This window comes from Scyliorhinus canicula, chromosome 4, assembly GCF_902713615.1.
Source record: "Scyliorhinus canicula chromosome 4, sScyCan1.1, whole genome shotgun sequence".
Lineage (NCBI taxonomy): Eukaryota > Metazoa > Chordata > Chondrichthyes > Carcharhiniformes > Scyliorhinidae > Scyliorhinus > Scyliorhinus canicula.
The window spans coordinates 138,054,962-138,127,050 of NC_052149.1; the positions used below are offsets into that span (position 1 = coordinate 138,054,962).

General features: G+C 46.8%; 1 protein-coding gene across 1 annotated transcript; it reads right to left on the bottom strand.

Annotated features, from left to right (window-relative positions):
* Positions 1-17,185: 17,185 nt before the first annotated feature.
* Positions 17,186-56,519, bottom strand: LOC119965034 (E3 ubiquitin/ISG15 ligase TRIM25-like). The gene is made up of 6 exons (XM_038795245.1): positions 55,889-56,519; positions 26,542-26,637; positions 25,293-25,523; positions 24,950-24,972; positions 22,234-22,367; positions 17,186-17,715 (listed from the first exon to the last, which is right to left on the bottom strand). Exons 1-6 carry the CDS (start codon positions 56,513-56,515, stop codon positions 17,192-17,194), a joined length of 1,635 nt encoding a protein of 544 aa, XP_038651173.1. The 5' UTR covers positions 56,516-56,519; the 3' UTR covers positions 17,186-17,191.
* Positions 56,520-72,089: the final 15,570 nt, after the last annotated feature.

Sequence of the window (72,089 nt, forward strand, 5' to 3'; positions counted from 1 at the left end):
AGGCCAGCCAAAGCTCCTCCGCACCTTCAGGGGCGAGGCCCGCCCTGGAGTGGTTGGCAACCCGCCGGCCGGCAGGATAGGAGCTTGGCACCACGCCAACCGGCGCCGAAGGGCCTCCGCAGGTCGACGCATGTGCAGGAGCGCCAGCGCGTGCTGGCGTCATCTCCACGCTTGCGCAGAGGGAATCGGTTCCGCACAGCGAATGGCGGAGGACCACAGCCTCCGGTGCGGAACAATAGAGTGCCCCCATGGCACAGGCCCGCCTGCGGATCGGTAGGCCCTGACCGTGGACCAGGCCACCTTGGGGGGCACCTCCCCGGGCCAGATCCCCCCGCGACCCCCCAGGAACCCGGGACGGCCTGCCCGCGCCGCCAGGTCCCGCCGGTAAGGGACCTACTCTAATTTACGCCGGCGGGACCGGCTACAGACGGGCGGGACTTTGGCCCATCGCGGGCCGGAGAATTCGAGTGGTCCTGGCGCCAATTAAGTCACACCGGACATCGCCATTCTCCGAGGCGGGTGGCGCATCTCACGCCGGGCCGGTTTTTGTGGGGGCGGGAGAATTGGGAGGACGTCGGGGGCGGGATTCACACCGACCACCCAGCGGGGGTCGGAGAATCCTGCCCCATTTGTTTCCAAATGGGTATAAATCCTGTCCCTGAGAATTTGCTCCAGTAATTTACCTACTATCAACATGAGGCTCACCGGCCTATAGTTTCCAGGATTATCCCTGCTATCTTTCTTAAACAGCGGTACCACATTAGCTATTCTCCAGTCCTCTGGGATCTCACCTGTAGCCAATGAAGAAAGATGTCAGTCAAGGCCCCAGCAATTTCTTCCCTTGCTTCCCTCAGTATTCTGGGGTAAATCCCACCTGGCCCAGGAGACTTATCTACCTTACTATCTTTTAAAGGACCCAATACCTCCCTCCTTATCAATGTCAACATGACCCAGACTGTCCACGTACCCTACCCAAGGATCACCTTCCACAAAGTCCTTTTCTTTGGTGAACACTCGCCTAGTACCTCGCCCATTTTTCTGGTTCAACTCATAGATTCTCCCCTCTGTCCTTAAGTGGTCCAATCCTTTCCCTGGCCACCCTTTTGCTTTATACATATGAATAAAAAGCTTTGTGATTCACCTTTCCTACTTGGCAAGGACTTTTCATGACCCCTCCTAGACCTCCTAATTTCCCGCTTAAGTATCTTCCTACTTTCTTTATACTCCTCAAGGGTTTCGATTGTCCCCACCCTTCTAGACCGTACAAAAGCCTCCTGTTTTTTTTTGATGAGGTTCACAATATCCCTTGTTATCCAAGGCTCCCTAAACTTCCCATACTTATCCTTTGTTCTCTCAGGAACGTGGCATTCCTGAATACTAATTAATCAACTGTCGCTTGAAAGACTCCCACATGTCTGATGTTGATTTACCCTCCAACAGCAGCACCCAATCCAATTCCTGTCAAATGTTATAGTAATTTGCCTTTCCGCAGTTTAGCACCATAACGCAAGGGTTACCTTCATACCTATACAAAAGTACCCTAAAGCGTAAGGAAGTGTGGTCACTACTCCCAAAATGTTCCCCTACTGAAACCTCAGCCACCTGTGCTCATTCCCGAATACCAGGTCCAGTACTGCCCCTTGCCTAGTTGGACTATCTACATATTGCATCAAGAAGCCTTCCTGGATACACCTTACAAACTCTGCCCCCTCCAAGCCTCTAGCTCTAAGAGCCACAACATCATAATTCCAAGTACTAATAAGTGTTCTAAGTTCATCTGCCTTACTAGCCATAGTTCTGGTGTTGAAGCAAATACACGTCAAACCACTGCATTTGAGCTGACAGGGTGATGTTCTCTTATTTTTGTTCTCTATTTCCCCTTCAGTTATTAGACCTAAGTTGGTTCTCACTCCCCCACCATAATAGTTTAAATCCTCCCGAGTGACTAGCAAACTTCCCAGGCAGGATATTGGGCGGCCCGGTAGCACAGTGGTTAGCACTGTTGCTTCACAGCTCCAGAGTCCCAGGTTCGATTCCCAGCTTGTATCACTGGCACGTATCACAGTGAGTAATCCTGTAAGATGTAAGAGTCCTTCTTGTTTCTACCCTTTGTTGCCATTCTTTTTATTGATTTGGCCCGTGGACCCATAATTGAAAGATGTCCCTTTCAGCAGAAGACTCAAAGTTGAAACAGTATGCTTGTCAGGACATTGTATTCCCAGGAGACAGTGTTCTGCCTGCCAACAGTCAGTGATTGGTTGCTGCATGATGCTTTCTGAAAGAACTTGGCAGGGTTCTAACTTTATGTCTTAAACTTTTCCAGGGTATAATTCATAGTTTAGGCATTAAGGAACTAAAGTCGACTGCCTATCACCCACAACCCCAGGGAGATTTAGAGAGGTATCATCAGACTCTCAAAACCATGATTGGGGCCTATTGCTATGAATGTCCAAGAGATTGGGACAAGGCATTGGATTTTTTACTATTTGCCACCAGGGATTCTCCGAACAAATCCACTGGGTTTAACCCATTTGAATTGGTCTATGGCGATGAGGTACGCGGTCCATTAAAGTTGATGAAAGAGAAGTTGCTGAAACAAAAAGACGAATCCTCAATGTTCGATTATGTGTCCACGTTTCTGGAAAGAATCATAGGAGCTTGTCAGGCAGACCAAGAGCATTTAAAAGTTTTGGGAGCAAGAATGAAAACGTGGGCAGACAAACATGCCAGTTCCAGAACATTCCAAGCTGGAGATGAGGTACTGGTATTATTGCCATTGCAGGGTGAACCTCTGAAAGCAAAAATCAGTGACCCCTATAAGGTAGTTAGGAGGGTGAGTAACGTGACTTACCAAATAGATATTTACCTAATAGATATTTCATCCAAAGGTGATCAGGTTAGTTGGATTGGCCATGCTCAATTGCCCCCTAGTGTTCAAAGATATGTAGGTTAGGTTAAGGGTTATTGGGATAGGTGGGAGGAGTGGGCTTGGGTGGATTGTTCTTTCAGAGGGTCAGTGCAGACTCAATGGGCTGAATTGCCTTCTGCACTGCAGGGATTCTATTGTTATCATTCTGTGATTCAAAAATAGATAGAAGGACTGATTATGCCTCATAAATAGGTTGAAAAAATATAATTGTAAGGAAGAAGGTAGGAAGGAACCAGTGTGTGAGGTGGCAAAAGTAGTGGAAGATGACAGAGATAGCAAGGCGAGGTAGGGGAAGAGGTCAACAGTTCACAGAGCGACCCTCCTGTGGTATGACTAGCAAATACGATAATACTGGAACAGTTAGATACTGAGTTTGCATACTTTGAAGAAGAGCAACGAAAAGATCTCATTAGGCTACTGCAAAACCATAAGATTTGTCCAGCACACCAGGGTGCACTACATTAACTGAATATGATGTTGATGTAAGTGACTCCAACCCAATAAAACAGCATTCATATCGATTGAACCCACAGAAATTAGCTCAGATAGAAGCGGAAATCCAGTACATGTTGAAGAATCATTTAATTGAGCTGAGTAAGAGTAGCTGGTGTTCGCTGGTCGTGTTGGTACCTAAGCTGGATGGGACAACCCAGTTCTGTATAGACTACCGGTAGGTCAATGCCATCACCAAAATGGATTTGTACCTGATTTCCAGGTTGGAGGACTGTATCGGTAGGACAGGCAGTGCCTTCTGTGTTTTGAAAATTGACTTGTTAAAGGGGTATTGGTAGGTTCCTTTGATGCCTAAGGCTAAAGAGATATCTACCTTTATGACTCCTAGGGAATTTTATCAGAGCATATTGATGCCGTTCGAATTAAAAAACACACTAGCTACATTTCAACAATTCATACATCAAATAGTGGGTAAATAATTGGTTTGTGATGCAGAGCGAGCCCAGCAGCGTATGTGCAATTCCCATACCGGCTGAGTTTATTCATGAAGGCTCTGCCTTCTGAACCTAGGTTGACTGCTTCAAATTTCTAGGTGTACACATAAGAACCAGGAGCAGGAATAGGTCATCTGGCACCTCGAGCCTGCTCCGCCATTCAATTAGATAATAGCTGATCTTTTTGTGGACTCAAGTCCACTTACCCGCCCACTCACCATAACCTTTTATTCCTTTCTTGTTCAAAAATCTATCATCCTTTGCCTTAAAAACACTTAATGAGGTAGCCTCAACTCTTCACTGGGCAGGGCATTCCACAGATTCACGACCCTTTGGGTGAAGAAGTTCCGACTCAACTCAGTCATAAGTCTGCTCCTGCTTATTTTGAGGCTATGCCCCTTAGTTCGAGTTTCACCCGCCAGTGGAAACAACCTCCCTGGCTCTATCTTATCTATTCCCTTCATAATTTTATATGTTTCTATAAGATCTCCTCTCATTCTTCTAAATTCCAATGAGTATAGTCCCAGTCTACTTAGTCTGTCCTCATGAACTAATCCTCTAAACTCTAGAATCAACCCAGTAAATCTCCTCTGCACACCCTCTAGTGCCAGTAATCCTTTCTCAAGTAAGGAGATCAAAACTGAACACAGTATTCCAGGTGTGACATCATCAACAATCTGTCCTGGTCCACCCACGTCGACACTACGACCCAGAAAGCACAACAGCACCTATACTTCCTCCGGAAACTAAGGAAATTCGGCATGTCTACATTGATTCTTAGCAATTTTTACAGATGTACCATAGAAAGCATCCTATCTGGCTACATCATAGCTTGGTATGGCAACTGCTCAGCCCAAGACCATAAGAAACTACAATCGTGAACACAGCCCAGTCAATCACGTAAACCTACCTCCCATCCATTGACTCTATCAGCACCTCCCGCTGCCTTGGCAAAGCGGGCAGCATAATCAAAGATCCCTCCCACCCGGGTTATTCTGTCTTCCAGTCACTTCCATTGGGCAGAAGATACGAAAATCTGAGAACGCGCACAAACAGATTCAAAAACAGCCTCTTCCCCTCTGTTATCAGACTCCTGAGTGTCCCCCTTGTGGACTGAACTGATCTCTCTATACATCTTCCCTACTGTTTGGCACTATACTCCATATGTTTCACCCGATGTCTATATATTTACATTGTGTATTTATCGTATATCCTATGTATGGAAAGATCTGCCTGGACCATATGCAAAACAATACTTTCCACTGTACCTCGGTACATAGAACAGTACACAGGCCCTTTGGCCCACGATGTTGTGCCGACCATTTATCCTAATCTAAGATCGACCTAACCCACACCCCTTCAATTTACTGCTGTCCATGTGCCTGTCCAAGAGCCGCTTAAATGTCCCTAATGACTGACTCCACCACCTCCGCTGGCAGTGCATTTCACACACCCACCACTCTGCGTACAGAACCTACTTCTGACATCATATGACAATAAATCTAAATCTAGTCATCAATTTCACCAAAAGCGAGTTTCCCAATGTAAAAGTGAACATCCCAGGGCACGTTGTGCGACAGGGATGAGTTGTACCCAGAACATCCAAGGTAAGAGCATTACTAGATTTTCTCCATTCCCAAAACAAAATGGAGATTGAGATTTTTTGGCGTATGCAGGTTACTTTAGTACCATAGCGGTACATTTGACGACGGTATTGCAGAAATGAGGAAAAATGGTACGCTCCGGAGAATGCCAATCATCTTTTGAGAAATTGAGGGCCTTATTTCTAAGTGAACCAGTGTTGGCTGCCGCTGATTCTTCCAAACCCTTTAAAGTGGCCATGGATGCCAGTGACATTGGGGTGGGGCAGTGTTACTGCAGGATGACGAGTGAAGAATAGAGAAGCCGATGGGATACTTTTCAAAGAAGCTAAGTGTGTGCGAAAAACAAGTTCTCCACCATTGAGAAGGAAACCTTCGAATTGCTACTAGCCCTTCAGAATTTCGAAGTTTATATCCAGCATGATAATAAGCATAGCTTGGTCCATACTGACCATAATCTGCTTCAGTTTGTGGAAAAATGTAAAAATTGGAACGCAAGATTTTTTTGCTGATGTTTGTTGTTGCACCCTTTCAATGTAAAAATTTTGCATATTCCTTGAAATAACAATATTATTGTGGTTGCATTTACCAAGCTGTTGATAAGTGGCAGAGGTAAAAATTGGGGGATTTATGTAGCGGGAAAGGATGAATGGATGTGTATTTTGTGTCACGTACCTTTTGATGAGACGTCCTTGAAATGATGTTTCATCCCTCTAATGGGGAGGTATGTAAGGAGAGAGATATGTTTATTCCCTTTGTTCCCATTTCTTTCATTTTATTATTTTTGTCCATGAATCCATAACCTGAATGTGCCTTTAATCAGAAGACTCGGATTGCCTGGATTCTGTGTTCCTAGGCTTTGTGTTTGGGAGAGGAGAAGCCTGACTCTATCAAATGCATGGATTCTCTCCTGTGCCTTATCCATTCTGCCAAGGATATCTCATGGGTGGCACAGTGGTTAGCACTGCTGCCTCACAGCTTCAGGGACCTGGGTTCAATTCCAGCCTTGGGTGACTGTGTGGAGTTTGTATGGTCTCCCCTCATCTGCGTGGGTTTCCTCCGGGTGCTCTGGTTTCCTCCCACAGTCCAAAGCTGTACTGTTATGCGGATTGGCCATGATGAATTTCCCCTTGGTGTCCAAAAGATTAGATGAGGTTACTGGAATAGGGTCGGGGGGGGGGGGGGGGTATCTAAATAGCTGCTCTTTCAGAGGGTCGGTGCAGACTCGGTGGGCCGAAGGGCCTCCTTCTGCACTGCAGGGATTCTATTCTTCAAGGTGAGCACTAAATACTTGCTATACGGAGCTGAAATCAACATCCAGAACAACACTCTGAGGTGGTCATCAACCAAAGCCCACTGCAACGCCACGGTGTAGGCCCGCCTATCAGCAACACGGTCACTGCAAGCTGGGCCCCACCCCAGCCAACTCAGACCGCCTCAATCACACGAGGATAGTTTACGATTTCACTTGGCTGCTCATCAGAAAACTCCAATCAGGATCATCCAGGGACGCATTTCCATACTTATATCCCAAGAAAAGACAAGTATGAAATTTGCACAAGGGTAAAATAAAGGATCAAAAGACGAGCAGAGCCAAAACCTGCGAAAATACAGCTGCTCCCCCATGCACATCATGTAACCCCGCGAGGGGCAAGGTTGAGAAGGTGGGGCCCTCATGAATAACCTCAGCCAGTACGGGAATTGAACCTGCACTGCTGGCATTGTTACGCATCACGAACCAGCCTTCCAGCAACCAATCCCATGATACAGCGTGATAATTTTGGGAATGGTGGACGCCTGCACGAGCACTGTGAAATTCAGGCCCAAGATACCTTGATATATGTTTCTAACTCAGTGCCAAGTGTTAACCTGGTGAGTGGATAGGCTGCCCATTACTGAAACTGCCTGATTTTCACTTGTGTTGAAATGAATGGGAATATAATCGGGTTGTCTGTCCAGACTGAAAAGCAGGAAACCAAAACCCCTAATCCAAATGCATAATACAGCAGATGCCAGAAATCTAAAACTTAAACAAAAAATTATGGAAATATTCAACAGTTCAGGCGGCATCTGTGAAAACAGAAAAGCCCTTTCTCCTCTGATATTTAACATTTTTTAAAAGTGAGTTTAATTTCACATTTTCATAATGTCCTTCCTGCTGATTTCCTTTGTTCCCCTTGTATTTTATCTTTATTTTTGGTCTGTGGATCGATAATTGAGATGTACCTTTAAGTCGAGCGGAGAAAATAAGGACTCAAAAGTTTCAAACAGCTTGTTTACTGGAACACATTGTCCTCAAGTTCTGTATTTGGGAAGGGAGAACTCAGACTTTTCAGCATCCAGCTGACTGGAGGGAATTGGTTCAACTAGTTAACTGGAAAGCATTGGATTGACCAGGGACAGTGTTCTGCCTGACAAGTCAGCAATTGGTTCCTGCCAAGTTTTTTTTCGGAACCTGCCAGACTTCTCTAGTTCCTCAAAGGTGAGGAAGTGTTTTTCTCTCTCTGCTGCCGGTTTCCTGCTGTCTCCGTGGGTGCAGTGGAGATCATTACAAGCTGAAGGAAAAGAAAGTACCCAACTGATAACCTAACCTTGCAAAAGAAACTAACTGGAAGTTATCCATCTGAATGAAAGATTCTTGTCTTTTTATTTTACTATTTATCTTCCCTTTCCACCACTCTTTCACTTCTTTGTTGTTTGTCGGTGTGTGTGTATAGAGGGTGGAGTGAGAAAGAAAGGCAGTGTTGGGAATCAGAGAATAGATAGCCAGTCGTATTTTTTTTTTGCTTAGTTAATTATAATCATTGTTAATAATAAATTTACCTGTGTTAAATTTACAAACCTGGTGAATGTTGTCAATTTAACTCAACCAAAGCCACGGGTATTAATATAAAACCTAATTTCACATGTGTTGTGACTCTGGGTCAAGTGGCGCTGGAATTGACACTAACCCAAGGTGTGGTGACAACAAATAAACAGAAGTGTGTTTTGTTTCCTCATCTACCCCTTTTGTGATTCTTAGTGGAAATATGCAAATGCTTTTAACAGGATAATCTGCTTGGCTTGGGATCATATTGTGTTCTGCTGTGCAAACTATTAGTTCATGGATGTTGGTTCATGGATAATAGTGTCCTGAACATGACCTCTGAGAACCTGCTAATATTGTAGATCTTTAGATTTTATATATGTTTATGTGTTTCACTATTGAGAAGTATTTAATACAATTATCAGAAGAGAGTTACCCCCATCTGGTTTACACCTGTCTACATACCCCACTGTATGGCTTGTGATTTATTTTGGAGCCTCAAAAATCGATATTTTGGTCAGTGCAAATATTTCCAGAGTATTCTTTCTCCTCTTTAACTGAACTTTGAGTTCTCTTCGTCAATCCGACCATCACCAGAAGGGGAATTAGCATAATGTTCTGCAATTGTAAACAAGAAAGCAGAGGTTGTTCCTACCAGGAATGTTGTCCTGTATTGTTCACTCTCCTACCAAAGCGCCTTACCCAGGGTGACTATATACCTCAATGTTATTCCTTTGTTTCTTTGAAAGTACCAGATGTTTGTGTAAGGTACTCGCGCAATGTAATACAGATTTAAAGCTGAAGGAAGGAATGCAATTTGATGATCAAAACATACAACTGCTAGCAATTTCAGTAACATTCTAGACCCTCGGGCAGCAATATTTTATCCTTAAGTTTAATGCTGTGTTTGCTGTCCATGCCACACGTGTAGTTCTACTGTTTTCTCTGTCATGTTTACTATTTTACACTCTCACAGCCGTGAGTACATTGTATCAGACTAGCAGCAGAACAGGATTTCATGGACCTGACGCTGCGAGACTGCAATTCATTCAGTGTCAAAGAAAAGAAACCGCTGCTCCATTTTGATGTAGAAATAAAGTGGATAATTGAAAGCAGTAAACTAACACAGGAAAGCTTGGAGATACTCGGGCAGCATCTTGAGTAGAATGCCTCAAAAACTTTCTGTTTCCAAGTTGCAGCATCAGTTTGATTTTTCTTGTCTCTTTTGTGAATTGTGACTGATACACACCTTCCTCTCCGAGCAGGTGACGTTGGTCCTTATTGAATCTAATCTGGGGATTTGAATTGTACATTTAGAGGATTCTTCATATAAATTGAAACTACACACTGATAATGTGATTTGAAAAATGTCACATCAACACAACCAGGTCCCACTTCTGGAACAACATGAAGTATCTGCTGCTTCCCATATCCCTTCCATTCCACATACTTTTTTTTGGAGTCATTCAAAGGATGTGGGTTTTGCTATTTGCACCAGCATTTATTGCCCATACCTAATTGTCATTGAGAAAATGCTTTCCTAAACTGCTGCTGTCCATGTGATATAGGTACACCCACCACAGTGCTGTGGGGGAGTTACAGGATTTTGACCCACTGACAGTGAAGGAATGGTGATATATTTCCAAGTCAACATGGTGAATTGCTTGGAGAACTTCCCGGTAGTGGTGTTTCCATGTTCCCACTGCCATTGTACTTCTAGATAATAATGGTGGTGAATATGGAAGGTGCTGTCTAAGCAGACTTGTTGAGAGGGCCCAGATGGGGCGGCAGGGGCCCCGGACATCAGAATCCTCACCACCTACGAGGAACGGGCCCAGGAAGTTACAGAGGTGGCTGAGGACAGTGCAGTCACCAACATAGAGGTCAGTGCGTGGCACAGAGATGACAATCCACCGGGCCCCACTCAGATGGACTATCAAACGCGAGTTGTTAATGCCAAACAGACTGACTCATCCCACCCACTGACCACATTGTCATTCTCCCGCAGGACTTCCAGCCATTGATGCCAGCCCATCTGGGGTGGTGGGTGGTCCGTGGTGGTCCCCCCCACCCCACCCCCACACACCATGAGTACACCTCAGAGGAAAGCACTATCGATGCATCACAGCTTTCATTCCCACCCTCCACGTGCAGAGACACAACGGTAGTGCAGCGGTAGTGGTCAGACATCTGGCCAAAATCTGGTGAGCATCGCACAGTTGCTAATGTACATCAGGTGGAGGCAGAAACACCCACGCAAGACAGCAGTCGGAGGTCTGCTTGATCCCAGGACTCAGCTGGGTTCTAGTCAGACGCTGAGCCTCTGGAACAGGTTCACCCAGAGCTGATGCAGATGATAGGGTACAGCTGTGATATTCAGGAATGTCAGCGACCCTTCAGCATGGCCATAGCCAATTAGGGGAGTCCCAGAGGCTAAGGGCACAGGAGATAACAGCACTGAGGCCGACACTGCCAGGGTGGCAACCGCAGTGGAGAGCCTGATGCATGACATCGGCAGCATGAGTAGATGTTTCCAAGGTGTGGCGCAATCAAAGGCATGGCCCAATCAGTGACAGCCATGGCTGAGGGTCGTGGCAGAATGTCTGACTCGCTGGAGAATGTGACCCAGTACCAGGCGGACCTTGATGAGGCGCTACGGGACATGTCCAGTCTCAGGTGGGCATTACCATGGCGGTGGGGGCATGTCCCAGTCTCGGATGGGTATATCCGAGCTGCTGTGAAGCTTGTCCCAGTCACAGGTGGGCATTGCCAGGGCACTGCAGATCGTGTCCAGTTATTGAGGAATATCGTGAAGGACATCGACACTGTGTTGCAGACATTGGGGAGCTACCAGGACTGGCAGAGCCAGATTTCATAGAGGCTTGAACCAGCTGACTCAAGATGAACCCCAGGGCCCTGTAGGGCACCAACCGGGAGGAGGGGGTGTTGGCTGCCAACCCAGACCCATCCTATGGAATGGCAACGATGGTTACCAACTTCCCCGAATTCCACCCCTCTGACGACGCTGTGGCTCGCAATCAGCACCCAGTGTAGTACAGCACAGCTGTGCATGTGCTGCTGGTATGTGCATAGGGGCCCTTCAGCCCCAGAGGACATCCGCCAAGGTCATCAAAGGCCACAAGACTTGGTAAGCAGCTAGCTGCCTCCACCTCTGATGTGCATCCTGGGGAAATATCTATGCGCAGCGGCAGAGCATGGAAGGCTATGCATGTTGAGGATCACTGAAAGGGAACTGGGGGGGGGGGGGGGGGAAGTGTGCATTGGCGGGAAGGGGTGTGGGAGGGTGAGGGGCTTCTGGAGACAGTGGGGCAGCACCATTGGTAGAGTGGGGCACTTGCGTGAAAGACATTATAAAACCTTCCATACAATAAGTATGATGCCTCGTCACATTCTTCCACAATGCGGGCCAACCACCAATCCCATCTCCCAGACATTGGGGTCCTGGACGTTTTGCGCCCCCATCCCACCCAAGGGCACACCGTATGCAGGTGATGGATGTGTGTGGGCACGCATCAGACAGGAGGGGTCAGACTATGGTATAGATTGAGGAGCACCAGCACTCAACTCTGCGGGTTATCATCACCCCTCTGCCCTCAACAGTGACCCGCTGACAATGCAGACACAGTCCCAGCACATGGGTGTGATGTGACACAGACCCTGGGAGGGTGGGAAATCGGGGGCGTGGTGGGGGTAGGGGAGGGGAGGATGGTGAAGGGGAGGTGCAGTGGAATGGGGAAAGATAGGTGAAGGGGGGAGGATGTGTGATGACAGACTGCGCCACGTCCTATGTGAAGCAGACGACGAGGACCTCCGGGCCTGCCAGACCCTCACTGATGCCACCTGTTTCCAGCCTCCAGCTGGTCTTCCAGTTCTTCCCCGGGATCATCCTCTGCGCCTCGTCATCCTCCTCCTCTTTGGAGGTGGCCACATGTTCCTCCTCCTCCACCTTCAGCACGTCGCCCTGCTGCTGAGCCCGGTTGTGGAGGATACAGAAGACCACCACCAAGCGAGCGACCGTTCTGAGGGTGTACTGAAGGGCTCCATCGGAGTGGTCGAGGGTTTGGAACCACATTTTCAGCAGTCTGATGCATCGCTCAATGACAGACTAGGTTGCCGCATGGGCCTTGTATCGGATCTTCGCATCAGTCACCGGCCCCTGTATTGGCATCATTAGTCAGGTCCTCAGCGGGTATGCTTTTTCCCCTCAAAAGCCAACTGGCCATCCTGGGGTGGTCCTCAAAAAGGTCGGGGATGACTGCCCCAGGATGTAACTATTGCATACACTCCCTGGGAAGTGCAGACATGTGCATGATCTTCATGTGTCACAATAGAACTGGATGTTCTGGGAGTGGAACCCCTTTCTGTTGGCGTAGGGCACTCAAAGGTAGCCCGGTGTGCACAAGGCAACATGCTTGCAATCTTTGAACCTGGGGCATCCCGTCAATGGCAGAGGATCCAGCTGCCGGGCATCCTGCTGGGCTTGGTCCATGTCAAAATTTGTACAGTAAGTAGTCTTACAACACCAGGTTAAAGCCCAACAGGCTTGTTTCAAACACTAGCTTTCGGAGCACTGCTCCTTCCTCAGGTGAATGAAGAGATAGGGGTAACTACCCAGCCTTCAGAACAGCGATCACGACACCGCACAACCCTGCCATGGCGATCTCTGCAAGACGTGCCAGACCATCGACATAGGTACCACCATTACACGTGAGAACACCACCCACCAGGTACGCGGTACATACTTGTGCGACTCGGCCAGCGTTGTCTACCTCATACGCTGCAGGAAAGGATGGCCCGAAGCATGGTACATTGGCGAGACCATGCAGACGCTGCGACAGCGGATGAATGGACATTTCGCGACAATATCCAGGCAGGAATGTCCCCTTCCAGTCAGGGAACACTTCAGCTGTCAAGGGCATTCAGCCTCTGATCTCCGGGTGAGCGTTCGCCAAGGTGGCCTTCAGGACGCGCTATAACGCAAAATCGCTGAGCAGAAACTTATAGCCAAGTTCTGCACACATGACGACGGCCTCAACCGGGACCTTGGATTCATGTAGCATTACATTCATCCCCCACCACCTGGCCTGGGTTTGCAAAATCCTACCAACTGTCCTGGCTTGAGACAATTCACACCTCTTTAACCTGGGGTTACCCCTATCTCTGGATCTGGAAAGACTTAATTACCTGCAAATGCTTGCATTCAAAGCATTGTCTTGCATCTTTGAATTTGTCTATATTTTTATATGTTTCTGGAACATACCTCTTCATTCACCTGAGGAAGGAGCAGTGCTCCGAAAGCTAGTGTTTGAAACAAACCTATTGGATTTTAACCTGGTTTTGTAAGACTTCTTACTGTGCTCACCCCAGTCCAATGCCAGCATCACCACATCAAAATTTGTATAGTTGGCTTCCTGGGCAAACAGGGCATCCGTGACCTGTCGGATGCACCTGTGGGTTGTAGCTTGCGAGATGCTGCACAAGTCCCCACCCGAGCCCTGGAATGAACCTGAGGCTTAGAGGTTCAGAGCTGCGGTGAGAGTGGGTGTCCTCCTCCTCCATGTGACACCAAATCCTCCTTGTTTTAACTCTGCAATTCTGTATGTATCTATTGGGAGTATTTTTACAATACAAATACTTTGAGAGTGAATCTACACAGTATAATTTTAATCAAAGTTTGAAATCCTGGACACTCATTTAAGAAGTCTAAATGGCTAGGACCCACGACGATAGAGCTAACGATTTAGTTATGAGTGACTTATCTGAACTTTTCCCATAAAAAGGCACTGAGATCCTGTTTAACTGTCTGAGACCCGGAAAAGCATTCTCCCTTCGTGAGGTCTATTCTGAGTCGGATTGGGGTCACTGATGATGTAATTTCCGTGCCAGATTGGGGTCTCTGATGAGGTAATTTTCAGGTGGGATTGGGGGCTCTGATGATGTAATTTCCAAATGGAACACATTCGATTCCAATGGGAAATGGTGCGGGATTCACCGGGTTCGCGATTGACACTCAGGAGGCTGACAAACTGCAGACACATACACACTTCACTCCCCACACACACCATCCCAGCCAACAAGATGGCAGTGAAGAGAGTGGTACAACGCTTCACGAGTGCTGAGCTGGAGACCCTCCTGGACACCGTGGCGGAGAGGCTGACCTCCCTGTACCATGGCCCGGGAGGAGGCTATCAGCTGCTGTCATTCCCCATGACTGGGGCAGGTGACAGAGGCGGTCAGCGCCACAAGTAACACCATATGGACTGGCATGTTACATCATCAGAGGCCCAAGTCTGTCCCAGAAATTACATCAATAGAAACTAGAATCCATCCCAGAAATTACATCAGTGGCCCCAATCCGACATTGAAATTACATCATCGGAGACCCGAATCCATCCCAGAAATGACATCATCAGAGACCCGAATCCATCCCAGAAATGACATCATCAGAGACCCGAATCCATCCCAGAAATGACATCATCAGAGACCCGAATCCATCCCAGAAATTACATCAGTGGCCCCAATCCTACATGGAAATTACATCATCAGAGACCCAAATCCATCCCAGAAATTACATTATCAGCGAACCCAATCCGACCCGGATATTGCATCATCAGAGAGCGCAATCCCACCCAGAAATTACATCATCAGTGACCTCAATTCCACCCAGAAATTGTATCAGAGAGCACAATCGCACCCATAAATTGCAGCATCAGAGACCCCAACGCCAACCGAAAATAACATCAGAGACCAGAATCCGTCCCAGAAATTACATCATCAGGGACCCGAATCCGTCCCAGAAATTACATCATCAGGGACCCGAATCCGACCCAGAAATTACATCATCAGGGACCCGAATCCGTCCCAGAAATTACATCATCAGGGACCCGAATCCGACCCAGAAATTACATCATCAGGGACACAAATCCGTCCCAGAAATTACATCATCAGGGACACGAATCCGTCCCAGAAATTACATCATCAGAGACCGGAATCCGACCCAGAAATTACATCATCAGGGGCCCGAATCCGACCCAGAAATTACATCATCAGGGACCCGAATCCGTCCCAGAAATTACATCATCAGGGACCCGAATCCGTCCCAGAAATTACACCATCAGTCACCCCTATCCGATCTGGAAATTACATCATCAGTCACCCCTATCCGATCTGGAAATTACATCATCAGCAACCTCAATTTCACCCAGAAATTACATCATCAGAGACCCCAATCTCATCTGGAAATTACATCATCAGAGACCCCAATCTCATCTGGAAATTACATCATCAGTAACCCCAATCACAGCTGGAAATTACATCATCAGAGACACCAATCACAGCTGGAAATTACATCATCAGAGACACCAATCACAGCTGGAAATTACATCATCAGTAACCCCAATCACAGCTGGAAATTACATCATTAGAGACCCCAATCGGCTCGGAAATTCCATCATCAGAGCCCGCAATCCCACCTGAAAAATGACCTCATCAGAGACCCCAATCTGGCATGGCAATTACATCATCAGTGACCCCAATCCGACACAGAAATTACATCAGAGACCGTAATCTCTCCCGGAAATTACATCATCAGGGAAACCAATTTGACCCAGATATTATATAATCAGAGATCTCAAGCCAAACAGGAAATTACATCATCAGAGACCCCCAATCTGAAACAGAAATTACATCATCAGAGAACCCAATCAAACCATAAATTACATCATCCGAGACCCCAATCCGACACAGAAATTACATCATCAGAGAACCTAATTCGAATCGGAAATTACATCATCAGACACCACAATCAGACACAGAAATTACATCATCAGAAACCCCAATCGGATCGGAAATTACATCATCAGTGACCCCAATCCGACACAGAAATTACATCAGGGACCGCAATCTCCCCCGGAAATTACTTCATCAGAGACCCCAATCCAAACAGGAAATTACATCATTGGAGACCCAAATTCAACCTGGAAATTCCATCATCAGACACCCCAATCCGACCTGATATACATCATTGGAGATCCAAATCCAACTCGGAAATTACATCAGAGAACCCAATCCAACACAGAAATGACATCATCAGAGACCCCAATCCGATGCAGAAATTACATCTTGAGACCAGAAAACTGACCTAGAAGTGACAACATCTGGCACACCCAGCCCACCAAATCACCAACTGAACTCGTGCAGACACCTGAACAGAAAATGAAATCCCTGGGCTGAATTCTCTTGATCCCTGACGCCAAAATTGTGTTCGGCAACGGGGCGGCGAATCACCGATGAAGCCGAAATTGGGGCCGGCTGCGCTTTCGTGATGCTCCACCCCCTGAAACACCGTATCCACAGCCTCCGTACGTTGGCTGAGGCCTGCCCTGCGATGCTCCGTCCTCGACCGGCTGTGTTCCCAACGGCGTAGGTCTCTCATGGTTTCACTCGTCGGCAACTCAGCGTGGCGGCTGCAGACTCAGTCCAGTGCCACCACAGTCGGGAGAGGGCCGATCCACAGGCAGGGTTGGACATATTTGGGGCTAGGGGCATTGTGGTGGGGAGGTCCGGGGCGCGCGAGCCGGCCGAAGGGGGGACTATTTCGCAGGCCAGGTCCACAAGCGGCATCCGCCGTGAAGCACGGCGCGGCTTCTGCAGACCACTGCCGAGCGCATGCACGGCCATGGACCCGGCAATTTTCCAGGTTGTATCGGCAGCTAGAGCCGGGTGTTCTACGCTGCCTCCCTGCTAGCCCCCAGCAAAACAAGGAATCGGTGGCCGTTATGTGCCAGTTCCGTTCCCATGCTGCCATGGGGACAAAGTCTCCAAATTGGTGAATCCAGTCCCCTATCCCAATACGGGAAGTGATGTGACGGAGTCTCAGATATCAGGATTAATTTAATAGTTTTATTGATGATTTCCGGCTACAATAAAATGCTGGGAAGATGGGTTCAGTGAATGTGGTTTGAAATGTGTGTAAATGTCTCAGTGAGTCAGTGACCCGGTAAAATGCCAAAGTCCCAGCTTCACAGTCCAACTGAACTCGGATCCTGGAGCTAGACTGGATTCTGGGGAGGGTAATGGACTTGGAATTGTGTCTGGCTGTGAGATAATCATCACCATCACAATATAAACACCAGGATTTACTGCTGTTTCCAAGACATGAATGTCCCCCCTCCCTCTCCACATTCCCACATACAATCCCGATTCCCCAGAAATCCCCATCCGCCTCCACATCCCAGGAATGGGATCCTGAGGAGAACTTCTGTGAACAGAGAACTTGTGGATAGTTGTTAAACCTCTCTTGATGAGCTGGGTAGGGCTGTTTCTGTTTAGTCCATGTTACTGATCTCAGATCATCAGACAGAACCAAGTTGCAGTTTGCTGTTTTTGGATCCAGGTTCAATGAGCTTCTCCCTAGAGAAGAGAGAAGAGATTGGTCAGGCAGGGTTATTCCACTCAGATCAATGACTGACAGCTGCAGGGTAGGAAAGTACCATCCTGAATACAGGAGTGTGTCCTGGACTCTCTCCCTCCTGTTGCTATCCCATCCTGAATACAGGAGTGTGTCCTGAACTCTCCTCCTCCTGTTACTATCCCATCCTGAATACAGGAGTGTGTCCTGGACTCTCTCCCTCCTGTTGCTATCCCATCCTGAATACAGGAGTGTGTCCTGGACTCTCTCCCTCCTGTTGCTATCCCATCCTGAATACAGGAGTGTGTCCTGAACTCTCCCCCTCCTGTTGCTATCCCATCCTGAATACAGGAGTGTGTCCTGAACTCTCCCCCTCCTGTTACTGTCCCATCCTGAATACAGGAGTGTGTCCTGAACTCTCCCCCTCCTGTTACTGTCCCATCCTGAATACAGGAGTGTGTCCTGGACTCTCCCCCTCCTGTTACTGTTCCATACTGAATACAGGAGTGTGTCCTGGACTCTCTCTCTCCTGTTGCTATCCCATCCTGAATACAGGAGTGTGTCCTGGACTCTCTCTCTCCTGTTGCTATCCCATCCTGAATACAGGAGTGTGTCCTGGACTCTCTCCCTCCTGTTGCTATCCCATCCTGAATACAGGAGTGTGTCCTGGACTCTCTCCCTCCTGTTGCTATCCCATCCTGAATACAGGAGTGTGTCCTGGACTCTCTCCCTCCTGTTACTGTCCCATCCTGAATGCAGGCTGAATAAATTCTCTATCAGTTTACACTGAGCAGTGAGAATTCAGTTGTGAATTGCGGTAAATCTGTTGTCCCTTCTGTTCATTAAATTATTGCTCTCTGTTTTTTAATCTCAGCGCTGGGTCTGACGGGTAATAAAGTGCCAAATGGAATTGTCGGGTGCTGTTTGTCACTGAGGGAGAGCGGAACAGAGTAGGTCCAAGGACAGAGTGGGACAGAGTGGGAGTGGAATGTGTGGTGATATGCCTGTGCACAGTTTTATAGATAGTTAATGATGCGACCTCCAACCAGCTGGTGGTGCAACATATTCTTAGTGTGATCTGAGATACCCGCCAGCTGGTAATAGGACGTATGAGAGGATAGTCGCAGTGAGAGAAATTCCAGTATAAATCACATAATAGTGATTGTCTGTACAGTACTCGGATTTATCTTTCCACATGTGTTTCAATAAATCATCTTTTAGTTAAGCAACTGGATGTTCTGTGTATCTGATTGTGATGGCCATCACACAGAACACAACAGGATTCAAAATTAAAGTGGATGGAAACTGGAAAGCTCAGGCTCACACTTGCGGACTGAACAGAGAGATTCAGTGAAGCAATCGCTCAATCCTGGATCTGACTCCCCAGTGTCGACGAGACTGCATCGTGAGCAATTAATAGTTTTACTAAAAACTATCAGCTGTTCTATCGCCTGCCTTTGCACAAGAAGATCCCATGGGAAGGGGAAGGGGTATTGAATGTGACAAAAGTGTGGGCCAGAGGGGCAGCATGGTGGCGCAGTGGGTTAGCGCTGCTCCCTCACGGCGCCGAGGTCCCAAGTTCGATCCCGGCTCTGGGTCACTGTGTGTGGAGTTTGCGCATTCTCCCTATGTTTGCGTGGGTTTCACCCCCACAACCCAAATATGTGCAGGCTAGGTGGATTGGCCACGCTAAATTGCCCCTTAATTGGAAAAAATGAATTGGGTACTCTGAATTTTAAAAAAGAAAAAAAAAGTGTGGGCCAGAGTATCCCGGAAGAAATGGGCCTTTCAGAATTCACTTTGCAGCAGGGAGATTGCACAGGAAGCTGTGAGGGTTTCCATTCCCAGCCCAGAGTCAGTGAAAGAGAGAGAGAGCAAAGAGGTCGAACAGGAGGGGGAAAGAATATCAAATTAAAAAATAAATGCCACAACTTGACTTCCGGCAGGGGAAGAGAGCGGTCGCGGGCAACAAAGCTCTGGAGGGGGGAATGCAGTCGCGTCCTGTTCCCCCCCAAAAACAAACTTGTGCCGAAGTGCGCAAACCGGCTGGACTGCCCCCCACCCGCAAAAGTAGGCGAACGCGGGGCAAGAAGAGAGGTGGTCCAGACCAAAGTGGGGACCGAGCGGAGCCAGCTCAACCTGGCGCAACTAAAAGTGGGACATAGAGCCCACCTAACAAGAACTCGAATGAGTAGGTTCTTCCCGGAGGTGGTAGATATGAATGGTGCCAAGGAGGACCGGCCAAGCACGCCCACATGTTCTGGTCTTGCCCAGACTTGCAGGGTACTGGACAGCCTTCTTTGAGGCCATGTCCAAAGTGGTGGGGATGAGGGTGGAGCCATGCCCGAAAGTGACAGTCTTCGGGGTCTCAGACCAGCCAGATCTATTCCTGGGGAGGAGGGCGGACGCCCTTGCCTTTGCCTCCCTCATCACCCGCCATAGAATCCTGTTCGGCTGGCGGTCAGCAGCACCAGCCAAAGCAGCCGACTGGCTGTCTAACCTCTCAGAATCTCTCCAAATGGAAAAAATCAAATTCGCCATCCGAGGGTCAGACGGCGGCTTCCACAGAACGTGGGAGCCATTCACCCAATCGTACCAGGACCTGTTTGTGGCCAACGAACAAGCAGAAGAATTGCCAGGGAGCCAAGAATCAGGGGAAAGTAGCCAAGACGTGAGAGGGAGGGATAGAACGGGGGGGTAGGTAACAGCTAAAACTAAGAAGAAAGAAAGGCGAAGCACAGGAGAAGGGGAGGGGAGAGGTGGGGGAAATGATAGCCGGATGGAGAGCACAGGAAACAACAACAAACTTGGCAAATACAGTAAGAGAGAACAAGGGAAATATGGGCGAAAAGACGGGACGAACAGCTGACGGGAAGGTGAACGCGCGATGACAATGGCTGCGAAAACCGTCCGGGAGAAGCAAGTAACAACACCAACACCAGATCCGTTCTCGTATTGCCCTCTGTATTGGACATAACTACTGTAATTGTTTCTCCGGCACACAAATGTATATGTACCTCCCCCCACAAACAGGTGCTACTTATTTGTTAAAAATAATATTGCTAACTGTACAGAGTGGCTGTTGTTGCGTAAGTGCACACTATCCTACCAGATTTTTTGGGGTTTTTTTTCACTTCTCTCTATATACATATATATTATATATATATATATATATTTTATACTATGTACATAACTGTAAGTATACTTTGCTCAAAAGCCCAATAAAAAACATTTATAAGAAAAAAATACCAATGGGGGATTGCAACAGGAGTCGGTGGAGGGAAACTGGCTGGGAATCCACCTTATGGTGTCCGTCAGGCAAGATCCTATTGGCTGTGAGTTTGAGACCAGCTCGGGTTTACTAATTTTTATGAACCAACTTCCACAAACCCCATGTCTGTCTAATGTCCCCTTGATGAGGAGATGCCGGCGCTGTACTAGGGTGAGCATAGTAAGAAGTCTTACAACACCATGTTAACGCCCACAGGTTTGTTTCGAATTACTAGCTTTTGGATTGCAGCTCCTTCATCAGGTGAGTGACGAGGTGGGTTCCACAAACACATACATAGACAAAGTCAATGATGCGAGATAATACTTTGAATGCCAGTCTTTGCAGGTAATTACGTTTTTACAGGTCCAGACTGGAGAGAGGGATAATCACAGGTTAAAGAGGTGTGGATTGTCTCAAATCAGGACAGTTGGTAGGATTTCACAAATCCAGGCCAGACGGTGGGGGTGAATGTTATGTGACATTAATCCAAGGTCCCGGTTGAGGCTGTACTCATGCGTGTGGAACTTGACTATCAGTTTTTGCTCGGCGATTCTGCGTTGCCGTGTGTCCTGAAGGCTGCCTTGGAGAATGCTTATCCAAAGATCAGGGTCTGAATGCCCTTGACTGCTGGTGTTCCCCGACTTGAAGGGGACATTCCTGCCTGGTGATTGTCGTTCAATGTCCGTTCATCCATTGTCGCAGCGTCTGCATGGTCTCGTCAATGTACCACGCCTCGGGACATCCTTTCCTGCAGCGTATGAGGTAGACAACGTTGGCCGAGTCGCATGAGTATGCACCGCGTACCTAGTGGGTAGTGCTCTCACGTGTAATGGACAGTGACCACGACACCACACAACCCTGCCATGGCAACCTCGGCAAGAGGTGCCAGATCTTCGACATGGATATGACCATTACACACGAGAACACTACCCACCAGATACACGGTGCATACTCGTGATGACCTGCCACACACAAGTGGGTATCTTACCAGGGAGCACAGAAGAATTCTGCCTCTGATTGACAATGTGTAACCCGCCCCTACCTGACCCATGCTGGCTGAAGCTCTGGCCCATCACAGCAAGGAATGTTTAAACCTGGTGTCACTGGGAACGGAGGATGAATCTCAGACTCCTGATCCACACACACAGGAAGCTGAGATTAAAATTCAGGAATATTCCCAGCTATCTGAACACAACTAACCCGATCTGATCTCAGTCCCTGATATTGGAGAAAAGCTGTACGATCTTACCAATGATTCCCAGTATGTCGGAGTGAAACCTTTCCCATCCATTCAGCCTCTTCTGGATAAGTTGAAATATATTGGACAGGTTCAGGGTGAGCGCTAGAACATCTGGATCTGTTCCTCTCTGAGTCTCAGTCACTCTGTAATGAAAAAGGAGAGAATGTTTTTCTCAGTGGTGACATTTCAGATCAGAAACCCAAAGAGAAACGAGTGATGAGTGTAACAAGCTGCACCCCTTCTAATGTTCATACTGACCCCCCACAGTAACCCATCCTGAAAATGGCAGAATCCTGGGATTTACAGTCACCCTGTATTCACACTGCAATGGGATCACGGCACTTCAGCTTAGTTTTAATTTTCAAATCAGTCTGTGTACAGTCCAGTTTCTCTGTACTGCAGACTCATCTTTCCATTAAGAATAATGATTATTATCCCAGGATCTCCAGTCTGTACTCCCACCAGTCCCCACAACTTCCCAGTGGAGCCTCTGGGGGTTCTGTTTCACTGTCCACTCCCATGCCTCACACTGCACTCTGACTCCCACACCGCACTCTGACCACCACCCACACATTGTACTCTGACCCCACCCCTACATAGCATTCTGACACTACCCCCACATTGCACTCTGACAACACACCCCTACACTGTGCTCTGACCCCACACCCCACCGCACTCTTACCCTCACACTACACTCTGACCCCCACCCATACTGCAGTCTGACTCCACCCCCACACTGCACAGACCCCACTTTGAGAGGAGAAAGTGAAAGAGAGAGAGTAGGTTGGAAAGGAGAAAATTCTGATTGCCCCAAAGAAAGGAGTCCATCAAGTTCACTGAAAATTATGAGTTTTTTGGGAAGAGTACAGGCCTTCCAGGGTACATCCACTCTGAGTGTTGTCCAGTTGTGAGGCGACTGGCTTTACACTAGACATCCTCGGAGACCCCGCCCTCTTTCAACGGGGGCGGGTGTACTCCCTGAGACCTTTTGGGAAAATCAAATCCACGAATCCACAGGCCTTAGTCAGGACCCCAATATAATTTCCCTCCCCCACAAAATCCCAAAACCCCTCCATGTACCCTTGGCTAGAGGGAGGAGAAGAGACCGAGGACGAAGACGACTGTCAAACCCCCTTTGGTGCAGGAGAATCTCTGAAGACCGGGGCGGTAATGCCCACAATGAAGCGTATTGCACTGGAGAACGTCCTTTACAATTTGAACGTCTCGAGGACAGTAGCGGCCGGAACCTACACCTCCGACTTCCCTCAGAAGCCCCAGATTGTTCGGACTCCATATCTGACTCTGAGGAGGTCACCACCAGGGAACGGGAGGATGATGGCCCCACCAGCCCGTGAGACACTGGGCCTGGATCCATGGGAACAAGGCGTGCCACTGGGTGTGGACATGAAGGCGGCCAACATGCCCACAGATGATCCAGGAGTAGTTCTGCCGGAGCCACTCCGGTCACAGTATGTGGTGTGGTTCAGTCCGCAAAGAGGAATCAGGCCAGATGCGTGTCCAAGGATCCAGTCTGCTGTTTACGGAGGCCCTGCTTGAAATGAAATGAAAATCGCTTATTGTCACAAGTAGGCTTCAAATGAAGTTACTGTGAAAAGCCCCTAGTCACCACATTCCAGCGCCTGTTCGGGGAGACTGGTACGGGAATTGAACCGTGCTGCTGGCCTGTGTTGGTCTGCTTTCAAAGCCAGCGATTTAGCCCTGTGCTAAACCAGCCCCTAGGCTTGAAGGTCTGGATGGCCCTCTCTACCAACCCGTTGGGAGGCCGGATGATAGGGGACTCATCACATGCCAGATACCATTGGTCAGAAGAAACACCAGAAAGTTTGCACTCATGAAGGACGCCCTGTTATCTGTTACCAGCATCCCCAGAATGCAGTCTGTGGAGGAGGAGAGGTGCATCTTCACCATTGACGTGGGAGAGGTGAGGGTGAAAGGAGAAAGCGTGTGAAAGAAGAGAGAGAGAGAGAGTGAGTGTGAAAGGGGAGAGAGAGAGTGAGTGTGAAAGAAAAGCAGGAAAAGATTGAGCTAAGTATTGGAGGGGCTGTGGGAGAGATGCAGAAGCTGTGCCACTCAGGGCTTATTTGGGAGATGTAATGTTACTTAATTTAAATTTCTACAGTATTTCTGTTATATTCAGTGATTTATTTGATTTTAAAAGTTCTCCCAGCTAGGAATAATAATAATCTTTCTTAGTGTCACAAGTAAGCTTACATTAACACTGAAATGAAGTTACTGGAAAAAGCCCCTTGTTGCCACACTCCAGCGCCTTTCGGGTACACGGAGGGAGAATTCAGAATGTCCAAATTACCAAACAGTACGTCTTTCGGGACTTGAGAGCAAACCGGAGTACCCGGAGGAAACCAACACAGACACATTGAGAATGTGCAGTCCCCGCTCAGATAGCGGCCCAAGCAGGAATTGAACCTGGGACCCTGGCTCTGTGAAGCAACAGTGTTAACCACTGTGCTACCGAGCTGCCCCATAGAATATACAATGCTGCACACGTACAGGACAGAATTTCAACTTGTACATTGTTTTTTTCTGGGTAAGGAATGTCTGAATGAACCAAACTCTGGCGTTAATGTTGATTCCTGTGGAAACCGTGATTCACTTCAAGTTATTTCACTTAACGTCACAATTTTCAGCACATTAACCACAACTTTAAGTCAGGACTTACTGTCCTGTATAAATAAGGGGAACTTACCTGGAAAGGAGCTGCTTCGAGTTCTGTGAATAAAGAGGAGATCAAATCAGTCAACAAACAAACCAACACCAAATGGAACCAAACAGTGAATTTGGGATTAAGAGGAAAGAGTTCAGTGTGTAACAGTAGGCAAGGCCAGTCACAGGAATGGGGAATAATCCCACCTTTCACTGCACTCCATCCTGGGATTGCACCAACACTCCGAGTGCGGGGCTAAGGGGGCAGCACCAACACTCCGAGGGCAGGACTGAAGGGCGGCTCCAATTCTAGGCCCCACCAACAATCTAGCCTCACAGAAACATCCCTTTCCCCAGCTATGACACTGTTTATATTGAAGATGTACCTGAATAAAGGAGAGAGGGTCCATCTGTCCCACACTCGGGGTATTTTCACCTATTAATGTAATCAGTTCCATCCTCTTGTTTAATGCTTTAGAACAGCTTCTAATCTGTGAGAGAGCTCGGAGCTCCTCCTCATCAATCAGTTTCAGTGTGGATTCTTCATCTTCTTCCAGCTTTCTCCTCCATTCAGAGAAGCTCTTCGATAACTTTCCTTTCAGCTCATTGATTCGAGTCTGAAACCCAAACCAACTCTCATTACAAAAAGCCTTACCACACAGCTGTTACTCTGAACACACAGAACTTTTCAGGGACGGGACAGTTTGTTTAGATCACTACTCCATCACCTGTTAAAGATAGACAAGCAGTGGGGGAGGGGAGGGCTACTGGGAGAGAAAACAGAGTTTAACCTGCGTAACCTTGAGTTTAAAAGAAAGAGAAGTGTATTTAGACTGGGGATGACACTGCCATCTGCTCCATCCACACCTAGTGTGATGGCTCCTGTTTTGGTGCCCACACCTGGTGAAGGAAATGGAGATTCTGGAGAGGACGGTGACCAGAATGACACAGAGTCTGATGGATTTTAGTTCAGAGGATCAGCTCAAAGAGTTTGGGGAATTTAGAGAACGGTAGGCTGAGAGGAACAAGATGGAGATTTTTTAAATGATGGAGGGATTATTGGACACATCCGTTGGGTGAGGTACTTGACATGGATCAGGATGGTAGGACTAGAAGGTCTGCGTATAAAATCCATAGACTCCCTGAACATGTGGTGGGTATGCAGTCACTACCACCCTTTAAAAGGGAGCTAGAGAAGAATTTCCCCCAGTTTATCCTGAATTGGCTGCAGGTATTTTATCTCTCTTCTGTTTATGTCTCCCAGGTGAGTACATGGTTCAGGGTGTGCATGGGATTGAACCCTGTCTGCATGGGGCAGCCTCACTGGGGCTAATGGGCTTTTCTTCCTCTTCCTTTCTATGTTCATATGATTCAGGCTTCAGGACAGATCTTCAACTGCCAGCATCTGGCTGTGCCTCTCTGAGTAAATCCAGTGTCCAAGTGATAGAATAATATTCCCTGGGAGGTACAGGTAGAGTAAAGCAGCTCTCCTCACATCAAACATATGGGGACGCAGTGTAATCAGTGACTCAACCCCCAACAGAACCAGCCTGGTTTGGAAGGCCCGTTTCTGATGTGCTCATCGACTCACTGAAAAAAGAAACCCTTTTGAAATCCAGTCCCACTTTTCCCTACCTTTATTTCAGTTTCTGATCTCTCCAAGTCTCGCTGTTTGCTGGAACAATTCTGCTGGATCCCCCAATGCTTCTTGATTTCTCTCTTTAATTCTTCCTGCAAAGACATATAGAACAGTGTTTAAAATAACAAGCTACTTTATACAGGAACAGGAGTAGGCCATTCAGCCCCTCCAGCCTGTCTCACCATTTTATGAGATAATAATATTTATTATTGTCACAAGAAGGCTTACAGTAACACTGCAATGAAGTTCCTGTGAAACTCACCTATAGCTGACCTGTGACCTTACTCCATATACATTCCTTTGGCCCATAGAGATATCCTTGAATATCTTTGCTTAACAAAATCTATCTCAGATTTAAAATTAACTGATCTAACTTCAACTGCTGTTTGTGGGGAGAGAGTTCCACCCTTTGAGTGAAGAAGTTCTTTCCAACATCTCTCCTGAACCTTCTTGCCCTAATTTTTAGACTATATCCCTTAGGTTTAGAACCTCCACTCAGTGGAAATAATTTATCTTTATCTAGCCTGTCCTTCCTTCCATTTAGGTCCAGACAGTGGACGACCGGTGGGCACCAGAGGGATTGGTGTGCATCATTGACCCCTTTAACTGCACTCTTATTTGATGTTTTTTAAGTTTCTGTTGATCTTTGTTACGTTTGGGCTGTGCCTCTAACAGGAGCGACCCTTTTTTGTTTTTGAACATAGAACATTACAGCGCAGTACAGGCCCTTCGGCCCTCGATGTTGCGCCAACCTGTGAAACCCCTCTAAAGCCCATCTACACTATTCCCTTATCGTCCATATGTCTATCCAACGACCATTTGAATGCCCTTAGTGTTGGCAAGTCCACTACTGTTGCAGGCAGGGCATTCCACACCCTTACTACTCTCCGAGTAAAGAACCTACTTCTGACATCTGTCCTATATCCATCTCCCCTCAATTTAAAGCTATGTCCCCTCGTGCTAGACATCACCATCTGAGGAAAAAGGCTCTCACTATCCACCCTATCTAATCCTCTGATGATCTTCTTTGCCTCAATTAAGTCACCTCTTAACCTTCTTCTCTCTAACAAAAACAGCCTCAAGTCCCTCAGCCTTTCCTCATAAGACCTTCCCTCCATACCAGGCAACATCCTGGTAAATCTCCCTGCACCCTTTCCAATGCTTGCACGTCCTTCCTATAATGCGGCGACCAGAATTGCACGCAATACTCCAAAGGGGCTGGTTTAGCACACTGGGCTAAATCGTTGGCTTGTAAAGCAGACCAAGCAGGCCAGCAGCACGGTTCGATTCCCGTACCAGCCTCCCCGAACAGGCGCCGGACTGTGGCGACTAGGGGCTTTTCACAGTAACTTCATTGAAGCCTACTCGTGACAATAAAGCAATTTTCATTTTCATTTTCAAATGCGGCCGCACCAGAGTTTTGTACAACTGCAACATGACCTCATGGCTCCGAAACTCAATTCCTCTACCAATAAAAGCTAACACACTGTATGCCTTCTTAACAACCCTCTCAACCTGGGTGGCAACTTTCAGGGATCTATGTACATGGACACCGAGATCTCTCTGCTCATCCATACTACCAAGAATCTTATCATTAGCCCAGTAGTCTGTCTTCCTGTTATTCCTTCCAAAATGAATCACCTCACACTTTTCTGCATTAAACTCCATTTGCCACCTGTCAGCCCAGCTCGGCAGCTTATGTATCTCCCTCTGTAACTTGTGCACTGCACTGTCCGCAACTCCACCGACTTTAGTGTCATCTGCAAATTTACTCACCGATCCTTCTACGTCCTTCTCCAGGTCATTTATAAAAATGACAAACAGCAGTGGCCCCAAAACAGATCCTTGTGGTACACCACTAGTAACTGGACTCCAGTCTGAACATTTCCCATCAACCACCACCCTTTCTTCTTCCAGCTAGCCAATTTCTGATCCAAACTGCTCAATCACCCTGAATCCCATGCCTCCGTATTTTCTGCAATAGCCTACCGTGGGGAACCTTACCAAACGCTTTACTGAAATCCATATACACCACATCAACTGCTTTACCCTCATCCACCTGTTTGGTCACCTTCTCAAAGAACTCAATAAGGTTTGTGAGGCACGACCTACCCTTCACAAAATCATGTTGACTATCTCTAATCAAATTATTCCTTTCCAGATGATTATACATCTTATCTCTTATAAACCTTTCCAATACTTTGCCCACAACAGAAGTAAGGCTCACTGGTCTATAGTTACCGGTGTTGTCTCCACTCCCCTTCTTGAATAAGGGGACAACATTTGCTATCCTCCAGTCTTCTGGCACTATTCCTGTCGACAAAGATGACTTAAAGATCAAAGCCAAAAGCTCAGCAATCTCCTCCCTAGCTTCCCAGAGAATCCTGGGATAAATCCCATCCGGCCCAGGGAACTTATCTATTTTAACACTTTCCAGAAGCGCTTACACCTCCTTCTTATTAACCTCAAGCCTTTCTAGTCTAGTAGTGTGTATCTCAGTATTCTCCTCGACAACATTGTCTTTTTCCTGTGAATACTGATGAAACATATTCATTTAGCACCTCTCCTATCTCCTCAGACTCCATGCACAACTTCCCACTACTGTCCTTGACTGGCGCTACTCTTACCCTAGTCATTCTTTTATTCCTGACATATCTATAGAAAGCTTTAGGGTTATCGTTGATCCTACCTGCCAAAGATTTCTCATGTCCCCTCCTGGCTCTTCTTAGCTCTCTCTTTAGATCCTTCCTAGCTAACTTGTAACTCTCGAGCGCCCTAACTAAACCTTCACGTCTCATCTTTACATAAGCCTCCTTCTTCCTCTTGACAAGTGTTTCAACTGCTTTAGTAAACCACGGTTCCCTCGCTCGACCACTTCCTCCCTGCCTGACAGGTACATACTTATCAAGGACACGCAGTAGTTGTTCCTTGAACATGCTCCACATTTCCATTGTGCTCATCCCCTGCAGTTTTCCTCTCTATCCGATGTATCCTAAGTCTTGCCTCATCGTATCATAATTGCCTTTCCCCAGATATAACACTTGCCCTGCCGTATATATCTATCCCGTTCCATCACTAAAGTAATCGTAATCGAATTGTGGTCACTATCACCAAAGTGCTCACCTACCTCCAAATCTAACACCTGTCCTGGTTCATTACCCAGTACCAAATCCAATACGGCCTCGCCTCTCGTTGGCCTATCTACATACTGTGTCAGGAAACCCTCCTGCACACATTGGACAAAAACGGACCCATCTAAAGTACACGAACTATAGTGTTTCCAGTCAATATTTGGAAAGTTAAAGTCCCCCATAACAACTACCCTGTTACTTTCGCTCCTATCCAGAATCATCTTTGCAATCCTTTCCTCTACATCTCTGGAACTTTAACCCGCAGTTTGTTTTCTTTTCCTTAATTTGGTTGACCTTAGAAGACAACCTTGCCTTTCCCTGTTAATATCTTGATTACTTCAATCAGATCACCCCTTAACCGTCTAAATTCTGGAGAAAACAGGTCTAATTTGAGTATTCTTCTTGTAACTTAACCTCTGTAGTCCAGGTATCTTTTTGTAAACCTATGTTGCACTCTCTCCAAATGCCAAAATATCCTTCCTAAGGTGTGGTGCCCAGAACTGCTCACAGAACTCCAAGTGGAGTCTAACCAGGGTTTTGTATAGCTGCAGCATAACCCCTGTGTCTTTATACTCCAATCTTCTAGATATAAAGGCTTGCATTCCATTAGCCTTTTAAATTATTTTCTGCACTTCTTTGTGGCATTTTAAGGACCTATGAACCTGAACCTCCAAGTTTCTTTGGACATCCACCGAATCCCACCACTTTCCGTTGAGAAAGTATTCTGCTCTATCCTTTTTTAGTCCAAAATGGTTAACCACACACTTGCTAACATTGAATTTAATCTTTCACAATTTTGCCCATTCACCTAGTCTGTCAATATCTCCTTCCAATTTCATGCTATCCTCTAGGCAGTATACAATGCCACCTAACTTTGTATCATCAGCAAATTTGGATATATGACTTTATATGCCATCAGCCAAATCATTAATGAATCATATGAAGAATTGGGGCCCCAACATAGGTCCCTGTGGTACATCTCTAGTCACCTCCTGCCAATTAGACGAATTACCCATTATCCCCACTCTCTGTTGCCTGCCACTAAACCAATTTCTTAACCATGTCAATAATTTGCCCTCAACTCCGTGGGCTTCCATCTTGGTTAACAGTCTCTTATGTGGGACATTATCAAATGCCTTCTGGAAGTCCATAAAAATAACTCCTTTCACCCTTCTATAAAAGGGGAGTGATATGTGCAATTTTCCAATCCAGAAGGACTACTCCTGAATCGAGGAAACTCTGAAAGATGATAGTTAGGGCATCTAGAACATGCTCCCCTACTTCCTTTTTAACACCCTCGGATGGAAACTGTTTGGTCCTGGCGATTTGTCACTCTTTAGTTCCATTAATTCCCTAGTTACTGATGCTGTACTTACGTTAATTCCATTAAGTCCCTGTCCTCTATCGGTTATTAATTTTTTCGGGACTTCCGGCAAGATATCCTCCTTTCAATTGTAAATACTGAGGCAAAGAAATTGTTCAACATGTTTGCCATTTTCCCATTATCACTGACAATATCTCCATTTTCAGCTTTTAGTGGGCCTGCATTGTTCTTGGCCACATACTTTCCCTTTATATAACAATAACATGTCTCCTCATTGATGCTGATGTCTTTTGCAAGTTTCTTTTCATAATCCCTTTTAGTAGCTTTTATAAACTGCTTGGTGACCCTTTGCTGGTATTTGTATCTATCCCATTCGTCTGGATTTAATAATAATGATAATCTTTATTAATGTCACAAATAGACTTACATTAACATGCAATGAAGTTCCTGTAAAAATCCCCAAGTTGCCACACTACGGCACCTGTTCAGGTACACGGAGGGAGAATTCAGAAAGTCCAAGTCACCTAACAGCACATCTTTCGGGACTTGTCGGAGGAAATTGGAGCACCCGGAGGAAACCCATGCAGACACGGAGAGAACGTGCAGACTCCGCACAGACAGTGACCCAAGCCAGGAATCGAACCTGGGACCCTGGCTCTGTGAAGCTACATTGCTAATCACTGTGCATCTGTGCTGTTTTGCATTTATATAAGCTCTTTCTTTTAGTTTTATACTGTCCCTAACCTCTTTAGCTGTCCAGGGCTGTTTTTTTTGGGTTTGGTACGTTTCGGCATAGCCCATTTGGCGTAGCTGATTCGGCGTCAGGGAAATAATTGGACTATTCGGCGCAGCCGTTTTGGCGGCAGGACATTTCGACGTCCATAATTGAAGCAGCTGCCCAGTGATCTACACTGCTGTCTGACTGCGGTGTTACAGAAAGCTGATCAATGTGGAGAATCAGGACAGGATCGATGGAGAGGAAGAGGAGGAGGTGGGGGTGGTGGAGCCGAATGGAAGAGCCCCCAGCTCATTCACCCTCATTCACCTATCCTCAACACAATATGACAGCAATTTTACGCCCTGAAATTGCCATTTGTAAAATGAAAATCTCTTACGTTGCAGGAATGTTCATTGTTGAAGTTCCGAATTGTTTTGTACAAAATGAAATTACATCGGCATTAAAGCAGCTGCCCAGTGATCTGCACTATTGTCTGACTTTACACAGCCCCCGCACTTGGCCGGGATAGAGACAGACAGTGAGCCGCCCCCACAGTCGGCCGGGATCCGTGCGGACAGTGAGCCGCCCCCACACTCGGCCAGAATCCATGCAGACAGTGAGCGGCCCCCACACTTTATTCTATTTAATTTATATTTAATTTCTATTTAAGCACTATACTTGTCTAAAAGATTTATTATGTATACCTTCAGTAACACCGGCTGTGTAAAGTCAGACAGCAGTGTAGATCACTGGGCAGCTGCTTCAATACTTTCAGTAACACCGGCTCAGTAAAGTCAGACAGCAGTGTAGATCACTGGCGAACTGGTTTAATGTTGGTGCCTTTCTTTAAGAGGCCCGGTTTGGTGCACAAACACGATATCTGACGCCGAAACGTCCCTCCGCCGAAAAATTCCTCCGTCGAATCGGCTACGCCGAACTGGCCACGCCGAATCAGCCACGCCGAAACGTCCCATCCCCGTTTTTTTTGTGAAGAGGAGCCTTTTTCTCTCAGGGGCATATACTCACTCTGTACCTCATTAAATGTTTCTTTAAATACTCTTCACTGATCTTCTGTCATTTGACCCATTAACAGATCTTTCCAGTTTACTGTGGACAGTCTCTGTCTCATCCCGTTAAAGTCAGTCTGAATCAAGTCTCAGATTCTAGTATCTGAATTGTGCTTTTCACTTTCAAACGCTGCACTAAGTTCAATCATGTGATTGAACATCGGAATTAGGAGCAGAAGTAGGCAATTCATCCCTACGAGCCTGCTCCTCCATTCAATCAGATCTCATCCTGGTCTCAAATCCACCTCCCCACCTGTTATCCACATCCCTTTAACCTGTTTTTTTTTTAAAATCAAAAATATATCTCTCTCTTTCTTTAAACCATTTAATGAATCAGATTTCACCACACTATGGGGCAGCGAGTTCCACAAATTCACCATCCACTTCTCAGTTATAAATCTACTGCTTAACCTATATCCGTGACCTCTGATTCAGGAACATTTGGTTTATGTATACTTTATTGATCCCATTTATTATTTAATACACCTCAATCAGATCCACTCGTATCCTTCTAAACTCCAACGAGTATAAGCCTAAACTGTTTAATCTCTCCTCATATGTCACCCCCTTCATCCCCGGAATCAATCTGGTGAACCTCCTCTGAACTGCCCCCAATGCCATCACGTCCTTCCTCAAATAAGGAGACCAAAACTGGTCACAATACTCTAGATATGGTCTCACCAACACCCTATCCAATTGCAACAACACTTCACTACTTTTATACCCCAGTCCTTTTGCAATAAACGCTAACATTCCATTGGCAGTTTTAATTACATGCTGTACCTGCATATTTTCTATGATTCATGAACAAAGGCACAGATCCCTCCTCCCAGATGAATCTTGAATCTGCTTTCCATTTCGACAATAATTTGCCTTTCTATTTTTTAAAGCCAAAATGGATAACCTCACCCTTATCTACATTAAGCTCCATCTGCCAGATTTTGGCCCAATCTCCTTGCCCATCTACATCCATCTGTAGAATCTTTTGCCTGTTTTCCCGCCTATTTCAGTATCATCTGCAAATTTTGCTATGTTGCATGCTGTCCCTGCCTGTAGATCAGTTATATAGATTGTAAACAGTTGAGGTCCGAGGACTGAACCCTGCGGCACCCCGCTAGTTACATTTCGCCAACCAGAGGACCCATTTATCCAGGCCCTCTGCTTTCTGTCTGTCAGCCAATCCTCAATCCAATCTAGTACTCTATCCCCAATCTCCTGCGATCGCACCTTCTGGATCAGTCTTTTATGTGGCTCCTTATTCACCGGTATTCACCAAGGAGAGGAACATGACGGATGTTGAGGCTAGGGATGGATGTTTAAATACTCTTGGTCATGTCGGCATAAGGAAGGGGGAAGTTTTGGGTATTCTAAAAGGCATTAAGGTGGACAAGTCCCCAAGGCCGGATGGGATCTATCCCAGGTTACTGAGGGAAGCGAGGGACGAAATAGCTGGGGCCTTAATAGATATCTTTGCAGCATCCTTGAGCACGGGTGAGGTCCCGGAGGACTGGAGAATTGCTAATGTTGTCCCTTTGTTTAAGAAGGGTAGCAGGGATAATCCAGGGAATTATAGACCTGTGAGCTTGATGTCAGTGGTAGGCAAACTGTTGGAGAAGATACTGGGGGATAGGATCTATTCACATTTGGAAGAAAATAGACTTATCAGTGATAGGCAGCATGGTTTTGTGCAGGGAAGGTCATGTCTTACAAACCTAATAGAATTCTTTGAGGAAGTGACAAAGTTAATTGATGAGGGAAGGGCTGTAGATGTCATATACATGGACTTCAGTAAGGCGTTTGATAAAGTTTCCCATGGCAGGTTGATGGAAAAAGTGAAGTCGTATGGGGTTCAGGGTGTACTAGCTAGATGGATAAAGAACTGGCTGGGCAACAGGAGACAGTAGTGGTGGAAGGGAGTGTCCCAAAATGGAAAAACGTGACTAGTGGAGTTCCACAGGGATCCGTGCTCGGACCACTGTTGTTGGTGATATACATAAATGATCTGGACGAAGGTATAGGTGGTCTGATTAGCAAGTTTGCAGATGATACTAAGACTGGTGGAGTTGCAGATAGCGAGGAGGACTGTCAGAGAATACAGCAAAATATAGATAGATTGGAGGGTTGGGCAGAGAAATGGCAGATGGAGTTGAATCCAGGCAAATGCGAGGTGATGCATTTTGGAAGATCGAAGAGCGGACTATATGGTCAATGGAAGAGTCCTGGGGAAAATTGATGTGCAGAGAGATCAGTGCAGGGAGTTCAGGTCCACTGCACCCTGAAGGTGGCAACGCAGGTCGAGAGAGTGGTCAAGAAGGCATACAGCATGCTTGCCTTCATCAGACGGGGTATTGAGTACAAGAGTCGGCAGGTCATGATACAGTTGTATAGGACTTTGGTTAGGCCACATTTGGAATACTGCGTACAGTTCTGGTCGCCACATTACCAGAAGGATGTGGATGTTTTAGAGAGGGTGCAGAGGAGGTTCACCAAGATGCTGCCTGGTATGGAGGGTGCTAGCTATGAAGAAAGGTTGAGTAAATTAGGATTTTTTTCATTGGAAAGACGGAGGTTGAGGGGGGACCTGATTGAAGTCTACAAAATTATGAGAGGTATGGACAGGGTGGATAGCAACAAGCTTTTTCCAAGAGTGGGGGTGTCAATTACAAGGGGTCACGATTTCAAGCTGAGAGGGGGAAAGTTTAAGAGAGATGTGCGTGGCAAGTTTTTTTACGCAGAGGGTGGTGGGTGCCTGGAATGCTTTGCCAGCGGAGGTGGTAGAGGCGGGCACGATAGCATCATTTAAGATGCATCTGGACAGATATATGAACAGGCGGGGAACAGAGGGAAATAGATCCTTGGAAAATAGGCGACAGATTTAGATAAAGGATCTGGATCGGCGCAGGCTGGGAAGGCCGAAGGGCCTGTTCCTGTGCTGTAATTTTCTTTGTTCTTTGTTTATCAAACGCCTTCTGGAAGTCTAGATATACATTATCCACAGGTTCCCCATTATCCATCTTGTTGGTTACATCCTCAAAGTTTGTCAAGCATAACCTACCCCTCATAAAACCATGCTGACAATGGTGGATTGAGCTGTCTTTGCGAATGTTCAGTCATCGCCTCCTTAATAATTGATTCCAGCAGCGTCCACACCACAGGTCAAGCTAACCGGTCTATAGTTTCCTACTTTTTGCCCCTCTCCCTTTTTAATTGTGGGCATCACATTAGCATGTTTCCAATCCACCGGGACCATTCCAGAATCCAGGGAGTTCTGAAATATCATAAACCATCAGGTCCCGGAGACTTATCTACCCTTAATCCCATCAGTTTATTCAATACCTTCTCCCTGGTGATGATTAGTGCACCAAGTTCCTCAGCATTAACTGTAGTTTTTGGAAAGTTATTATCCTCTACCATGAAGACAGAGGCAACTTATTGGTTCAATGCCACCGCCATCTTTGTGTTCTCCATTATTACCTCACCACTATCCTCTAAAGGGCCAACATTTACTTTAGCAATTCTCCTCCTCTTTATATAATTATAGAAGCTTTTGGTATCAGTGTTTATGTTTTCTGCTAGTTTCTTTTCATAGTTTACCTTAGCACTTTTGATCTTATTTTTAGTAGCCTTTTGCTGAACCTTAAAGTTCTCCTAATCCTCCAGTTTACCACTAGCTTTTGCAGTATGGTATGCCCTAGTTTTTGCCATTATGCCTTGCTTGTTTCGCTATGGAATGTTTTTCACCCTTTTCAATTCAGTTTCCTCTTTACTTTAATTGAGAGGTATTTAATATCTCCCTGAACAACTGCCATTGATCCTCAACTGTCCTACCCTCAATTACCCATCCCCAGTCTACCTGGGCCAACATCTTTCCTCAGGCCTGTATAGTTACCACTGCCCAATGCTAAAGCTCTTGTATGGCACTCTATTCCCTCGCTCAATTTGAATTTGAAATTCTAGCATGCTGTGATTACTCCTTCCAAGAGGATCCTTAACGACAAGGCTATTTATTAAACCTTTGTTACATAATACTAAGTCTAAAATAGCCTGCTCCCTGCTTGGCTCCATAACATATTGCTCTAAGAAACAATCCCTCACACACTCTTTGAAATCACCCTCGAGCTACCCTTGCCAATTTGATTAATCCAGTCAATGTGCATGATTACCGTTGTGTCCTTCTCACAAGTCCTCATTATTTCTTGATTGGTCAGGGGTCTGTAAATTACTCCTACCAAGGAGTTTTTTCCATTGTTTTTTTATTTCCACCCAGATCGGTTCAATATTTTGGACCTTAGTGCCAAAGTCATTTCTTAATACAGCCTTGATGCCATCTTTAGCCAATAAAGCAACTCCACCTCTTGTTCACTCCTCTCAAACCTTTTGGAATACTGCGTATCCTTGGACGTTCAACTCCCATTTCTGGTCCTCCTGCAACAATGTTTCAGTACTCCTCACCAAATCATACCCATTTGTCTCTGTGCCGTCAGCTAATTGAACTCATTCCGTATACTGCGTGCATTTAGGTACAAGGTTTTAAAATATGTTCGACTGATTTGTCTTTCCGCTGCAGGATTTTCTTGTGCACTACGCATTTAAGACATTCAGACCTCAGGTTTAACTTCACTATGGAGAACAGTTACAGCAAATGGACATTCATGAGCTTGCAGAGATTCACACACATCCTGCTGCGATTGTAACTTCTCCAAAATTAAAAGAAACCAAACCCACCCTGCAGCAAAAAGCCTAAAGCAAAAGTAAAAAGCTGGCAGACAGCCCAGCTCCACCCATTCTCTTACATCACTGCAGTAATAAACATCCATTTCTTAAAGGTACTCTCACTACAGATATTTATATACACACCCATTTATAAACACAATTTCTTGAAGGTACTCTCCCATGACACTATTAACCTCTACCTTCTGCTCACATGCCGACCTACTGCCGACCTTCCTATCAACCAGTATACTTCTTGTAGCTTTACCCTTCCCGGGACTTCCGGGGATGACATGTGGGAGGAAGTCTCACTTTGGCTGGTTCTTGCTTGAGGCTTGATTTTTTAGAATTTGATGCCCGGTCCCAGGGGAAATTTCTCAACAAATAAGTGCAGGAGGAGATAAGGAAGGAGCGGGATGTCCAAAAATCAAAAGAAAGCCGCTATGAATAAGGGGGCGAGTGAAGGTTCACCATCGAGCGAAAGGTAAGCCCGGCAACTGGAAAGATGGCAGAGGCTGGGTTGCTAGGTGGGGCCGCACCGTTCATAGCAGAAAAGATGGTCGAGGTGGTGATTATGGAGTTTGAAAAGCAATTTGCGAAGCACATGGATGTGATGAGGAGGGAGATGATGATGGCAATGAAGGTGCTGGTGGAGGAGGTGATTGCCCCGGTGAAGGCAGCGGTGTCAAAGAGATCGGCCGAGATGCGGAAGCAGGGTGAGAAACTGAAAGAAGTGGAGGAGGCCTTGTCGTAACACAGCAATCAGCTCGCCATGATGGGAGAGGAGCTGGAAAGGATGCTGGAGGCCAACAAAGGTCCGTGAGCGAAGGTAGCGGACCTGGAAAACAGATCTTGGCAGCAAAATCTGAAGATCGTCGGCCTGCCCGAAGTGGTGGAGGGCAAGAGGCTGACTGAGTGCTTTGACAAGATGTTGATGGAGCTGTTGGGAGAGGGGTAGGATCCCTTCCGGTCTGAACTGGATCGGGCTCATCAGTCGTTGAGGCCTAAACCGAAAGTGAATAAGCCACCAGCAGCAGTGATTATTTTTTTCCATAGGTTCCACAGGTACCACATGAAAGAGAAGGTCCTGAGTTGGGCAAAGCAGAAGCGGGAGGTTCAGTGGCTAGGAACTGGTATACGTATAAATCAGAACTTAACCGTGGAGATGGTGAGTAGTCGGGCAGCTTTCGGTCGAGTGAAGATGGCACTGTATAACAGCGGTGTGTGGTTCGGCATAGTGTGCCCAGCTAAGTTGAGGGTGACCTACAACTCCAAAGACTTTTACTTTGAGACTGTGGGATCAGCAGAGGCTTTTGTGAAGGCAGAGCGCCTTCTGTGGATTAGTCCTTGGACTGGGGGTAGGGGGAGAAAGAAAGATTTTATATACTTCTACTTTAAGGGCGGCATGGTAGCATAGTGGTTAGCACAGTTGCTTCACAGCTCCAGGGTCCCAGCTTAGATTCCCGGCTTGGGTCACTGTCTGTGCAGAGTCTGCATGTTCTTCCATTGTTTGCGTGGGTTTCCTCCGGGTGCTCCGGTTTCCTCCCACAGTCCAAAGATTTGAGGGTTAGGTGAATAGACCATGCTAAATTGCCCTTAGTGTCCAAAAAGATTAGGTTGGGTTACGGGGATGGGGTGTGGGCTTGGGTGAAGTGCTCTTTCCAAGGGCTGGTGCAGACTTGATGGGCCGAATGGCCTCCTTCTGAACTGTAAATTCTATGATTCTACGATTTCATGTTCTTATATTTATTAAATGGGGTGAAGATGCCTTTTTGGGTATGGTCGGAGTTGGGATTTTTTGTAAATGTGGTTTGTGCTTTTGAACTAGGTTTGTTTGTTCGAAGGGGATTTCTTTGTTTTCCTAGGATGGGATGGGGGGGGGGGGGGGGGGGGGGGGGGGAGGGGATTGCAGGGGAGTGAGGCCTGATCAGGGGCCTCCAGTCTAGCAAGCTCAAGCTGGCTAGTGAATAGGAGCATGGTGGGGGGAAGGGTGATGATCATTGGAGCCTGGTCAAACAGGTTTCATTTTTAAATTATTTTTTTAATTTCTATTTTGATTAAATTTAGAGTTCATAAATTCATAAGTTATAGGAGCAGAATGAGGCCATTTGGCCCATCGAGTCAGCTCCGCCATTCTATCATGACTGAAATGTTCCTCGTCCGTTACCTACAATGCTACAGACCAAGAGCTGGATTGCAAAATCAGCCAAAGCATCTCCTCCCGAGAACACATGACCTAGGAGCAGGAGTAGGCAATTTAGCCTCCCGAGCCTAAACACCTTCAATGTGATCATGGCTGATCCCATCAGGGCCTCAACTCCACTATCCTGCCCATATCCATTCTCCATAACCCTTCAACCCATTACCAAGTTAAAATCTGTCTAACTCCTCCTTAAATGTACTCACTGTCCCAGCATCCACCGCACTCTGGGGTAGTGAATTCCAGAGATTCACAACCCTTTGGAAGAAGTAGTTTCTCCTCAAATCTGTTTTAAATTTGCTACCTCTTATTCTAAAATTATGACCTCACATTTTAGAATGCCCCACGAGAGTATACATCTACTCCATGTCTACTTTATCCATACCTTTTAGCATCTTGTATGCCTTGATTTGATCTCCCTCATTCTTCTAAACTCTAGAGAGTATAGGCCTAAACCGTTCAATCTCCTCATATGACAAACCCCTCATCTCTGGAATCAATCATCTGAACTGCCTCCAATGTCACTACATCTTTCCTCAAATAAGCGGACCAAAACTATGCACAATACTCCAGGTGCAGGCTTACCAATGCTTTGTACAGTTGCAACACTTCCTGACCTTTATACTCAATTCCTTTTGCTATAAATGCCAACATTCCATTTGCTTTCCTTCTATCTGCTGCACCTCACGCACAAGGACACCCAGATCCCTCTGCATCGGAGCACCTCGAAGTCTCTCCCCATTTAGATAATAACCTTTCCATTTTTTTGACCAAAATGCATGACCTCACACTTATTCACGTTAAACTCCATCTGCACATTTTGGCCGACTCTCCAAATCTGTCTATATCTATTTGTAAGGTTCTTATTTCCACATTGCAACTTACTGCCCCACCTATTTTTGTGTCATCTGTGAGTTTGGCCATATGACCTTCTATCCCTGTTTCAAAGTCATTGATATAGATTGTAAATATCTGCGGCCCAAAGACCAAACCCTGTGCAACCCCACTAGTTACATCTTGCAATCCACAAAAAGATCCCGACTCTCTGTCTCTGTCCGTCAGCCAGTCTTCTATCCACGCAAATAATCCCATGTGATTTCACCTTGTGAATTAACTTTCTGTGTGGCACCTTATCAAACTCCTTCTGCAAGTCCAGATATACTACATCTACAGGATCCCCATTATCCACTTTGCTTGTTACATCTTCGAAGAACTCAAGTAAATTAGTCAAACACGATTTGCACTTCAGAAAACCATGCTGACTCTAATGGTTAGCGCTTTGACTGTGTTCTGATATTACATCCTTGACAATTGATTCTAACAATTTTCCAACAAGAAGATGTTAAACTAACTGGTCTGTAATTTCCCACATTCTGCCTTCCTCCCTTTTTGAATTAGGGCATTAAGTTAGTATTTTCCCAATCCACTGTTTAAAAAGGGAGGGAGGCAGAAGACGGGAAATTATACGCCGGTATATCGACATCGGTCATTGGTAAGCTTTTAGAGTTCATTATTAAAGATGAAATCGCGGAGTACTTGGAAGTGCATGATAAAATAGGACCGAGTCAGCACGGCTTCGTCAAGGGGATGTCATGTCTGACAAATCTGTTAGAGTTCTTTGAGGAAGCAACAAAGAAGTTAGACAAAGGAGAACCAGTGGACATGATTTATTTAGATTTCCAGAAGGCCTTTGACAAGGTGCCGCATAGGAGACTGTTATATAAGTTAAGAGCCCATGGTGTTAAGGGCAAAATCCTGGCATGGATAGAGGACTGGCTAACTGGCAGAAGCCAGAGAGGGGATAAAGGGGTCTTTTTCAGGATGGCAGTTGGTGACTAGTGGTGTGCCTCAGGGGTCTGTCCTGGGGCCACACCTTTTCACAATATACATTCATGATCTGGAAGAAGGAACTGAAGGCACTGTTACTAAGTTTGCAGATGATACAAAGATCTGTAGAGGGACAGGTAATATTGAGGAAGCATGTGGGCTGCAGAATGACTTGGACAGGCTAGGAGAGTGGGCAAAGTGACAGATGGAATACAATGTGGAAACGTGTGAGGTTATGCACTTTGGAAGGAGAAATGGAGGTATAGACTATTTTCTAAATGGGGAAATGCTTAGGAAATCAGAAGTACAAAGGGACTGGGGAATCCTTGTTCACAATTCTCTTGAGGTTAATGTGCAGGTTCAGTCGGCAGTTAGGAAGGCAAATGCAATGTTAGCATCCACGTCAAGAGGGCTAGAGTACAAGACCAGGGATGTACTTCTGAGGCTGTATAAGGCTCTGGTCAGATCCCATTTGGAATATTGTGAGCAGTTCTGGGCCCTGTATCTAAGGAAGGATGTTCTGGCCCTGGAAAGGGTCCAGAGGAGAGTCACAACCATGATCCCTGGAATGAAGAGCTTGTCGTATGAGGAACGGTTAAGGACTCTGGATCTGTACTCATGGGAGTTTAGAAGGAGGAGGGTGGATCTTATTGAAACTTACAGGATACTGCGAGGCCTGGATAGAGTGAATGGCCTTAAATGTATTTGGAATTTGGTTGGATACATTAGCAGGGAGGGGGGGGGGGCTTTGAAATATTGGTTTTAATGCAAAGCATAATTTTAGCCAACTCCAATGTGATGCCACCACCAAATACACCTTCCCTTCATTCCCTCTGACAGCATTCCGGAGAGACGGTTCCCTCCGTGAAAATATAGTCCACTCCTCCACCATACCCAACACCTCTCCCATCACCCATGGCACCTTCCCATGCCATCACAGAAGGTGTAACACCCTTTACCTCTTCCATGCTTAACATACCAGACCCAAAACACTCATACCAGGTTAAGCCGCCTTTCACTTGCACCTCTTTCAATTTGGCCTATTGCATTCGCTGCTCTCAATATGGTCTCCTCTTTAGCGGAGAGGCCAAACGCAGACTGGGTCATCACTTTGCTGAGCATCTTTGGTCTGTGCGCATTCAGGATCCAGACCTTCCCGTTGCTTGCCATTTTAACACAAGACCCTGCTCCCATGCCCACTTGTCTGTCCTTGGCCTGCTGCAATGTTCCAGTGAAGCTGAACACAAACTGGAGGAACAGCATCTTATCTTCCGTTTAGGCACAGCCGTCCGCTCAACATCGAATTCAACAACTTCAGATGATTAGCTCTACCCAACCTCGAACCCTTGTTTTCATCCCATTTCATTTTAACTGTCTTTTCCCATTTCATTCTTTCTTGTCTTTCTTTAAATATATATTTACCCCCCTATCTTACTTTTGAGGGCCACGAATGAGCATGAGTTTGTAGAATCAAAAGAAATAACTTTATTTATAATTACGTATCTACAACAGCAGCAGTAGTACTCCCCTGTTGCTCATTCCCCTCTCTGGCTGGTTCCACACCGGCCAGCTCTATTTATGCAGATGACTCTGCTAATGATTTCTCCGCCCCCCCCTCATTGGGGAAGCTCATACTCACTAAGGATTGTGGGATTGCCATTAGTCCCAGCCAGTAGTAATCAGGCAGGTTATAACATCCCTCCCCCACAAAGTTCAAGGAATCCACTGAAGACCCTGGCGAAGGAGGGCATCGGAATAGTTTTGCCGCAGGTCAGACACCATTTGCACGACGCACTGGATCAGGCGGCGTGTAGCGAGATGGAGACCGGCGCATCCGCGATGAACGGTGTAACGGTTGTACACCCACAGTCCGTGGGACCGAGGACTGCCCCTCAGAGGAATCCTGTGTCGCCACCCGGAGTCAGAGTCCAAAGCCTCCTTCATCTCGACGCGGTTCTGCAATGACCTGCGCAGGCTTTGAGTGCGGCACCAGAGGAAGATCGTGAGGATGATCGTCCACTGTGCCATGTCTCTGCGGCTGTAGAAGTGAGCTCCGGGGGCGGGGAATCTTTGGAAGCGGCGGTCTTCTGGACCGAACGTGGTCTATATGCTTGCACTGGAGACGACACTGAGCTTGCACCTGGTAAGAGATAGGGCCCGTTCGGCGAAAGATAACGCCAGGGACCCACCGGGCACCGCCAGCAAAATTTTGAACGAACACCGGGTCACCGGACGCAAACTGCCAAATCGGCCGATGCCGAGAAAGGCCATGCCCCTGCCATTCTGGAGTGCAGCGACTTTTGCGTCAGTGTCCGGGAAAACCATGCTAAGATGGCCCATTATGAAAATGAAAATGAAATGAAATGAAAAGAAAATTGCTTATTGTCACGAGTAGGCTTCAATGAAGTTACTGTGAAAAGCCACATTCCGGCGCCTGTCCGGGGAGGCTGGTACGGGAATCGAACCGTGCTGCTGGCCTGCTTTAAAAACCAGCAATTTAGCCTGGTGAGCTAAACCAGCCCCTGAGATAGGACTAGGAGTTCCGCGGGAGCTACCCCAGTCACCTCATGTGTAGTGGTCCTATGCGAAAACAAAAAACAAGCCCAGTGTCCATAGACACGGAAGACTGTTTCTTTAGGCCCCATTTGAACGTCTGCACTGCGCACTCCGTCAATCCATTGGAAGCCAGGTGGTATGGAGCGGCGCGGATATGGCATATACCATTCACCTTCATGAACCTCACTAACTTCTCACTTGTGAAAGGAGTGCTGTTGTCCATGACGAGCACCTCGGGGAGGCCATGCTTACTGAAAGATAAACGCACCTTCTCGATCAGGACGTTGTGCCCATCATCTTGGGCATCAATTAATAAACGGAACATGTAACCTTGGAAAGGACCGGCGAAATACATATGCAAGCGCACCAAAGGTCGCCCTGGCCATTCCCAGTGATGTAGGGGCACGGCCGGTGGAAGCTTCTGATGCTCCTGGCAAATGGAGCAGTTTGGGGCCGCCTTCTGGAGAAGGCTCCCTTCGGGGAGGAATGTCCGGCAGCCACTGGCATCAATCTATACGCCGCCCCGACCAATGTACGGCAGATATGCAGGGAGACGCTTTTGGATGGAAGAGGTTGCGCCCCAAAGCATGCACCTCCATTCCCTGTAGCTCCTGCACTCCCCGTTCTGTTCTCTCTCGGGACAATACTATCTGAATGGCCTGTCAATGTCAGCTTGGTTAACAGCTTTTTCTGGGCAGCCGCGTTGTTAATACCACAAACCAAATAGTCGCGTAACATTTCTGACAAAGTCTCAGCATAGTCACAGTACTCCGCAATCGTGCGTAGCCTGGATAGAAACTCAGCAAAAGATTCTCCTGAGGTCCTCTCAGCGGTATTAAACTGGTATCGCTGGACTATCGTGGACGGGGTTGGGTTAAAATGTTGCCCCACCAAGCTCACAAGTTCATCAAATGCCTTGGTGTCTGGCGCAGCTGGGTACGTAAGGCTTCTAATCACCCCAAACGTATGCGGGCCACAGGCGGTGAGCAAAATGACCACCTGGGCACTCATTTTCCGTGATGCTATTCACCCGGAAATAGTAACGCATCCGTTGTGCGTACTGGTTCCAACTTTCCAGCGCAGCATGAAAGACATCCAAAACGTCCATAAAGAGGCATGGTGCAACAGAAAAAAAAAATTCCTAACTGTATCCAACAAAATTCCAGGAAGGAGGCTTCAGCAGTGTAAACAGCTATCCACTTTCATCTGCGTCGCCAGTTTTGTGAGGGCCACGAAGAATCCAGCGCGAGTTTGTAGAATCAAAAGAAATAACTTGATTTACAATTACATATATAAGCAGCACCAGCACTCTCATTCCTCTCTAGCTGGTTCCACACTGGCCAGCTCTATTTATGCAGGTGATTGCTAATGATTTCTCCACCCCCCTCATTGGGGAAGCTCATACTCACTAAGTATTGTGGAATTGCCATTAGTCCCAGCTAGTAGTAATCAGGCAGGTTATAACACTTATCCCCCTTTCCTTACCTTTTCTCCCCTTTGCTTCCCCCTTCCCCTCCCCCCACATCTACATCTGTCACAGTTCACCCTGTGATGTTAGTTTCTCTGCTGTTTGGCCTCTCACATCTTTTGTTCTCTCTGGGGACTGCCATTAGCGCTCTTTCCCTTGGTTTCTGTAGCTATTAGCACCCTGTTCCCTAGGTTTCTGTGGCTATGGCTCATCTTTCATTCTCTCACTCCACAGTATAAATATTTCCCACTTCCTCTGTCTTTTAGCTTTGACAAAGAGTCATTGAGCTCGAAACGTTAGCTCTTTTGTCTCCCTACAGATGCTGCCAGACTTGCTGAAATTTTCCGTCATTTTCTCTTTGAGCTCATTAAGTTCATTACGAATGCTTCTTGCATTTAGATACAAAGTTTTTAAATTTGTTTCAATGTTAGATTTCCCTATTCTTCTATAATGCATTATAGAGAACATAGAACATAGAGCAGTACAGCACAGAACAGGCCCTTCGGCCCTCGATGTTGTGCCAAGCCATGATCACCCTACTCAAACCCACGTATCCACCCTATCCCCGTAACCCAACAACCCCCCCTTAACCTTACTTTTAAGGACACTACGGGCAATTTAGCATGGCCAATCTACCTAACCCGCACATCTTTGGACTGTGGGAGGAAACCGGAGCACCCGGAGGAAACCCACGCACACACGGGGAGGACGTGCAGACTCCACACAGACAGTGACCCAGCCGGGAATCGAACCTGGGACCCTGGAGCTGTGAAGCATTTATGCTAACCACCATGCTACCGTGCTGCGAGTGAACCTTTAACAGTGATAACTGCTCTCAGTAGAGAATTTAAACTTGATCTCTGTGTTAAAAGGGGTCTTTCGTCTTATGGATGTTGCAAGGAAAGATTAAGGGTTACTGATAGAATATTGTATCTGTGGGAATGATTGGTGTTGATAGTTGTTAAGATGTTTATTGTGGGTTTATAAAGTGTTAACCGGTTTCATAAATAAACACTGTTTTAATTTAAAAGTAGTTTAACTCTCTGTTGCACTACACCTGTAAAGTAGGCCCGTGCTCTCCCCATAACCATAATCTATTAAAAGTTGTGGGTCAGGTGAACTCCCATGATACTTTGGGGTTCTCTGAACCCTGGCCCATAACAGCATTAATAAATTCTCCCTCACTTTTAATTTGCCAGGATGCTGGTTCCAGCATGATTCGCATGAAGACCGTCCCTTCGGAACATAGAACATAGAACAGTACAGCACAGAACAGGCCCTTCGGCCCTCGATGTTGTGCCGAGCCATGATCACCCTACTCAAACCCACGTATCCACCCTATACCCGTAACCCAACAACCCCCCCTTAACCTTACTTTTAAGGACACTACGGGCAATTTAGCATGGCCAATCTACCTAACCCGCACATCTTTGGACTGTGGGAGGAAACCGGAGCACCCGGAGGAAACCCACGCACACACGGGGAGGACGTGCAGACTCCACACAGACAGTGACCCAGCCGGGAATCGAACCTGGGACCCTGGAGCTGTGAAGCATTTATGCTAACCACCATGCTACCGTGCTGCGAGTGAACCTTTAACAGTGATAACTGCTCTCAGTAGAGAATTTAAACTTGATCTCCGTGTTAAAAGGGGTCTTTCGTCTTATGGATGTTGCAAGGAAAGATTAAGGGTTACTGATAGAATATTGTATCTGTGGGAATGATTGGTGTTGATAGTTGTTAAGATGTTTATTGTGGGTTTATAAAGTGTTAACCGGTTTCATAAATAAACACTGTTTTAATTTAAAAGTAGTTTAACTCTCTGTTGCACTACACCTGTAAAGTAGGCCCGTGTGCTCCCCATAACCATAATCTATTAAAAGTTGTGGGTCAGGTGAACTCCCATGATACTTTGGGGTTCTCTGAACCCTGGCCCATAACAGCATTAATAAATTCTCCCTCACTTTTAATTTGCCAGGATGCTGGTTCCAGCATGATTCGCATGAAGACCGTCCCTTCGGAACATAGAACATAGAACAGTACAGCACAGAACAGACCCTTCGGCCCTCGATGTTGTGCCAAGCCATGATCACCCTACTCAAGCCCACGTATCCACCCTATACCCGTAACCCAACAACCCCCCCCCTTAACCTTACTTTTTTTTTAGGACACTACGGGCAATTTAGCATGGCCAATCCACCTAACCCGCACATCTTTGGACTGTGGGAGGAAACCGGAGCACCCGGAGGAAACCCACGCACACACGGGGAGGACGTGCAGACTCCGCACAGACAGTGACCCAGCCGGGAATCGAACCTGGGACCCTGGAGCTGTGAAGCATTTATGCTAACCACCATGCTACCGTGCTGCAGGGAACAGGTCACCTCTTCCCCAGTACAGGTGCCAATGTCCCATGAATTCAAACCCATTTCTCCTACATCAATCTTTGAGCCCCAGATTTACCTCCTTAATCATATTGATCCTGTGCCAATTAGCTCGTGGCTCAGGTAGTAATCGAGAGATAATTACCTTTTTGGTTCTGCTTTTTAATTTAGCTCGTAGCTGTTCATAGCTGCTTGGCAGAACCTCTGTCCTTGTTCTACCTATGTTGTTGGTACCAATATGGGCCACGACAACTGGGTCTTTCTGCGTGGGTTTCCTCCGGGTGCTCCAGTTTTCTCCCACAGTCCAAAGACGTGCAGGTTAAGTGGACTGTCCATGATAAATTGCCCTTAGTGACCAAAAAGGTTAGGAAGGGTTATTGGGTTACGGGGACAGGGTGGAAGTGAGAGCTTAAGTGGGTCAGTGCAGACTCGATGGGTCGAATGGCCTCGTTCTGCACAGTATGTTCTATGTCTATGTTTACCCTCCAAAAGGTGGAAGAGAAATGAAAAGTTTCAAATGTTTTCACTGTAATTTCACTTCCACCTTCTCTTACCAAATTTCTCTGCAGCCCAGATGAGATATCCTGAACCCGAGCACCAGGCAACACAACTTTCAGGATTCTCGATCCTGGTCCAGAGAACAGTGTCTATGTCCCTAACTATATTATCCACTATTACGACTACATTTCTTTTCTCTCGCCCCACTTGAATGGCTCCCTGTACCATGGTGCTGTGTTCAGTTTGTTCATCCTCCCTGCAGTACCCATTCCCGTCCACAGAGTGAGCAAGAATCTCAAACCTATTGGGCAGGGATAAAGGCTGCGGTAACCCTACCTCCTGGATCCCTCTACCTGCCTAACTCGCAGTTACACCCTCCTGTCCCTGACCACTGGCCAAATTTAAGTTAGTTATTCTAAGGAGTGTGACTGCCTCCTGGAATACAGTATCCAGGTACCTCTCCCCCCTCCCGAATGTGTTGCAGTGTCCAAAGCTCAGACTCCAGCTCATCAACTCTGAGCTGGAGTTCAAGCAACCATCACTTATAACAGACATGGTCACTGGGAACCACACTGGGGGTCCACCAGCTCCCACATCATGCAGAAACAATACATCACCTGACTCCATCTCCATTTTATTTAATTAGTTTTTAATTTGGTTTTTAAACCCTATTTTTTATATTATAAACTGTTTTTTTTAATTGCTCATTATCTCTGAAGACAGCAATTTATAAACTGTAATGAAGTGGGTTTTCAAATTTAAGTTTCTCGACCAGCCAATCAAATCACAGCGTTCCTGTGATGTCACTGTATTTTCCCCAGTCAGAACTCTGTCAGTTTCAGTGAATATACTGCCTAACCTGCTCAGAATTGAATTTCCGAACCTTCCCGAGTTGTTGTTCTCTCTGCTGCTGAAACTGAAGATCTCAGATCCTTCATTTGAAGCCTTTCTTGTGACAATAAGCGATTTTCATTTCATTTCATTTTTTTTCTGCTGGGGTGTCTGGAACTCCTTTCTCGGACTCTGCTCCCTGGAGACTTACCAGTCATTTCTCTCCCTTGTCGCCTCAGCTGCCAGTTCCACCCAACTCCCAGTTTTCACCCAACTCCAAAATGCACTCTCACTCAGCCAAAGCAGCACTCACAGTGCAGAGTACCCAATTCTTGTTTCCAATTAAAGGGCAATTTAGCATGGCCAATTCATCTATGCTGCATATCTTTTCAGGCCAAAATTGAACCTGGAAAAGGGTGAATATTTTGTGGTGTCCCAGCCGGGAGTGGGATGGCTGCCATTTCACAGGGCAGCAACCCATTTCAGTTACTTGGGGGTGCAGGTGGCGTGGGACTGGGCGGGTTCGTAAGTACAATTTTACTAGCTTGATGGGGAGGGTGAAAGCAGACTTGGCAAGGTCGGGTGCAGGCGATTAAAATGAATGCACTGCCACAATTTCTGTTTCTATTTCAGTGCCTGCTGGTCTTTTAACCGAAGGCGATCTTTAGGGAAGTGGAGAGGTCGGCCGGGGGGGGGGGGGGGGGGGGGGAGTTGGGCCTTACCATTGGGCGGCAAATGCAGAAAAGGTGAGGAGTTAGGCTGGTGGTGTTGCGGGAGGAGGGATCCCAGTGGGTTAGGTAGGTCTGTGTAGAGGGTCAGGGTTGAGGGCGCTGGCAATGGCTCCGCCCGCGATGGCCCCAGGCAAGGACTCTGGGCATCCGGTAGTGGTGGCAACTCTTTAAGCTGGGGGCTGGGTCAGGCCAGATGCTGATCAAAGGGAACCACAGGTTTGAGCAGGGGAGGCTGGGTGAGAGGGTTCAGAGATGGAAGGAGAGGGGGTCTTCGTATTAAAATACTTGTTCTTGAAGGGACGTTTTGCCAAGTTGGAAGAGTTGGGGCAGAAGTATGAACTGGGGCAAAGGGAAGGGTTTAGGTGGCTGCAGCTGTGAGATTTTGCTCGGAAGGAGGTTCAGAGCTTCCCAATACCGCCAACCCCTTCATTGTTTGAAGAGGTATTGACGGCAGGGGGAATGGAGAAGGGGGTGGTGTCGGTGATCTACAGAACGATTTTGGGGGAAGATGGGGTGTCCAAGGAGAGGATTAAAGTCAAGTAGGAGGAAGAGTTGGAGGAAGTTATGGAGGACGGTCTGTGGTGTAAGGTGCTCTGGAGGGTGAACGCCTCAACCTCGAGAGCGAGGTTAGGGCTGATACAGCTGAAGGTCGTGTATAGGGCACACCTCACGAGGGCAAGGATGAGCGGGTGCTTTGAGGGAGTGGAGGACATAGTTGAGCGATGTCGGAGTAGCCCTGAAAACACAAACATATATTTTGGTCCTGTGCGAAACTGGAGAGGTATTGGAGGGAGGTTTTCAGTACCATGTTGGGGGTACTACACATAAACTTGGAACCAGGGCCTCTAGAAGCCATTTTCAGGGTGTCGGACCGGCTAGGGCTGCAGGCGAGTGCGACGGCAGGTGTTTTAGCCTTTGGCTCGGCGATTGTCCAGAGGTCCTGTTGGGGTGGAGGTCAGCTTCTCCAACCTGATCCTTGGCTTGGCGGGGAGAGTTACTTGAATTTCTGACTCTCGAGAAGACGAAATTTGAGCTGAGGTGATGAAGGAGGGGTTCTACAATTCATGGGACAGTTTATTATGCACTTTCGGGAATTGGCTGCCATTGAACCTTGCGGAGGGAGGGATGGGGGCTGGGATTATTGTTGTTTCTGATTACACTGTTTACTGATTGACTGTTAATTTTTAACCTGGAACACATGGTGGATTTTTTGAGTCTGTGTATTGAGGGGGTGCTGTTTTTGTTTGAGGAATTATTACATTATTTGCTTTTTTGTTTGTTTTTTTCTATTGTTGTTTATTTGATGAAAAGGTTGAAAATGAGAATAAAAAGATTTTTTTTGTTTTTGTTTTAAAAAAGCTTTACCCTTCCTTTCGCCCCCCCCCCCCCCCCCCCCAACCCAATTTGCTAGTTTAACGTCCTTGGGACCACCCTTTCTATAATTTCCGCCAGAACATTAGTCCCAGATAGGTTCAGGTGGAAATCATCCCAAAGGTACAGATCCCTCCTGCCCCAATACTGACGGCACAGGGGTGGCACGGGAGCACACTGGTTAGCACTGTTGCTTCACAGCTCCAGGGTCCCAGGTGTGATTCCAAGCTTGGGTCACTGTCTGTGCGGAGTCTGCACGTTCTGCCTGTATATGCGTGGGTTTCGTCCGGGTGCTCTAGTTTCCTCCCACAAATCCTGAGAAACGTGCCTGTCAGGTGAATTAGACATTCTGAATTCTTCCTATGTGTACCCGAACAGGGGCCAGAGTGTGGTGACTCGGGGATTTTCACAGTAATTTCATTGCAGTGTTAATGTAAGCCTACTTTCTTGTGACAATAAAGATTATTATTATTATTATGCCTGTGCTCCATGAAATGGAACCCCTGTTTCCGTACCATTTCTTTAGCACGTATTTACTTCCCTAATTTTATCATCCCTTTGCTAATTTGCACGTGGCTTGGGTATTAATCTAGAGATTATAAACCTTGAGGACCCATTCTTTAATTTTATTCCTAGTTCTTGATAATCCCCAAACAATCCTGATAATCCCCAATCTTTCCTAGTCTGCCTTTGTTGTTTGTCCCAACAGGGACCACAACAACAGGATTCTCTCCCTCCCACACCAATATCCTTTCAAGCCGGTTAGAGATGTCCCTCACCCTGGAACCAGGCAGGCAACATACCATGGGGGACTCTCAGTCCTGCTTGCAAAGGATGCTATTGGTTCCCTTAATTACAGCTACCACTTATTATTTTTGCTTCCCCCCACTTGAATGGCCGCCTGCACCATGGTGCAGTAGTCAGCTAGCCCATCCTCCCTGCAGCTCTTTTCCTCATCCATACAGGGAGCAAGTACCTCGTACCTGTTGGACAAGGTCAAGGGCAGAGGGTCCTCCATTTCTGAATTCAGGATCCCTCTACCTGTCTCACTCACACCATGCTGGAATTGGAGGTACTTAATCTAGGGGGTGTGACCGTCCCCGGGAACAAAGTGTCCAGGTAACTCCCCCCTCCTCGATGTCGCTGCCATTACTGAAGCTCAGACTCCAATCATCAGTTCCGAGCCAAAATTCGTTGAGCAACAAACACTTGCTGCAGATGTGGTCACTTCAGCTCACAATGGGATCTGCCAGCTCCCACGTCATGCAGCGAAAGCACATTGCCTGCCCAGCATTAAATTAATTAGTAAATTAATTTGTTTTGCAGTATGTTTTTTTTAAATTTAGCATAGACATACCATCAGCCAATTAAGTCACAGCTTTACTGTGATGTCAGTTTTTCCAGCTTCAGTGGAACCCCTGATACCCACTGCTCCAATATTCCGTCCTCTGTGAATGTCCGGCTCCACCCGCTCTCCGTGAATGTCCGGCTCCACCCGCCCTCCTTCAAGCTCCGGCTCCACCCGCCCTCCTTCAAGCTCCGGCTCCACCCGCCCTCCTTCAAGCTCCGGCTCCACCCGCCCTCCTTCAAGCTCCGGCTCCACCCGCCTCCTTCAAGCTCCGGCTCCACCCGCCTCCTTCAAGCTCCGGCTCCACCCGCCCTCCTTCAAGCTCCGGCTCCACCCGCCCTCCTTCAAGCTCCGGCTCCACCCGCCCTCCTTCAAGCTCCGGCTCCACCCGCCCTCCTTCAAGCTCCGGCTCCACCCGCCCTCCTTCAAGCTCCGGCTCCACCCGCCCTCCTTCAAGCTCCGGCTCCACCCGCCCTCCTTCAAGCTCCGGCTCCACCCGCCCTCCTTCAAGCTCCGGCTCCACCCGCCCTCCTTCAAGCTCCGGCTCCACCCGCCCTCCTTCAAGCTCCGGCTCCACCCGCCCTCCTTCAAGCTCCGGCTCCACCCGCCCTCCTTCAAGCTCCGGCTCCACCCGCCCTCCTTCAAGCTCCGGCTCCACCCGCCCTCCTTCAAGCTCCGGCTCCACCCGCCCTCCTTCAAGCTCCGGCTCCACCCGCCCTCCTTCAAGCTCCGGCTCCACCCGCCCTCCTTCAAGCTCCGGCTCCACCCGCCCTCCTTCAAGCTCCGGCTCCACCTGCCCTTCTTCAATCTCCGGCTCCTCACGCCCTCCTTCAATCTCCGGCTCCACCCGCCCTCCTTCAAGCTCCGGCTCCACCCGCCCTCCTTCAATCTCCGGCTCCTCGCGCCCTCCTTCAATCTCCGGCTCCTCACGCCCTCCTTCAAGCTCCAGCGCCCTCCTTCAATCTCCGGCTCCTCGCGCTCTCCTTCAATCTCCGGCTCCTCACGCCCGCCTTCAATCTCTGGCTCCTCGCGCCCTCCTTCAAGCTCCGGCTCCACCCGCCCTCCTTCAAGCTCCGGCTCCACCCGCCCTCCTTCAATCTCCGGCTCCACCCGCCCTCCTTCAATCTCCGGCTCCACCCGCCCTCCTTCAATCTCTGGCTCCACCCGCCCTCCTTCAAGCTCCGGCTCCACCCACTCTCCTTCAAGCTCCGGCTCCACCCGCCCTCCTTCAATCTCTGACTCTACCCGCTCTAATAAAACACAGAACCGTACAGGCCCTTCATCCCACGATGTTGTGCCGAACTAGTCTGAAACAAAGATCAAATCAACTTACTCCCAATCATTCTTGTGCACTCCATATGCCTCCAATAACCGCTTGATAGTTCCTGAAGTGTCCAACTCCACTACCATAGCTGGGAGTGCGTTCCACACCCTAACCACTCTCTGAGTAAAGATCCTACTTCTGACATCCCTCCTTTACCTTCCACCATGAACCTTATAGTTATGCCCCCCTGTAACAGCTACATCCACCCGAGGTAAACGTCGCTGAACGTCCACTCTTATCTATCCCTCTCATCATCTTATACACCTCAATTAAGTCACCTCTCATCCTCCTTCGCTCCAATGAGAAAAGCCCTAGCTCCCTCAACCTTTCCTCATAAGACCTACCCTCCAATCCAGGCAGCATCTTGGTAAATCTCCTTTGCACCCGTTCCAATGCTTCCACATCCTTCCTATAATGAGGTAACTAGAACTGCACACAATACTCCAAATGTGGTCTAACCAAGGTCTTGTACAGTTGCAGCATAACCTCATGGCTCTTAAACTCAATCCCCCTGTTAATAAATGCTAACACACTATAGGCTTTCTTCACGGCTCTATCCACTTGGGTGGCAACTTTCAGAGATCTATAGACATGAACTCAGAGATCTCTCTGCTCCTCCACATTCCTCAGAACCCTGCAATCCGCATTCAAATTTGTCCTACCAGAATGAATCTCCGGCTCCTCCCGCTCTCCGTGAATTTCGAGCTCCTCCCGCTCTCCGTGAATCTCTGGCTCCTCTCGTCATAGAACATAGAACAGTACAGCACAGAACAGGCCCTTCGGCCCTCAACGTTGTGCCGAGCCATGATCACCCTACTCAACCCACGTATCCACCTTATACCCGTAACCCAACAACCCCCCCCTTAACCTTACTTTTATTAGGACACTACGGGCAATTTATCATGGCCAATCCACCTAACCCGCACATCTTTGGACTGTGGGAGGAAACCGGAGCACCCGGAGGAAACCCACGCAGAGACGGGGAGGACGTGCAGACTCCACACAGACAGTGACCCAGCCGGGAATCGAACCTGGGACCCTGGAGCTGTGAAGCATTTATGCTAACCACCATGCTACCCTGCTGCCCCTCTGTGCTCGTCCTCTGTGAATCTCCAGCTCTACCCGTTTTCCTTGAAACTCCGGCTCCCCAAGCACTCTCCTTCAATCTCCGGCTCCTCCCACTCTCCATGAATGTCCAGTTCCTCCCACTCTCCATGAATGTCCAGCTCTACCTGCTCTCCTTGAATCTCCGGCTCTACCCGCTCTCCCTGAATCTCCGGCTCTACCCGCTCTCCCTGAATCTCCGGCTCTACCCAAGCTCTTTGAATCTCCAATCCTCTAGAACTAAATCTAATATTGTCTGTCCCCTTGTTGCAACTAGAACATAGTGCTGCAGGAAACTTTTTTTATTTGTCCTTGGGATGTGGCCATCGTTGACTGGGTCCATCATTTGTTGCCCAGCACTAATTGCCCTTGAACTGGGTGGCTTGTTAGGCCATTTCAGTGGGGGGCAGTTTAAGTTTTGCCCCGCCCCTTCTTTGGGGAAGATCGCATTCAGGTGAGGCGGTAGGGAACCTAATGGTCCAGACCCCATGGCCTCCGCTCAGGTTATAGCAAGCAGTCACTCTCACACCCCTCTCAGTGACCACTCTGATATCTCAGACAGACTGTGAGAGAAAGGGGAGGAGCAAATCTGACTGACAAAAAATACACTCCCATAAACCCAGACACAGCAAGCACAGCACGAAAACACTGGGCTCAATCAGCACTGTCTGCAATCAGTTCCAATTAATGTTGGTCATTAACGGGAAAACTCTCCCTTACTGTATTTAATATTCAGAATTGTGTCACTCACCTTAATTTCACTTTGTGCCTCATCCAGGCTCAGCAATGTGTGGGATTTATGTTTCCCTATTATTGCACAGGAAACACACACACACTCTGCATCATCCTTACAGTAAAACTTCAGGATTTCTTTATGGTCGGTACACTGTCTATCTGCAAGGTCAGTCACAGGCTCAATTAGGGTGTGATCTTTGTAGGCCCCTTTCAGTAAATGTGGTTTTAAATGAAGGGAGCAAAATGAAGCTGAACAACTCAGACAGGTCTTCACAGCTGGGGTTGGATTCTCGATGCAGTATTCACACACGACATGAGCTGAATCAGCAAGAGGCTGTGAGCGGTTATATTTTTCCACAATATTACACAGAGTGAAGTTTCTCTCCAGACTGGGCCTGGTCTTGAATTCCCTCCGACACTGAGGACACGCAAACCCTTCTGTGCCTGCTGAGTGGGCCCAAACTCCCTCAATACATTTCAAACAGAAACTGTGCTGACAGGGTAATGCCACCGGATCCTGGTACACCTGGAGACATACAGCACAGGTTAATTCATCCTCGAAATCTCCAGCCTGCATTCTTATAGATCCTGAAGTGATTCCATAGAGCACCGGAGAGACTGAGAACAGAGCAGGAAGTGACATTCTTATAAACATGCAGTACAGGGAGTGACAAAGTTAGTTTCACTTTCAGGCCTCACTCTGGCTGAAGATTAACCCATTGATACCGGCAGCAGCAGTTCTGAACCAGAATCTGAAAAATTAGATTGTAATTTTACAATATGGAGCCAGAATACAGCAATCTGAGCTCAGTAAACACAGACCCCAAACTAATCAGCTCAGACCAGACCCAAAATAGTTTAATGAATAAATTAAAACTGGTCTAAAGAGGTAAAATAATCTTTGCAAATCCTGCAGAGAGGAAGGTGAAGGCGCTCTCTGTGAGGAATAGAAAAATATACTGAAAAAGTTAAATTTTCATCAGAGGGGTAAAGAGATTTGAAAAAGCAAATCAGAGGTTAAAAGCCCCAGTAAATTCAACATCAAACAACACTGAGCTGTAACAACAAAGACAAAATAATGTTGGACTATAAACTCGACACCTCCCCACCCCCACTCCGACATCCCTTACCCCAGCCTTCCCTTCAATCGCTTCCATCCCCAAGCTTCCCCACCCTGGCTGCCTCTCCGCTGACTCGGCCTTTCTTCCCTCCCCCGGCCTCTCCGTCCTGGCCACCATTTCCTCATCCCCAGACCTCCAACTAACGTCCAGGGCTCCCATCCGCTGGCCATTCTGCTATCACCACGGGCCCTCCTCCCCTCCCCTCCCTTCCTGGCCACCATTGCCCAATCCCCCCACCCCTCCCATCCAATCTCCTCCCATTCGATGGCCTCCTCTTGCCCGCCCCATGCTCAGGGGCTGACTTAGATCACTGGGCTAAATCGCTGGCTTTTAAAGCAGACCAAGCAGGCCAGCAGCACGGTTCAATTCCCGTATCAGCCTCCCCGGACAGGCGCCGGAATGTGGCTACTAGGGGCTTTTCACAGTAACTTCATTGAAGCCTACTCGTGACAATAAGCGATTTTCATTTTTTAATTTCATTTTCTGTGGTAAACTACGTTATTGCATTATATGTATTGTATTGTGAATGTCTTGGCTTGTCCAGGCTGGCTCCGCCTGTGGCTCCTTCCCTCAGTCTTATGTATAAAGGTGGCAGGTCCCCGCCTCCGGACCCAGTTCGGGTCCAGGGGCAGGAGGCTTGCTGTTTAGTGTATTAAAGCCTCAGTTACGTTCATCGCTCGTCGTGTGTTATTGATGGTGTATCAGCTCCTCTCACCCGTCCTCCACTCCACACCCCATCCCGGCCCTAGCTTCCCCATCCTCATTCCACTATCTTCCCCTGGCCTCCACCCACCCCAGCCTTCCATGCACCCTCCACAACCCCAGCCTCCCATGCCCCCTCCCCAACCCCCGCCTCCCCTCCCCTGCCTTCCATTGGAAATGGAAAGAATTCAATGACAGATCAAGTAGCTTGAACATGAAAAAGAATTAAAGCAGCTTGAGTACGAAATGAAGGAAAAAGAAACGGAGAGAGAAGAAAGGGAAAAAGAACAAATAACCCTAGCAGAACTAAAAGAGAGAGAAAGGGAGGTACAGAACAGGGGAAAAGAAAAGGCGAGGGAAGAAAGGGGAAAAGAGAATTTCCCCAGCAGAACAAAAAGCAAGAGAAAGAGAGGTACAGATCTGGGAAAAAGAAAAAGAGAGAGAGGAAAAAGAAAAAGAGAGAATTTGAACTTCAGAAACTGACCATGAAATGCGAAAGTCAGTTAAAATTGGCAGAGGTAAAGAGAACTGTACAGTCTGAGGATAGTGAGAAAGAGAGTCATAGCCGAATACATGGTGGGAATCTATTTCAATATGTCCAAGCATTGCCAAGGTTTGATGAGAAGGATGAATAAGCCTTTTTCATTTAATTTGAGAAGGTAGCTAAACAAATGAAATGGCCACAGGACATGTGGGTATTACTGATTTAAACAGAATTGGTAGGTAGAGCTAGTGAAGTGTTTGCATCACTATCAGAGGAGATATCTGGGACATATGAGGAGGTGAAAAAATCCATCTCCTGGACCAAACGTGGTCTACATGTTTGCCTTGGAGACGTCCCTGGGCTTGCACCTGGTGAGAGATAGGGTCCGTTTGGCGAAAGATTACGCCAGGGACCCACTGGGCATCACCAGCAAAATTCCGAACGAACACTGGGTCACTGGGCGCAAACTGCTGAATTGGCCGATGCCGAGAAAAACCCTGTCCCTGCCGTTCTTGTGTGCACCGTACTTTTGCGCCAATGTCCGGGAAAACCATGCTAAGGCGGGTGCGAAGTCTCCGGCCCATTCGGAGTTCTGCGGGAGCTACCCCAGTCACCGCATGGGGGGGTGGTCCTATATGAAAACAAAAAACAAACCGGTTTCGTAACCATCGACCTGGAAGACTGCTTCTTTAGGCCTCGTTTGAATGTCTGCACTGCGCTCTCCGCCAACCCATTTGAAGCCGAGTGGTAAGGGGCAGTGCAAATATGGCGAATGCCATTCATCTTCATGAACCTCGCAAACTCCTCACTTGTGAACGGAGTGCCGTTGTCCGTGACCAGCACCTCGGGGAGGCCATGCATACTGAAAGACAAACGCATCTTCTCGATTGTTGCGCAGGACCTTGTGCCTACCATCTTATGCACCTCTAGCCATTTAGACTGGGCATCGATTAATAGAAGGAACATGGATCCTTGAAAAGGGCCGGCGAAATCCGCATGCAAGCGTGCCCAAGGCCGCCCTGGCCTTTCCCAGTGATGTAGGGGCGCGGCCGGCGGAAGTTTCTGATGCTCCTGGCAAATGGAGCAGTTTTGGGCCACCTTCTCAATGTCGGTGTCGAGGCCTGGCCACCAGACATAACTCCGGGCCAACATTTTCATTTTGGTCACACCTGGATGCCCATTGTGCAAGTCTCTCAGTATCAGCTCCTGTCCTTTTTGCAGGACAATCACACGCGTCCCCCCACAAGAGGATGCCGTTTTCCACGCTGAATTCGGACAGCTTGGAGGAAAATGCCCACCTGGGAGCTGTCTGTGCTGCCCACCGTACAGGACTATGTGCCGAACCTTTGACAGGACTGGCTCTGTCTGGGTCCACTCACGGATCTGTGATGCCGTGACAGGCAAGGTGTCCATAAAATTTAGGGTTGCAACCACCTCACCGGTCGTGGGGGTCGACATGGGGCCGGTCGATAAAGGCAATCGGCTCAGTGCATCGGCATTCGCTATCTGGGTTCCTGGTTTGTGCTCCAGAGAATACCCGTATGCCGCGAGCAACAAAGCCCAGCGCTGGATCCGTGCGGAGGCAATGGGCGGTATTGGCTTATCCTCTCTGAAAAGTCCCAGCAGAGGCTTATAATCAGTCACGATAGTGAAGTGGCGGCCATACACGTACTGGTTGAAACGTTTCACCGCAAAGACCACTGCCAGGCCCTCCTTCTCGATCTGCGCGTACTTTTTTTCCGCTGCAGTCAATGTGCGGAAGGCGAAAGCTATCAGCCGCTTGGCCCCATTCTCCATCTTGTGGGACAGGACGGCCCCAATACCATACGGGGATGCATCACATGTGACGAGCAAAGGCTTTCCAGGATCATAGTGGGTTATTAACCCAGACGACAATAATTATTGTTTTACCCGCCGGAAAGCGGTTTCTTGCGGCTGACCCCAAACCCAGGTGTGATTCTTCTTTAGCAGGAGGTGCAACGGGGCCAGCGTAGTTGCCAGATTGGGGAGGAACTTCCCATAATAGTTTACGAGTCCAAGAAAAGAACGAAGATACGAAGTGTCAGTCGGGGCAGGGGCATGTTGAATCGCGCACACCTTCTCTGCGACGGGATGCAAACCTTCGCGATCCACCCGATAACCCAGGGAGACTACTTCCTTCGCCTGAAAGACGCACTTTGTGCAACGTAAATGGACTCCAGCCTCCAAAAAGCGTCTAAGGACAGCCTCCAAATTTTCCAAATGTTCCTGCTCCGACGTCCCGGTGATCAAAACGTCATCTAACGAGACAGCGACACGCGGTAAACCTCTCAAAATGCTCTCCATAACATGTGGAGAAATAGCGCAGGCAGAGGATATTCCAAAGGGCAAACGTGTATACTCATACAGGCCCCGTGTATATTAATCGTTACATATGGCCGGGAGGCAGAGTCCAGCTCCAACTGTAGGCAGTGACGGACTGGCCAGGGTGTCAGCTTGCCCGATGGCAAGTGGGCCCCTGATGAAGTGGGCCCCTATATCAAATAGAAATGCAATAAAGAAACAAACACAGACAACTGTTTTAGTAATAAAAAGGAATAAGAAAAAAAAGAGAACAGGACACAAATAAGCAGTGCATGAAAAGGAACGAAGCAGGGGAGGTAGTGGAAGGATGTGGAATGGGGGGCCTGGGTCGGGCATAATTAAGGAAATTCCATGTTTTCAGCAAGAATGTGTGAATTTAAAGATAAAGTTACAATTCGTGATTTGAGATGGTCGGCAACTTCAAAGGATATCAAGCAGTAGTCTTGGTTCAGCCGGTTCATCGGTCCGGGGCCCGGAGAGCCATGAAGGGGCCCGTGAATCTCTGAAGGGCCCTTAAAAATTATAATTAATTAGATAAATAAATCTCCAACTTCTTTCCTGAGATTTGTATTCTAACTTAATAAAATATAATTGTTTTTAAAAAGAGCAATACCAAATAAAAATGCAATAAAGAAACAAACAAATAATCACTCAGTGTATGAAGGAACGAAGCAGTGTTAAACGGATGTGAAAAGGAGTGGAGGGGGGGTGGGCTGGTTCACCCGGGTCGGACATAGTTGGAAATCCACGTTTTCAGCAAGAGTGTGTGAATTTAAAGATAAAGTTACAGTTCGTGATTTGAGATGGTCGGCAACTTGAAAGGATATCAAGCAGTACATAGGGTCGTGAGGTCACCGAAAAGGAGATGCCCACTTACCATCGGGCAAGCTGACACCCTGGCCAGTGAATCATGAGGTCAAAGATATTGAAGTGATAAGCCATGATCGGTAAACTCAAAGGGTTACAACTTGTAACACTACACTGGTATCAAACTGGACATGTTAACTTTGGTCGTGGGACCATTCTTAATGTCTTACTATAGTCGGACCAAACTTCTAAGTTTCAACAGTTGTCTCAGTTGCTTGCTGGTGTGAACACTAGACAGTGGATTGTCTCCTCTTCTGAAGCTGCATAGGCCACAGTAGTATTGACTAATGAACATAGCCTATCGAAGTGTAAGTAAGTTATTTTATATTCTTTATCAAGTAGGGGTTTATCTGGCGTTCCTTCAAGTTATTCTTGCAATCATCAATATTCATTTTTCCCAATGTGGGCTATTTTTAATTAAGTTTTTATTTCAGGAATATTACCCCTACCAGCATGTAAAAGAAAAAGCATAAATCTGGGTCACTAAAACGCAAAGAACAAAAATAAGCAGAAAGGAAGGAATCAGCCAAGCGATGCAGGCCTATTACAGAGTTTATAATACCACAAGCACAATCCACATCAATATCCAGTTCTGCAACAAATAATCAAGAAGCAAGAAACAATGCTCGTGGTGATGATGCAATGACATGCGAGTCACAAGAACAGAGAAGAGCTACTTTGAGTGTAGAGACAAATACAAGTGCATCCATTACTAATCAACCCAGGCCCAATATTTCTTCTGGCTTCCTTGTTCCGGTATCTGTACTGCCTGTAGTTGCAACATCTGAACACATAGCTTCAACTAGTGACAGGGAATCAGATATTCCTTCAAGCATAAATGACTTGGTTTCTGAAGCACATCCTGTAAATGAACCTACGCAAGAAAATGAAAGATCAATTACTGGAATCTTCCAATATACATCACGAGCAAAGCTAAAACAGTTTTTTGCTGAACATCCACTTCAGCCACTTGATGATCTGCCATTTGATGCTCGTTTGTATGAGAGGAAAATTATGAATGACTCAGTCCCAAGAAAGTGGCTAACATATAACAAAGAAAATAGATGCTTATATTGTTCATACTGCTTAGCCTTTGAGTTTCCCAACACTTGTAATCCATCACCCTTTGTATGTGGCTTTAGTGACTACAGGCGTATTAGCCAGAGCTTGACTTTACATGAATCGACAACAACACATGTCAGAAATGCTCAGCAATATATCAGTGTGGTTAATGATGGCACCTTAGATAATTTTTTTGCAGCATCACTAATTAAAAGTAAAGAAGAAGTATTGAAGCAGAGAAGTATTGTCATGAGGATAGACATCATAAAGATGTTAGGCAAGCAAGCACTTCCTTTTCGAGGCCACAGAAATGAATCGGCCTACACTTTGGATAATGAGGTTCTGAATCATGGTAATAATTTAGCTGCAGTGCAGTTGATGGCAAAATATGACCCAATTATGGCAGCTCACGTTTCTGCAGTGCAAAACAAGTCTAAACAAAGAATCAAATGATTAGAGCAACAAGAAAAGGCTCAAAGTAAAGGCCGTGGTGGACTTGTTACATACCTGAGTAAAACAACTATAAATATGTTAATCAAAATTATGAAGAATATGATACAAGAAAGAATTAGTCATGAGGTTTCTCAAGCAAAATATTATTCTATTCAATTTGATTCAACACAAGATAATTCATCTATTGATCAGTTTAGCATTATTATTCGGTGTGTGCTTAAAGGTATTATCTGTGAGCGACTACTTTCAGTTGTGCCAAGTAATGATGGTACAGGACAGGGACTTTTTGATCTATTGATTGAAACATTACAGCATCTTAAAATTGACCCCCAAAAATGTTTATCTTATCTGATAGCACAGATGGCGCTGCAAGCTACCATGGCCAGTATAATGGTTTACAAAGTAAAATTGCTGATGTGGCTGATCAAAATGTTCATATATGGTGCTATGCCCATGTCTTGAATTTGGTGCTAACTGAAACAACAAAATGTTGTGTGCCTGCAGTTTCTTTTTTCAATTTGCTCCAGAAAATAGCAACTTTTGTGAAAGCATCATACAAGAGAATGGCTGTATGGATGGAAGTTGTTGGAAAACATCTAGGACACAAAAAAATGAAACAATTAAAGCTAATTGGTGAGACCAGATGGTCAGGAAAATCCAATGCAGCAACAACTATAATTGGACGTTTTGATGATGCCGCTGCCAGTACTTTCGTAAATCTATTGACATGCTTATCAATGATACAAGATTCAGAAAAGTTTGATGCAAAAACAAAACATGAAGCAAATGTTTTACTTCAAAATCTTCTAAAGTTTGAAACCATATTGACAGCATTTACTTACTTGTATATATTTGAAACTACAACCCCGTTATCAAGTTATCTACAGACAAGTGGTTTAGATATGTTTAATGCATGGAGTTTGGTAGATTCAGCTACAACAAAGTTGAAGGAACAGACAAGAACATTTGATAACGTTCGCAGCAAGGCTTTGGAATTTGTAAATAAATGTACTGACAGGATTTCACAGATGAATATGGATGAAAATCAAACATTGGAAATTGATGCGTTGGAAACAGCATTGCCAGTTAAGAGGCAGAGGAAGAAGAAAAGAATGGCAGATGAGCTTATTGATGATGAAATAAATTCCTCAGATTCTCTAGCTGATTTTCGAGTAAATGTGTTTAACCTAATAATGGATCGCATTGTCCAGTCACTAGAATCACGCTTTGTACAACACAAACAGTTGTATGAAGATTTGTCCTGCTTGGACCCAGCAAAGTTTAAAACTATTGCAGAGAAGGGCCTTGAAGATGAAGCATTGGAAGGTATTATTAAGCTGTTTTCACAAATCAGCAAAGATCAAGTAATATTGGAATTGTTTTCTTTTGCTTCAAACTTTGATGTATTAAAGCTATTGCTTAATGATGGTGAGAATATGGATTCCAGTTGCAACAATTGTCAAATTTGCACTTGCCCATCGTGTGTACTAAAAATTCTGGCATCCAACAGACTTCATGACAAGGCATGTGATAATCTTTATGAACTTTATAAAGTCATCTGCACACTATCAGTTACTCAAGTCCAATGTGAGAGGACATTTTCAAAGCTAAAGATCATAAAGACAAGGTTAAGAAATTCGCTGTCTGAGGAGAATTTGGAATCATACATGTTGCTATCCATTGAAAAGGAATTGTTAGATGAATTGGATGCAGAAGCAATTATTGGCAGATTCGCACAATCATCTAGCGAACACAAAAAATTGCTCTTAATATAGTGGACTGCATGCAATGCTCTATTGTGCTTTTGAACTATCTGTTACTGTGTAAATTGTGCAGTAAACTATTTAAAAATATCAACCAATTACTTAAAATTTAAAAAAATAAAAAATTCAATTATAACATTCTGTATAACATTTGGTATCTACTGCCAGTAATATGTACAGTACATGTACACTGTAATTACTAAGAAATACACATTGTTTCCACACAAATTTACCGGGCAGCCTGGAAATAGCGCGGCGTAACTCCTAGTTTGACTTGGATACGGGCTACGGCCCCTTTTATTTTCCCCAAACCGGGCTGGAATACATCTGGGTATCGTCCTAGCACCTCAGTCAACCCTCCAGAAACTGTTTGGAGGATGTGCTGCCACTGCAACTGCAAATGGCGCAACCAGTCCCGACCCAACAGGCTGGGCCCATGGCCGCGCACCACGATAAGTGGGAAACGCCCCTCCTGGCATCCATAAACAACAGGGGTCATCTTAGTTCCTGCAATGTCCAATGGTTTCCCCCGTGTAGGTGGCCAACCTGGCCTGTGTTTAGGTTAATATAAGGGTCTGTATACCCTGCTTGATGCGGTCGAATGTCCTCTGGGTGATCACGGAGACCGCTGCGCCAGTGTCCAACTCCATCTCAAGCGGGTGACCATTGACCCATACTGTCACTTTAATGGGGGACACACGGGGAGCTGCCACACAATGCAGCTGCAGGCAGTCATCCTCCATCTCCACGTCTTCGGGAGTAGTCGCCGCAGGTTCATCCAAATGGAAGGTACGGCCCCTGGGCTGGCCCCAGTTTCGGTCGGAAAGACAGCACCTCTGGCACCCACAGAACCGGCGTCCGCAACGGGGCCGGCACCCACAGGTCTGACACAGACATGGCTCTTCATCCATTGGTTCTGGAGAAGGCTCCCTTTGGGGAGGAATGTCCGACGGCCACTGGCGTCGTTCCGGACGTCGCCTCGCCCAAGGTACCGCAGGGGTGCGGGGGGGGACGCTTTTGGACGGAAGGGGTTGTGCCCCAAGGCATGCACCTCCATTTCCTGTAGCTCCTGCCCTCCCCATTCTGTGCTCTCTCGGGACAATACTATTTGAATGGCCTGGTGAAAAGTCAACGTTGGCTCAGCTAACAACTTTCTCTGGGTGGCCGCATTGTTAATACCACAAACCAAACGATCACGTAACATTTCTGACAAGGTCTCACCATAGTCACAGTACTCCGCAATCCTGCGTAACCTGGATAGAAAGTCGCCAAGGGATTCTCCTGGGGTCCTCTCAGCGGTATTAAACCGGTAACATTGGACTATCGTGGACGGGGTTGGGTTAAAATGTTACCCCATTAAGTTCACAAGTTCATCAAACATTTTGGTGTCCGGCGCAGCTGGGTACGTAAAGCTTCTAATCACCCCAAACGTATGCGGGCTGCAGGCAGTGAGCAATATGACCACCTGGCACTCGTTTTCGGTGATGTTGTTTGCCCGGAAATAGTAACGGATCCGTTGTGCGTATTGGTTCCAGCTTTCCACCGCAGCATCAAAAACATCCAAACGTCCTTACAGAGGCATGGTGTAATAGAAAACTACTTCCAATCTGTACCCAACAAAAATCCAGGGAGGTGGCTTCAGCCGTGTAGACAGCTATTCACTTTAACCCTCGTCGCCAGTTTTGTGAGGGCCACGAAGAATCCAGCACGAGTTTTCAGGAACAAAGAAATAACATTTATTTACAATAACATATATATATACACAACAGCAGCAGCAACTTCCCTTGCTACTCACTCCTCTCTCTGGCTAGTTCCAAACTGGCCAGCTCTATTTATGTAGGGAGTCTGCTAATGATTTCTCCGCCCCACTCATTGGGGAGGTCATAATCCCATAGGATTGTGGGATTGTCATTAGTCCCCAGCCAGCGGTAAACAGGCAGGTTATAACACAGGGTCAGAGGTGAGTGCAGGAGAAGGTTCTGGGGAAACTGAAAGGTCTGAAGGTGGATAAGTCACGTGGACCGGATGGACTACACCCCAAGATCCTAAAAGAGATAGCTGAGGAAATTGTGGAAGCATTGGTGATGATCTTTCAGGAATCATTGGAGGCAGGAAGGGTCCTAGAAGACTGGAAAGTGGCTAATGTAACACCACTGTTTAAGAAGGTAGGGAGGCAGAAGAAGGGAAATTATAGGCCGGTTAGCCTGACTTCGGTCATTGGTACAATTTTAGAGTCTGTTATTAAAGATGAGGGTCGGGATTCTCCCCAATCCGGCGGGATGGGGGTTCCCGGCGTAGCGGAGTGGCACCAACCTTTAGGGACTAGGCCCGCGCCGGAGTGGTTTCCGTTCCGCCGATTGTGCCAAAACCGGCGCCAACGACCTTTGGCGCTACGCCGCCCGGTGTCGGGGCTGGCTGAAAGGCCTTCGCCAGTCCGCACATGCGCCGGTGCATCAGCGGCCGCTGACGTCACCACCGGCACATGCGGGCCCCGATCGCGGGCCAGGCCACCGTGGAGGCACCCCCCCGGGGTCCGATCACCCCGCGCCCCCCCCCCAGGACCCCGGGGGCCCGCTCGCGCCGCCAATCCCGCCGGCACCAGAGGTGGCTTAAACCACGTCAACGGGATTAGCCTGTCAGGGGCGGGATTTTGGCCCATCGCGGGCCGGAGAATTGCCGCAGGTGGCGGATAATTCTGGCCACGGCAGGGGCGGGATTTACGCCGGCCCCGGGCGATTCCCCAACCCTGCGGGGGGGTCGGAGAATTCCTCCCGAGATCACGAAGTGCATGCTAAAATTGGACTGAGTCAGCACGGCTTTGTCAAAGGGAGGTCGTGTCTGACAAATCTGTTGGAGTTCTTTGAGGAGGTAATAAGGAAATTAGACAAAGGAGAACCAGAGGACGTGATTTATTTAGATTTCCAGAAGGCCTTTGACAAGGTGCCACATAGAAGACTGTTAAATAAATTAAATGCCCATGGTGTTAAGGGTAATACCCTGGCAAGGATAGAGGATTGGCTGACTGGCAGAAGACAGAGAATGGGGATAAATGGGTCTTTTTCAGGATGGCAGCTGGTGAATAGTGGTGTGTCTCAGGAGTCTGTGCTGAGACCACAACTTTTCACAATATACATTAATGATCTGGAAGAAGGAACTGAAGGCACTGTTGCCAAGTTTGCAGATGATACAAATATCTGTAGAGGGACAGGTAGTATTGAGGAAGCAAGGGAGCTGGAGAAGGATTTGACAAGCCAGGAGAGTGGGTAATGAAGTGGCAAATGAAATACAATGTGCAAAAGTATGAGGTTATGCACTTTGGAAGGAGGAATTTGGGTATAGACTATTTTCTAAATGGCGAAATGCTTAGGAAATCAGAAGCACAAAGGGACTTGGGGGTCATTGTTCACAATTCTCTTGAGGTTAATGTGCAGGTTCAGTCGGCAGTTAAGAAGGCAAATGCAATGTTAGCATTTATGTCAAGAGGGCTAGAATACAAGACCAGGGATGTACTTCTGAGGTTGTATAAGGCTCTGGTCAGACCCCATTTGGAGCATTGTGAGCAGTTTTGGGCCCTGTATCTAAGGAAGGGTGTGCTGGCCTTGGAAAGGGTCCAGAGGAGGTTCACAAGAATGATCCCTGGAACGAAGAACTTGTCGTATAAGGCGGTTGAGGACTCTGCATCTGTACTCGTTGGAGTTTAGAAGGATGAGGGGGGATCTTATTGAAACTTACACGATACTGCGAGGCCTGGATAGAATGGACGTGGAAAGGATGTTTCTACTTGTAGGAAAAACTAGAACCAGAGGACATCTTCTCAGACTAAAGGCACAATCCCTTAAAACAGAGATGAGGAGGAATTTCTTCAGCCAGAGGGTGGTGAATCTGTGGAACTCTGCCGCAGAAGGCTGTGGAGGCCAAATCACTGAGTGTCTTTGAGACAGAGATAGATAGGTTCTCGATTAATAAGAGGATCAAGGGTTATGGGGAGAAGGCAGGGGAACGGGGATGAGAAAATATCAGCCATGATTGAATGGCGGAGCAGACTCAATGGGCAGAGTGGCCTAATTCTGCTCCTTTGTCTTATGGTCTTATATGCAGGTGGATGAAAAGTGGGCAGAAATTCATCAAGTGGTATTGCCGATAGGGTATAGAAAGGAGGTGTTGCAAGTAGCACATGAGGTACAAGTAGGAGGTCATTTGGGAGTAAGGAAAATTCAAGCTAAAATACAAAAACATTTTTATTGGCCCTGGACTACATAAAGATGTAATTAAATTTTGTCGATAATGTCACACATGTCAAGTGATAGGGAAACCTCAAACGGTGATAAAACCAATGACCTTAATACCCATTCCAGCATTTGGGGAACCTTTTACGAGGGTCTTAATTGATTGCGTTGGACGGCTTCCTAAAACGAAAAGTGGGAATCTATATCTTTTGACGATAATGGCTGTATCTATTAGGTTTCCAGAGGCCATTCCAGTACGCAATATTACAGCTAAAATAATTGTGGAGGAGTTACTTAAAGTTTTTAGTAGCTATGGGCTACCCACAGAAGTACATTCAGATCAAGGATCAAACTTTATCTCAAGGTTATTCAAGGAGCTTATGGATAGCTTAGGATGAAAGCAATTTAAATCAACTGCATACCATCCAGAATCACAGGGAGCGTTAGAATGGTGGCATCAGACATTAATGACAATGTTGAGGGCTTATTGTCAAGATTATCCAGAGGATTGGAATAAAGGAATTCCATTTGTACTGTTTGCAATTAGGGATGCACCTAATGAGTCAACCAAATTCAATCCTTTTGAACTAATTTATGGTCATGAGGTAAGAGGACCACTTAAATTGATTAAGGTGAAATTTGTGAGTGAGCAGTCTGAAATTACATTATTGTATTACGTGTCAAATTTTAGGGAACAATTAAATAGAGCAGGTGAACTGGCCCGACAACATTTCCAAGTTACACAACATGTGATGAAAAAGGTAGCGGACAGGAAAGCAAAAGTTTGTATTTTTGCCAGTGGAGATAAAGTTTTAGTATTGTTACCAGTGGTAGGTGAATCTTTAAAAGCAACGTTTTGTGGATCTTATCAGATTGAAAGAAAATTGAGTGAGGTAACTAATTTGGGAAGAACACCAGATAGAAGGAAAACTCACCGAGTGTGTCATGTGAATATGCTTAAAAGGTATTTTGAAAGGGAAGGAGAGCAAAAGGAGGAGGTTTTAGTGATTCTAGTGATCTAGAGTGAAGTGATCAAAGAGAAGAACCGAATCCAGATGACTCTGAATTTGACATTCCTCAAATTAAATTGGATAATGAGGATGTTCTTAAAAATTGGGATAAATTATTGAGTTACCTTCCAGAGGAAAAACAAACTGACCGGAAAGAGTTACAGTATTAATATCACATGGGCAAGTTTGTGGAAATAAGTTGGGAAGTACTAAAATAGTTGTACATGATGTAGATGTGGGAAATACTGTTCCAATTAATCAACATCCATATAGACCTAACCCTCTAAAATATGCACAGGTTCAAAAGAAATTTTAAGTATTCTTAAAAATGGCATAATTGAAGTGGGTTGCAGCCAATGAAGCTCACCCATAGTGATGGTACTGAAACGGATGGTACCCAACAATCGTGTGTGGACTATAGAAAGGCTAATGCAGTTACAAGATCTCTTATCCTATCTCATGGTTGGAAGACTTCATTGAGAAGGTGGGCCAATTAGATTTTATCTCCAAACTGAATATACTTAAAGGTTACTGGCAAGTACCTTTATCCGAAATGGTGAAGGGGATTTCAGCTTTTGTGACTCCAAATGGTATATACCGATTCAAAGTTATGCCAGTTAACATGTAAAACGCCCCAGCCACATTTCAACGGTTAACTAACAAAGTCATTTCAGGATTACTAAATTGTGCGGTATACATAGACGATCTGGTGATTTTTAGTGGAAAGAATATTTGAAGCATCTGATGGAGTTATTCGATCAACTTCAGGAGCAGGTTTGGTGACAAACCTAGCTAAAAGTGTGTATGAAAAAGCCCAAGTCATGTTCCTTGGCCATACAATTGGACATGGATAAACGTCCCACGGGATGTGAAAACAAAAGTTATTGGGGAGTTTCCAATACCCTCGACACAAAGGGAAATAATGCGACTTCTTGGCATGAGTGGTTTTTACCATAGATTTGTGGGGACTTTTAGCAGCGTGGTTGCTCCACTAAACAAACTTGCTGAAGAAATGTAGCAAATTTCAGTGGACAGCAGAGTGTCAACAGGCATTTGAAGGCCTGAAGGCTGTGTTAACTACTGTTCCTGTGTTGACCACTGTTCCTGTGTTGGAGAATTACAAGTGGCTTTGCGATCGGATTGTGAATGAATGTACCTGACCTTAAAGAAAGATGCAGATGCCGTAGAGAAATGGATGGATTATGCAGAGACCTTCTTATCCAAAGAGACTGCCAATCAAGAGGGATTCCAGTTACTGGAAGACAAAGAACTAAAATGGACTATTATTATCAATGTTTGCCGGTTTTGATTTTGTTTTTTAAAAAATGTATATTTATTGTCAATTGGTATTAATGGGAAAGTGAAAAGGTGAAAAATTAAACCATCTTTGAAGTTGATTTTTTTTCTTGGGGGGAGGTGTCACTGGAGTGTCCCTTTAAGAAATGTTTTTGTCTTATCACATTGCTTCAGTGATGTCATTGTGTGGGTGAAGCTGGGATGTGGCTCTGAGTTTTTACTTTTGCTTTAAGTTTGGACTGGTTTTGAACTGTACAGGATGAAAGAAGTGTTTCTCTATCTTCATTTTAAAAGCTGTTTCCAGACTGCTTGATAACTTAAAATAAATAATTGCTTTCTGGAACGAATTTAAACCTGCTGTTTGAAAAGGGGAACAGAGTATTAATAGCAAGTCTTATACCAGTGAGAATGTCATGTGCTGAGCCACAGCTTTGAAAAGGGGTTTGAAAATGAAATGAAATGAAAATCGCTTATTGTCACGAGTAGGCTTCAATGAAGTTACTGTGAAAAGCCCCTAGTCGCCACATTCCGGCGCCTGACCAGGGAAGCTGGTACGGTGATTCACCAGTTCCTTTGCCCCTGGCACCACCCCTGTCCCACACTCCCCACACCCACCACCCCCCATGCGGCTCCCACCAGGGAGACCGGAAGGCAGCGTTGGGTAAGGGTGAGCACCCCCTCAGGCCAGCCAGGGTGAGTCAGCACCACCACCCTGCTTATGCCACCACCCCCGTCACACACAACCGTAGCCCCCGAAGGGTCTATCTTACAAGCTTATCTCTGACTAAGCCACCAAAGGAGGGAAATCTGATTTTCTGTTCAGACTCTGAATAGCTCGGACGAGAGAGAGGTTACTTTTCTGTGTCTTAAAGAATCAAACAGGATTTCAG

Bases quoted from the DNA above. Each gene is read 5' to 3' on its own strand.
- LOC119965034 (XM_038795245.1), bottom strand. From the start codon at position 56,515: ATGTCACTTCCTGCTCTGTTCTCAGTCTCTCCGGTGCTCTATGGAATC. The intron at 22,368-24,949 runs GTAAGTTCCCCT...TTTTCATTACAG, and splicing joins TCGAAGCAGCTCCTTTCCAG to AGTGACTGAGACTCAGAGAG. The intron at 17,716-22,233 runs GTAAGATCGTAC...TCTCTTCTCTAG, and splicing joins CGACATACTGGGAATCATTG to GGAGAAGCTCATTGAACCTG.